A 68,384-nucleotide genomic window follows, 5' to 3' on the forward strand; every position below is an offset into this window, starting at 1 on the left:
ATGAGGGAAAAATGGGGAAAATAATGGGGGAAATATTGGGGGGAAAAGGGGGGGAAAAGGGAAAAATAAAGTGGGGAAAAATGGGGGAAAATAAAGGAGGAAAAGGGGGGAAAGGGAGGAAAAAAAGAGGAAATAAAAGGGGGAAATAAAGGGGAAAATAGAGGAAATAAAAGGGAAAAAAGGGGAGAAAATAAAAGGGAAAAAGGGGGGAAATAAAAGGAAAAAAAGGGGAAATTAAGGGAAAAAAGGGAAGAAAAAAAAGGGGAAAAGGGGGAAAATAAAAGGGGAAAAGGGGGAAATAAAAGGGAAAAAGGGGGGAAAATAAAAAGGAAAAAAAGGGAAAATAAAAGGGAAAAATGGGAAAATAAAAAGGAAAAAATGGGGAAATAAAAGGGAAAAACGTGGAGAAAATGGGAAATAAAGGGGGAAATAAAAGGGGGAAAAAAGAGGAAATAAAAGGGAAAAAAGGGGGGGGGAAATGGGGAAAAAAGGGGGAAAATAAAAGGGAAAAAGGAGGGAAAATGGGAAATAAAGGGGGAAATAAAAGGGAAAAAAAAGGGGGAAAATAAAAGGGAAAAAAGCGGGGAAATAAAGAGAAAAAAGGGAGAAATAAAAGGGAAAAAGGGGGGAAATGGGAATAAAGGGGGAAATAAAAGGGAAAAAGGGGAGAAAATAAAGGTGAAAAAGGGAGAAAATAAAAGGGAATAAAGGGGGAAAATAAAAGGGAAAAAAAGGGGGGAAAATGGGAAATAAAGGGGGAATAAACCGGGGACCAAGGGTGGAATTGGGGGGGGGTTGGTTGAAGATGTTCTGGAACATTCCGGGGCGAAGGAGGGGAATCTCTCACCCAGAGCTGCGTTTTCCCCTGGGAAGAGGAAAAAAGGAGGAAGAGAAGGAATTCAGCAGCCGGCCTGGGGGAGTGAAATCCCTGGAATCGGGACATTCTGGGCTGGAATCCCGGAAATCGTCACAAAGGGGGCGGGGGGGCAGCTGGGGCTCAAAGAAATCCAGTTACACCCCAAAAAAAAATCCATTTACACCCCAAAAATCCATTTACAGCCCCCAAAAAATCAATTTACACCCAAAAAATCAATTTACACCCCAAAAGAAATCAATTTACACCCCAAAAAATCAATTTACAGCCCAAAAAAAATCCATTTACAGCCCAAAAAAATCCATTACAGCCCAAAAAATCCATTACAGCCCAAAAAAATCCATTTACAGCCCAAAAAAATCCATTTACAGCCCAAAAAAATCCATTTACACCCCAAAAAAAATCCATTACACCCCAAAAAATCAATTTACACCCCAAAAACAACCATTTACACCCCCAAAAAATCCATTACACCCAAAAACAATCAATTCCACCCCAAAAAAATCCATTTACACCCCCAAAAAAAATCCACGTGCACCAAAAAAATCAATTTACACCCAAAAAAAAATCATTTACAGCCCAAAAAATCATTCCCTCCCAAATAAATCCATTTCCTCCCCAATAATTCCATTTCCACCCAAAATAATTCCATTTCACCCAAATAAATTAATTCCCCCCCAAATAATTCAATTCCCCCCCAAATAAATCCATTTCCACCCCAATAAATCCATTTCCCCCCAAATAATTCAATTTCCCCTCCAATAAATCAATTTCCCCCCCAAATTATTCCATTTTCCTCCCAAATAATTCATTTCCACCCAAATAATTCCATTTCCACCCCAATATTTCCATTTCCCCCCCAAATAATTCCATTTTTCCACCCCAAATAAATCAATTTCCCCCCAAATTATTCCATTTTCCTCCCAAATAATTCCATTTCCACCCCAAATAAATGCATTTTCTACCCCCAATAATTCAATTTCCCCCCAATTTTTCCCTTTTCCCCCAATTTTTCCCATTTTCCCCCGGAGCAGCTCGGGGCCCACCCGGCTCCATCGCGGCGCCGCTCCCGGCCCCGGCCTGGGGGAGAAAACGGCCGGAATTGGGTCAGGGGGGCTGGGGGAAAATCGGGAATTTGGGGAGGGGGCTCCAGCCCGGGGGGGCCGGGCAGGGATCCCCCAATTCCCACGGGATTCCAAAATCCCATCAAAATCCCACAATCCATCAAAATCCCACAATTCCCACAGGATTCCCAATTTCATCACAATTCCCCAATTTCATCAAATCCCACAATTTCCCCAATTTCCCCTCCATTCCCAAATTTTCTCACAATTCCCCAATTTCCCACAATTCCCCAATTTTTTCCTCCAATTCCCCATTTCCCTCCATTCCCCAATTTCCCCACAATTTCACAATTTTCTCTCAATTTCCCAATTTCCCACAATTTCGCAATTTCCCCACAATTTCCCAATTTTCCCCGCCCTTTCCCAGTTTCCAGGCTGGGAATTGTGAATTGGGGGAATTACCAGGATCACCCCCAAATCCCCGAATAAACACCAAATCAATCCCCAAATAATCCCCAAATAAATTCCCAAAATAAGTTCCCCAAATAAATTCCCAAATCCCCAAATAATTCCCAAATCAATCCCCAAATCAATCCCCAAATAATCCCCAAATCCCCAAATAAATTCCCCAAATAAATCCCAAATAAATTCCCCAAATAAATTCCCAAAATAAATTCCCAAATCCCCAAACCAATCCCCAAAATCAATCCCAAAATCAATCCCCAAAATCAATCCCCAAATAATCCCCAAATCCACCAAAATAAATCCCCAAAATAAATCCCCAAATCATCCCCAAATAATCCCCCTAATCAATCCCAAATAATCCCCAAATAACCCCGAAATAACCCCTAATAAATTCCCAAATCCCCAAACCCCCAAACCCCCAAATAAATCCCCAAATAATCCCCAAATAAATCCCCAAATAAATCCCCAAAATCAATCCCCAAATAATCCCCAAACCCCCAAATAATCCCCAAATAAATCCCCGAAATAAAACCCCCAAACAATCCCCAAATCCCAAATAAACCCCCAAATCCCCAAAAACAATCCCCAAATAAATCCCCAAATAAATCCCCAAAATCAATCCCCAAATAATCCCCAAACCCCCAAATAATCCCCAAATAAATCCCCGAAATAAAACCCCCAAACAATCCCCAAATCCCCAAAAACATCCCCAAATAATCCCCAAACCCCCAAATCCCCAAAACCCCAAACCCCCAAATCCACAAATCCCCAAATCAATCTCCAAAGAAATCCCCAAATGCCAAAATAAATCCCCAAATCAATCCCCAAATAATCCCCAAATAAATCCCCCAATCCCCAAATCAATCCCTAAACCCCCAAACCCCCAAATAAATCCCCAACCCCCCAAATCCCCCAAACCCCAGACCCCCAAATCCACAAATCCCCGAATCAATCCCCGAAACAATCCCCAAAACCCCAAATCAATCCCCAAATCCCAAAATCCCCTAAATCCCCAAATAAAAAAATCCCCAAATAATCCCCAAATAATCCCCAAAACTCCAAATCAATCCCCAAATCAATCCCCAAATCATCCCCAAATCCCCCAAACCCCAAATCCCCAAATAAATCCCCAAATAAATCCCCAAATAAATCCCCAAATCCCAAAACCCTTGAATCCCCAAATAAAAAAATCCCCAAAACAATCCCCAAATCCCCAAATAAATCCCCAAATAATCCCCAAACCCCCAAAAAATCCCCAAATAAATCCACAAATCCCCAAATCATCCCCAAATCCCCCAAACCCCAAATCCCCAAATAAATCCCCAAATCCCAAACCCCAAATCGGGGGTCGCACTCACCGGCCCCGGCTGCTCCCCCAGGCCGGGTTTGGGCTGAATTTGGGGATTTTGGGGTTCTTGGGGCGGGATTGGGGGATTTCGGGGTGGGATTTCGGGGTGGGATTGTGGGATGAGATTTTGGGGGGTAGGGTTTTGGGGTGGGATTTGGGGATTTTGGGGTGGAATTTTGGGGTTTTGGGGGCGGGATTTGGGGGATTTCGGGGTGGGATTTTGGAGTGGGATTTTGGGGTTTTTGGGGGTGGGATTTTGGGGTGGGATTTGGGGTTTTTGGGGTGGATTTTGGGGTGGGATTTGGGTTTTTGGGGTGGAATTTGGGGTTTTTGGGGGTGGGATTTTGGGGTGGGATTTGGGGATAAGGGGGTGGGATAAGGGGATGGGATTTTGGGGTTTTTGGGGTGGATTTTGGGTTTTTTGGGGGGGGATTTGGGGGCGATTTGGGGTTTTTGGGCCGGGGCTCGGGGGCCCGGAGCCTCGGAGGAGCCGCGACAGCTGAGCTGAACTGGGCCCAGTTCCCAAATTTAACTGGGAGGAGGATCCCGAAATGGGCACGGAGGGAACGGGATCCGAAAAGGGATCCTGGAAAGGACCCTAAAAGGGGAAGGGGACCCTAAAAGGGGAATGGGACCCTAAAAGGGATCCTAAATGGGATCTGTAAAGGGACCCTAAAAGGGATCCTAAAAGGGATCCTAAGGGGATCTGAAAAGGGACTCAAAAAGGGGCCCTAAAGGGAACCTGAAAGGGACTTAAAGGGATCCAAAACAGGATCCTAAAAGGGACCCTAAAAGGGACTTAAAAGGGCCCCTAAAAAAGGATCCTAAAGGGACCTGAAAAGGGATCTGAAAAGGGACCCTAAAAAGAGACCCTAAAAGGGGCCCTAAAGGGAACCTGAAAGGGACCTGAAAAGGACCCAAAAAGGGACCCTAAAAGGGGAATGGAACGCTAAAAGGGGGAATAGGACCCTAAAGGGATCTGAAAAGGGACCCAAAAGGGGCCCTAAAGGGAACCTGAAAGGGACCTGAAGGGATCCAAACGGGATCCTAAAAGGGACCCTAAAAGGGGCCTAAAGGGATCCAAAACAGGATCCTAAAGGGACCTAAAAGGGACCTGAAAAGGGACCTGAAAAGGGATCCTAAAGGGACCTAAAAGGGACCTAAAGGGACCCTAAAGGGACTGAAAGGGATCTGAAAAGGGACTCAAAAAGGGGCCCTAAAGGGAACCTGAAAGGGACCCTAAAGGGATCCAAAACGGGATCCAAAACGGGACCCTAAAAGGGACTTAAAAGGCCCCTAAAAAGGATCCTAAAGGGACCTAAAAGGGACCCTAAAAGGGGAATGGGACCCTAAAGGGGAATGGGACCCTAAAAGAGATCCAAAAAGGGATCTGAAAAGGGACACAAAAAGGGACCCTAAATGGGATCCTAAATGGGATCCTAAATGGGATCCTAAGGGGAGCTGAAAGGGACCCAAAAAGGACCTAAAGGGACCTAAGAGGGACCCTAAAAGGACCTGAAAGGGATCTGAAAAGGGACCCAAAAAGGGACCCTAAAGCGGAACCTGAAAGGGACCCTATAAAGGATCCTAAAGGGACCTGAAAGGGATCTGAAAAGGGACCCTAAAAGGGACCCAAAAAGGGATCCTAAATGGATCCTGAAAAGGATCCTAAGGGGACCTAAAAGGGACCTAAAAGGGGAATGGGACCCTAAAAGGGATCCTAAATGGGATCCTAAAGGGACCTAAAAGGGACCCTAAAGGGATCCTAAAAGATCCTAAAAGGGATCCGGGCCAGCAGCAGGGCAGGGGACACTGGGGGGGACACTGGGGGGACACTGGGGGGCACTGGGGGGCACTGGGGGGACACTGGGGGGCACTGGGGGGACACTGGGGGGCACTGGGGGACACTGGGGGGGGCACTGGGGGGACACTGGGGGGACACTGGGGGGACACTGGGGGGACACTGGGGGGGCACTGGGGGGACTGGGGGGCACTGGGGGGACACTGGGGGGACACTGGGGGGGCACTGGGGGGGCACTGGGGGGACACTGGGGGGGCACTGGGGGGACTGGGGGGCACTGGGGGGCACTGGGGGGACACTGGGGGGACACTGGGGGGACACTGGGGGGGCACTGGGGGGACTGGGGGGCACTGGGGGGGCACTGGGGGGACACTGGGGGGACACTGGGGGGACACTGCGGGGGACTGGGGGGCACTGGGGCGGCACTGGGGGGACACTGGGGGGACACTGGGGAGGCACTGGGGGGGGCACTGGGGGACACTGGGGGGCACTGGGGGGCACTGGGGGACACTGGGGGGCACTGGGGGGCACTGGGGGGGCACTGGGGGACACTGGGGGACACTGGGGGGACACTGGGGGGACACTGGGGGGACACTGGGGGACACTGGGGGGACACTGGGGGGGACACTGGGGGGCACTGGGGGACACTGGGGGACACTGGGGGGCACTGGGGAGGGCACTGGGGGGCACTGGGGGACACTGGGGGACACTGGGGGACACTGGGGGAACACTGGGGGGACACTGGGGGGCACTGGGGGACACTGGGGGACACTGGGGGGCACTGGGGGGCACTGGGGGGCACTGGGGGACACTGGGGGACACTGGGGGACACTGGGGCATGGCTGCCGCAAAGGCTGCCGGATATACGGGGCATTATTGCCGCAAAGCATTTTGGGATTTACAGGGGCAATGCTGCCGCACAGAATGCTGGGATATACCGGGGCATTTCGGCCGCAAAGCATGTTGGGATTTACCGGGGCATTTAGCCCCGCAAAGCATTCTGGGATATACCGGGGCATGGCTGCAGCAAAAGGCTGCCGGGATATACAGGGGCACTGCTGCCACAAAAGCATGCTGGGATATAGCGGGGCATTTCTGCCGCAAGGGGTGCTGGGATACACCGTGGCATTGCTGCCGCAAGGCGTGCCGGGATATAGCGGGACATGGCTGCCGAAAGGGCTGCCGGGATATACCGGGCCGTTACGGCCTGCGGGAGGACACGGCAGCCCGGTGTGAACGCGGAGGGGACCCGCGCTCTCCGGGGCTCTCCTCATCCCCCCCGTCCCCTCCGTGCCGTCCCTGTTTCCCGTGCGCGCCGCCATCTTCGAGGCGCAAAGGGTGCTGGGATACACCGGGGCTACATTGCCGCAAGGGCTGCCGGGATATACCGGGGCATTACTGCCGCAAGGGGTGCCGGGATATAGCGGGGCATTACTGCCGCAAAGGCTGCCGGGATATAAGGGGGCATTGCTGCCGCAAAGGCTGCCGGGATATACCGGGGCATTTCCTGCCGCAAAGGCTGCCGGGATTTACCGGGGCATTTCCTTTCGCAAGGGCTGCCGGGATATAGCGGGGCATTGCTGCCGCAAGGACTGCCGGGATATACCGAGGCATTTCCTGCCGCAATGGCTGCCGGGATATAGCAGGGCATTACTGCCGCAAAGGCTGCCGGGATATTTCGAGGCGCGCCACTCGCAAAGGCTGCCGGGATTTACCGGGGCGTTACGGCCTCAGGACGCCCCCAGAGTGCCCGAAGCCCCCCCGGGACCCCCCAGACCCGCTCCAAGCCCCCCCGGGACCCCCCAGACCCGCTCCAAGCCCCCCCGGGACCCCCCAGACCCGCCCCAAGCCCCCCCGGGACCCCCCAGACCCGCTCCGAGCCCCGCGGCTCCGGCATCGGACCCGAGACCCCCGCGGTCCCCCGGCCGGAAAAGCTCCGCCCATGGCGGGGGCACCGGGGAGCTCTGCAGAGGGTCCCGAGGGCGGCGGCTGTGGCGGGGAGTGGCCACGGGGCGGCGCTACAGCAGCACCGGAGCGGTTTTGGGGGAACACGGCGGAATGTGGGCGGGAAAAGGGCAGGAAGGGGCGGGGCATGGGAGCGGGGGGAGGACACGGCAGCCCGGTGTGAACGCGGAGGAGACCCGCGCTCTCCGGGGCTCTCCTCATCACCCCCGTCCCCTCCGTGCCGTTCGTGTTTCCCGTGCGCGCCGCCCCGCGCATCTCCTCAGACGGGCGCCGCCATCTTCGAGGCGCAAAGGGTGCCGGGATACACCGGGGCGAAATTGCCGCAAGGGCTGCCGGGATATAGTGGGGCATTGTTGCCGCAAGGGCTGCCGGGATATAGCGGGGCATTGTTGCCGCAAGGGCTGCCGGGATATAGCGGGGCATTTCCTGCCGCAAGGGCTGCCGGGATATAGCGGGGCATTACTGCCGCAAGGGCTGCCGGGATACACCGGGGCATTTCAGCCGCAAGGGCTGCCGGGATACACCGGGGCATTTCTGCCGCAAGGGCTGCCGGGATATAGCGGGGCATTGCTGCCGCAAGGGCTGCCGGGATACACCGGGGCATTTCAGCCGCAAGGGCTGCCGGGATATACCGGGGCATTGCTGCCGCAAGGGCTGCCGGGATATAGCGGGGCATTTCCAGCCGCAAAGGCTGCCGGGATATAGCGGGGCATTACTGCCGCAAAGGCTGCCGGGATTTACCGGGGCGTTACGGCTTCAGGACGCCCCCAGAGGTGCCGAAGCCCCCCCGGGACCCCCCAGAGCGCTCCAACCCCCCCCGGGGCCCCCCAGACCCGCTCCAAGCCCCGCGGCTCCGGCATCGGACCCGAGACCCCCGCGGTCCCCCGGCCGGAAAAGCTCCGCCCATGGCGGGGGCACCGGGGAGCTCTGCAGAGGGTCCCGAGGGCGGCGGCTGTGGCGGGGAGTGGCCACCGGGGGGCGCTACAGCAGCACCGGAGCGGTTTTGTGGGAAAACGGCGGAATGTGGGCGGGGAAAGGGCAGGAAGGGGCGGGGCATGGGAGCGGGGGAAGGACACGGAAGCCCGGTGTGAACGCGGAGGAGACCCGCGCTCTCCGGGGCTCTCCTCATCCCCCCCGTCCCTGTTTCCCGTGCGCGCCGCCATCTTCGAGGCGCAAAGGGTGCCGGGATACACCGGGGCTACATTGCCGCAAGGGGTGCCGGGATATTGCGAGGCATTCGTGCCGCAAAGGCTGCCGGGATATACCGGGGCATTGCTGCCGCAAGGGCTGCCGGGATATAGCGGGGCATTTTCTGCCGCAAGGGCTGCCGGGATATAGCGGGGCATTTCCTGCCGCAAAGGCTGCCGGGATATACCGGGGCATTGCTGCCGCAAAGGCTGCCGGGATATAGCGGGGCATTGCTGCCGCAAAGGCTGCCGGGATATAGCGGGGCACAGCTACCGCAAAGGGTGCCGGGATATTTCGAGGCGCGCCATTCGCAAAGGCTGCCGGGATATACCGGGGCGTTACGGCCTCAGGACGCCCCCAGAGCGCCCCAAGCTCCCCCGGGACCCCCCAGACCCGCTGCAAGCCCCCCCGGGACCCCCCAGACCCGCTCCAAGCCCCCCCGGGACCCCCCAGACCCGCTCCGAGCCCCCCCGGGACCCCCCAGACCCGCTCCAAGCCCCGCGGCTCCGGCATCGGACCCGAGACCCCCGCGGTCGCCCCGCCGGGAAAGCTCCGCCCATGGCGGGGGCACCGGGGGGCTCTGCAGAGGGTCCCGAGGGCGGCGGCTGTGGCGGGGAGTGGCCACCGGGGGGCGCTACAGCAGCACCGGAGCGGTTTTTGGGGAAAAACGGCGGAATGTGGGCGGGGAAAGGGCAGGAAGGGGCGGGGAACGGGAGCGGGGGGAGGGCACGGCAGCCCGGTGTGAACGCGGAGGAGACCCGCGCTCTCCGGGGCTCTCCTCATCCCCCCGTCCCCGTTTCCCGTGCGCGCCGCCATCTTCGAGGCGCAAAGGGTGCTGGGATGCACCGGGGCTACATTGCCGCAAGGGCTGCCGGGATATAGCGGGGCAATGTTGCCGCAAGGGCTGCCGGGATATAGCGGGGCACAGCTACCGCAAAGGCTGCCGGGATATACCGAGGCATTACTGCCGCAAGGGCTGCCGGGATTTACCGGGGCGTTACGGCCTCAGGACGCCCCCAGAGCGCCCCAAGCCCCCCCGGGACCCCCCAGACCCGCTCCAAGCCCCGCGGCTCCGGCATCGGACCCCAGACACTAGAGGTTCCTTTGCCGGGAAAGCTCCGCCCATGGCGGGGGCACCGGGGGGCTCTGCAGAGGGTCCCGAGGGCGGCGGCTGTGGCGGGGAGAGGCCACCGGGGGGCGCTACAGCAGCACCGGAGCGGTTTTGGGGGAAAACGGCGGAATGTGGGCGGGGAAAGGGCAGGAAGGGGCGGGGCACGGGAGCGGGGGGAGGACACGGAAGCCCGGTGTGAACGCGGAGGAGACCCGCGCTCTCCGGGGCTCTCCTCATCACCCCCGTCCCCTCCGTGCCGTTCGTGTTTCCCGTGCGCGCCCCCCGCGCATCTCCTCAGACGGGCGCCGCCATCTTCGAGGCGCAAAGGGTGCCGGGATACACCGGGGCATTCTGCCGCAAGGGCTGCCGGGATACACCGGGGCTACATTGCCGCAAAGGCTGCCGGGATGTAGCGGGGCATTTGTGCCGCAAGGGGTGCCGGGATATAGCGGGGCATTGATGCCGCAAGGGCTGCCGGGATATAGCGGGGCATTCGTGCCGCAAGGGCTGCCGGGATATAGCGGGGCATTTCCTGCCGCAAAGCAGGCTGGGATATAGCGGGGCATTTCCTTTCGCAAGGGCTGCCGGGATATACCGGGGCATTGTTGCCGCAAGGGCTGCCGGGATATAGCGGGGCATTGCTGCCGCAAGGCGTGCCGGGATATAGCGGGGCATTTCTGCCGCAAAGGCTGCCGGGATATACCGGGGCATTGCTGCCGCAAAGGCTGCCGGGATATACCGGGGCATTACTGCCGCAAGGGCTGCCGGGATTTACCGGGGCATTTCCTGCCGCAAGGGCTGCCGGGATACACCGAGGCATTGTTACCGCAAGGGCTGCCGGGATATAGCGGGGCACAGTTACCGCAAGGGCTGCCGGGATATTTCGAGGCGCGCTATCCGCAAAGGCTGCCGGGATTTACCGGGGCGTTACGGCCTCAGGACGCCCCCAGAGCGCCCCAAGCCCCCCCGGGACCCCCCAGACCCGCTCCAAGCCCCCCCGGGACCCCCCAGACCCGCTCCGAGCCCCCCCGGGACCCCCCAGACCCGCTCCAAGCCCCGCGGCTCCGGCATCGGACCCGAGACCCCCGCGGTCGCCCCGCCGGGAAAGCTCCGCCCATGGCGGGGGCACCGGGGGGCTCTGCAGAGGGTCCCGAGGGCGGCGGCTGTGGCGGGGAGTGGCCACGGGGCGGCGCTACAGCAGCACCGGAGCGGTTTTGTGGGAAAAACGGCGGAATGTGGGCGGGGAAAGGGCAGGAAGGGGCGGGGAATGGGAGCGGGGGGAGGACACGGCAGCCCCGTGTGAACGCGGAGGGGACCGAGGGGGCGCAAAACCCCCGGTTCGTCCCCGGGCCTCCCCGGGGACACTGCGGGGACATTGGGGGACACTGGGGGGACATTGGGGGACACTGGGGGGACATTGGGGGGACACTGCGGGGACATTGGGGGACACTGGGAGGACATTCAGGTACATTGAGGGCACTGGGGGGGCACTGGGGGATATTGGGGGACATTGGGGGACACTGAGACCGTCTGGGGGGACACTGGGACCCTTTGGGGGACGCTGAGACCCCCGGGAGAGCCTTTTCCCGCTAAATTCCCCCCTTTCCGTACAACCCCAGCGGGCGCCGCCATGTTGCCCCACGCCGGCCGCCATGCTGCCGTACGGCTACACGTCACTTCCGCTTCCGCCGGAAGCGGCCCCGCCTCTTTCTGCCCGCGCCGGCCTGAGGGGACGGACGGGTCCGGGCCGAGGCCTCCGCGCATCCGCCGCCATCCCGCCGCTCCCGCCGGGCGCCGCCGCCGCCATCCGCCGCCATGACGGAGCAGATGACCCTGCGGGGCACCCTGAAGGGCCACAACGGCTGGGTGACGCAGATCGCCACCACCCCGCAGTTCCCCGACATGATCCTGTCGGCCTCGCGCGGTGCGGGCCGGGCCGGGGCCGCCGTGAGGGGGGAGAGGGCGGCCGGGAGCGGGGGGAGCCCGCGGGAGGGGTCTGGGGGTCAGCCAGGCCGGGCTAGGGAGTGAGGATGAGGAAGGGCAGCGTGAGGATGAGGAAGGGGCCGGGGGGTCCCAGGGGTGATTCCATGGGTGTGCCCCCTCCCCAGACAAGACCATCATCATGTGGAAGCTGACGCGTGACGAGACCAACTACGGCATCCCGCAGCGGGCGCTGCGCGGGCACTCGCACTTCGTCAGCGACGTGGTCATCTCCTCGGACGGGCAGTTCGCCCTGTCGGGCTCCTGGGACGGCACCCTGCGCCTCTGGGACCTCACCACGTCAGTCTGGGGGGATTTGGGGGGGTCAGGGATCCCAGAATTGGGGTAAATCCGGGGGGTTTTGGGGTTAGGGTTAGGGCAGTTCAACTCTCAGGCTCCTGGGACGGCACCCTGCGCCTCTGGGACCTCACCACGTCAGTCTGGGGGTCCTGGAGGGGATTTGGGGGTCTTTAGGGGGGTCCTGGGAGCTTGGACAGCTCAGGGATCCCAGAATTGGGGTAAATTCTGGGGTTTTTGGGGTTAGGATTAGGGCAGTTCAACTCTCAGGCTCCTGGGACGGCACCCTGCGCCTCTGGGACCTCACCACGTGGGTCTGGGGGCGATTTGGGGGGGCTGGACAGCTCAGGGATCCCAGAATTGGGGTAAATCCTGGGGGTTTTGGGGCTGGGACACCTCACCTGATTCCAGAATTGGGGTAAATCCCGGGGTTTTGGGGTTAGGGTTAGGGCAATTCAACTCTCGGGTTCATGGGACAGCACCCTGCGCCTCTAAGGGTGCTCACCACATCAGTCTGGGGGTCCTGGAGGAGATTTGGGGGTCTTTAGGGGGGTCCTGGGGGCTTGGACAGCTCAGGGATCCCAGAATTGGGGTAAATCCTGGGGTATTTGGGGCTGGGGTTAGGGCAGTTCAACTCCTGGGCTCCTGGGACGGCACCCTGCGCCTCTGGGACCTCACCACGTGGGTCTGGGGGGGTTTGGGGGTCTTTAGGGGGGTCCTGGGTGCTTTGGGGGGTCTCAGTGATCCCAGCTTTGGGGCAAACCCCAGGATTTTGGGGCAAACCCCAGGATTTTGGGGTGGAGCCTCTCCCGATGATTACAGCTGACATTGGCACCGATCCCCGGGGATCTGAGGACAAGTCCTGCAATGATGATGGGAGAGAGCTCTGGGGGGGCCAGGCTGCGTTTTGGGGTGTCCAGGGCTGCTCTGAGGGCGTGCAGCTGGAAAAGGGCCGGAGCTTGGGGGGTCAGACTCCTCTGAACCCCCAAATCTCCCCTGGAACCCCTGTGAGCCAGTTCACACTCACTGAGTCCAGCATTCCGCCTCTTCTCCCCCAGTTCTTGGGGTTTTATGGGTATTTCCCACCAATTCCTGGCTGGTTTTTACATTTTACAGCTATTTCCACTTAGTTCCTAGGTAGCTTTCCCAGTTTCTGGATATTTCTCACCAATTCCTGACTGTTTTTCACATTTTACAGTTATTTTTTCCCAATTCCTGTCTGTTTTGTCCCATTTTATGGCTGTTACTCCCCGATTCTGGCCGTTTTTATGGCAGTTTCTCCCTAATTCTGGCCATTTCTATGGCCGTTTTTCACAATTTTTGTCCGTTTTCCCCAATTTCTGTCCGTTTTTCCCAATTTCCCTGTTTTTCACCCCAAACAGAGGCACCACCACGCGGCGCTTCGTGGGGCACACCAAGGACGTGCTCAGCGTGGTCTAAGCCCAGTCCTGGCCGTTTTTATGGCTGTTTCTGCCCAGTTTCTGTGGGTTTTTCCCCAATATCTGTGTGTTTCTCCCCTTTTATGACTGTTTTTCCCAATTTCCGTGTTTTTCACCCCAAACAGGGGCACCACCACGCGGCGCTTCGTGGGGCACACCAAGGACGTGCTCAGCGTCGCCTTCTCCTCCGACAACCGCCAGATCGTGTCGGGCTCGCGGGACAAAACCATCAAACTGTGGAACACGCTGGGGGTCTGCAAGTACACCGTGCAGGTGGGGCCAGGTGGGGCCAGGTGGGGGGTTTGGGGTCAGGTATGGGGGTTTGGGGCTGATCCAGGGGGTTTGGGGCTGATCTGGGGAGTTTGGGGTCAGTTATAGGGGATTTGGGGTCAGTCTGGGACAAAACCATCAAACTGTGGAACACGCTGGGGGTCTGCAAGTACACCGTGCAGGTGGGGCCAGGTGGGGCCAGGTGGGGGGTTTGGGGTCAGTTATGGGGGATTTGGGGCTGATCTGGGGGGTTTGGGGTCAGTCTGGTACAAAACCATCAAACTGTGGAACACGCTGGGGGTCTGCAAGTACACCGTGCAGGTGGGGCCAGGTGGGGCCAGGTGGGGGTTTGGGGTCAGGTATGGGGGTTTGGGGCTGATCCAGGGGGATTGGGGTCAGTTATGGGGGATTTGGGGTCAGTTATGGGGGGATTTGGGGTCAGTTATGGGGGTTTGGGGTCAGTTATGGGGATTTGGGGTCAGTTATAGGGGATTTGGGGTCATTCTTGTTGGTTTTGGGGTCAGTTCTGGGGCTTTGGGCTCAGTCCCATTAGCTGGGGGAGCCCTTTGGGGGTTCTGGCCCTGTCCCCACCCTGTCCTCACCCATCCCCACCTGTCCCACCTGTCCCACCCATCCCACCTGTCCCACCCATCCCACCTGTCCCACCTGTCCCACCTGTCCCCAGGACGAGAGCCACTCCGAGTGGGTGTCGTGCGTGCGCTTCTCCCCCAACAGCAGCAACCCCATCATCGTGTCCTGCGGCTGGGACAAGCTGGTCAAGGTGAGCGCGCCCAGGTGGGACCCACCTGACCCACCTGAACCTCACCTGAACCCCCTGACCCCCACCTGAACCCCCTGACCCCACCTGACCCCACCTGACCCACCTGAACCTCACCTGAACCCCACCTGACCCCCACCTGACCCCACCTGACCCCACCTGACCCACCTGACCCACCTGACCCACCTGAACCTCACCTGACCCCACCTGACCCCACCTGACCCACCTGACCCCCCTGAACCTCACCTGAACCCCACCTGACCCCCACCTGACCCCACCTGACCCCACCTGACCCACCTGACCCACCTGACCCACCTGACCCACCTGACCCCCACCTGACCCACCTGACCCTCACCTGACCCCCCTGACCCCACCTGACCCACCTGAACCTCACCTGACCCCCCTGACCCCCACCTGACCCACCTGAACCTCACCTGACCCCCCTGACCCCACCTGACCCACCTGACCCACCTGAACCCCCTGACCCACCTGACCCTCACCTGAACCCCCTGACCCCCCCTGACCGCACCTGACCCACCTGACCCCCACCTGAACCCCCTGACCCACCTGACCCCCACCTGACCCCCACCTGAACCCCCTGACCCCACCTGACCCACCTGAACCTCGCCTGACCCCCCTGACCCCCACCTGACCCACCTGAACCTCACCTGACCCACCTGAACCTCACCTGAACCTCACCTGAACCTCACCTGAACCCCCTGACCCCCACCTGACCCCACCTGACCCCCCTGACCCCCACCTGACCCCCACCTGAACCTCACCTGAACCTCACCTGAACCCCCTGACCCCACCTGACCCACCTGACCCTCACCTGACCCCACCTGACCCCCCCGTCCCGCCCAGGTGTGGAACCTGGCCAACTGCAAGCTGAAGACGAACCACATCGGGCACACGGGCTACCTGAACACGGTCACCGTGTCACCTGACGGCTCCCTGTGCGCCTCTGGGGGCAAGGTACGGCTGGGACACACCTGGGGACACACCTGGGGACAGTCAGGGACACACCTGGGGGACAGTCAGGGACACCACATCGGGCACACGGGCTACCTGAACACGGTCACCGTGTCACCTGACGGCTCCCTGTGCGCCTCTGGGGGCAAGGTACGGGCTGGGACACACCTGGGGACACCTGGGGGACACCTGGGGACAGTCAGGGACACCTGGGGACACACCTGGGGACACCTGGGGGACACCCAGGGTCACCACATGGGGCACACGGGCTACCTGAACACGGTCACCGTGTCACCTGACGGCTCCCTGTGCGCCTCCGGGGGCAAGGTACGGCTGGGACACACCTGGGGACACACCTGGGGACACCTGGGGACAGTCAGGGACACCTGGGGGACAGTCAGGGACACACCTGGGGGACACCCAGGGTCACCACATGGGGCACACGGGCTACCTGAACACGGTCACCGTGTCACCTGACGGCTCCCTGTGCGCCTCCGGGGGCAAGGTACGGCTGGGGACACACCTGGGGACACACCTGGGGACACCTGGGGACACACCTGGGGACAGTCAGGGACACCTGGGGACAGTCAGGGACACCCAGGGACAGCCGGGGGACAGACACCTCTGGGATAGACACCTTGGGGACACTGTGGGGACAATCAGGGGACACCCAGGTGTCCTGGTTCTGGACTCTGCCCCACTGGGGGTGTCCCTGTGTCCCACGGGGGGTGTCCCCATGTCCCCTGGGGATGTCCCCACTGTCCCCATGTCCCAGGGGGGTGTCCCCATGTCCCCACTGTCCGTGTGTCCCCAGGACGGGCAGGCCATGCTGTGGGACCTGAACGAGGGCAAGCACCTGTACACGCTGGGGGGGTGTCCGTGTGTCCCATGGGGGTGTCCCTGTGTCCGTTTGTCCCCTGGGGGTGTCCCCATGTCCCTGTGTCCCCCTGGGGGTGTCCCCACTGTCCCCGTGTCCCCAGGACGGGCAGGCCATGCTGTGGGACCTGAACGAGGGCAAGCACCTGTACATGCTGGGGGGGTGTCCTGGTTCTGGGGGTGTCTGTGTGTCCCACGGGGGTGTCTGTGTGTCCCACGGGGGTGTCTGTGTGTCCCATGGGGGTGTCCCCATGTCCCTGTGTCCCCCCACTGTCCCCAGGACGGGCAGGCCATGCTGTGGGACCTGAACGAGGGCAAGCACCTGTACACGCTGGACGGGGGGGACGTGATCAACGCGCTCTGCTTCAGCCCCAACCGCTACTGGCTGTGCGCAGCCACGGGGCCCAGCATCAAAATATGGGTATGGATCCATTGATTGATTGATTGATTGATCGATTGGGATTGATTGGGAATCATTGGGAGGGGATTGGGAACAGGAACGGGATCGGAGCGGGCCCAGCTCTGCTTCAGCCCCAACCGCTACTGGCTGTGCGCAGCCACGGGGCCCAGCATCAAAATATGGGTATGGATCGATTGATTGATTGATTAGGAATGATTGATTGATTGATCGATTGGGATTGATTGGGAATCATTGGGAGGGGATTGGGAACGGGAACAGGATCGGAATGGGAGCGGGCCCAGCTCTGCTTCAGCCCCAACCGCTACTGGCTGTGTGCAGCCACGGGGCCCAGCATCAAAATATGGGTATGGATCCATTGGGATCGATTAGGAATGATTGATTGATTGATTGGGATTGATTGGGAATGGGATTAGGAACAGAACGGGGTCAGGAGCGGGCCCAGCTCTGCTTCAGCCCCAACCGCTACTGGCTGTGTGCTGCCACGGGGCCCAGCATCAAAATATGGGTATGGATTGATTGATTGATTGATTGATTGATTGAGATTGATTGGGAATGGGATTAGGAACAGAGCGGGGTCAGGAGCGGGCCCAGCTCTGCTTCAGCCCCAACCGCTACTGGCTGTGTGCTGCCACCGGGCCCAGCATCAAAATATGGGTATGGATCCATTGGGATTGATTTGGATTGATTGGTTTGGATTGATTGGGATTGATTGATTGATTGATTGATTGATTGATTGATTGGGATTGGGATTGATTGGGATGGGACTGGGACCAGGGCCGGGTCCCCTGGTTCCCCGGGCTGTGATGAAACTCCTGAGATGCCTCCGAGCGCTCCGTGCGGAAACCCAGAGGCTGTTTCTGAGCCAGGGGGCTGGGGGGATCTGGGGGGATCCAGGTGGGGTCCAGGTGGGATCTCGGGGGGATCCAGGTGGGGATCTGGGTGGGGATCTAGGTGGGATCTGGGCGGGATCCAGGTGGGATCCAGGTGAGGAAACCCAGAGGCTGTTTCTGAGCCACAGGGCTGGGGGATCCAGGTGGGATCTGGGTGGGGTCCAGGTGGGATCCAGGTGGGATCCAGGTGGGGATCTGGGTGGGGATCTAGGTGGGATCTGGGCGGGATCCAGGTGGGATCCGGGGGGAATCCAGGTGGGATCCAGGGGGGGATCCAGGTGGGGAAACCCAGAGGCTGTTTGTGAGCCATGGGGCTGGGGGGATTCAGGTGGGATCTGGGTGGGGATCCAGGTGGGGATCCAGGTGGGATCTGGGCAGGATCCAGGGGGAATCCAGGTGGGATCCAAGTGAGATCTGGGGGGATCCAGGTGGGAGCCAGGTGTGAGGGGCCGTGTCTCACCTGTTGGCCCGCAGGACCTGGAGGGGAAGATCATCGTGGACGAGCTGAAGCAGGAGGTGATCAGCACCAGCAGCAAAGCGGAGCCGCCCCAGTGCACCTCCCTGGCCTGGTCGGCAGACGGGCAGGTGAGAGCGGGGCACCCTCACCTGGGCAGGGGGGACCCTCACCTGGGCAGGGCACCCTCACCTGGGCACCCTCACCTGGGCACCCTCACCTGGGCCACAGGGGGATTCACCTGGGCAGGGGGGATTCACCTGGGCACCCTCACCTGGGCCACAGGGGCACCCTCACCTGGGCAGGGGGGACCCCTCACCTGGGCCACAGGGGCACCCTCACCTGGGCCACAGGGGCACCCTCACCTAGGCTACAGGGGGGATTCACCTGGGCAGGGGGGATTCACCTGGGCACCCTCACCTGGGCCACGGGGGGGGATTCACCTGGGGACCCTCACCTGGGCAGGGGGGATTCACCTGGGGACCCTCACCTGGGGACCCTCACCTGGGCAGGGGGGATTCACCTGGGGACCCCTCACAGGCTCAGGGCGATTTGGGGATGGGGGTTTGGGGTCCCAACACCTGGGACAGAGGTGTGACCCCTGGGTGACCCCAGTGACCCCTGGGTGACCCCTGGGTGACCCCTGGGTGACCCCTGGTGACCCTCGGATGACCCCTTGGTGACCCCGCCCTTGTCCCCAGACCCTCTTCGCCGGCTACACCGACAACCTGGTGCGGGTGTGGCAGGTGACCATCGGCACCCGCTGACACCTGGTGCGGGTGTGGCAGGTGACCATCGGCACCCGCTGACACCTGGTGCGGGTGTGGCAGGTGACCATCGGCACCCGCTGACACCTGGTGCGGGTGTGGCAGGTGACCATCGGCACCCGCTGACCCCAATCCCGCCGTTTTTAACCCCAAAAATGATTCAATAAATGGCGATTTTTGGAGCTGGAGCCGCCGTCTGTCCCCGCTGGGATTTTGGGGCAAAATCCTCGGGGGGAGGAGAAGCTGCTGACGTCATTTGGGGGGGATTTGGGGGGGTTCTCATCCTTCCCCCTGCTGCAAAAACCTGAATTAATGAAAAACCCCAAATTGGTAAAAACGACCCCAAAATCGGTCAGTGTGAGACAAGAGGAACCTCAGCGGGCTCCAGAAGATTCTGGAATGTTCCTGAGGGAGGAATTTCCCACTGGCAGCTCCACTTTGGCCCCCAGTGCCATTTTTGGGCAGTTTAGGGGGGTTTTGGGGACTTTTCCTGGCTGTTGGATATTAATTTTTAAAAGAAAATAACTGCTAAGTATTAATTTTTAAAAGTAAATAACAGATACTAATTTTTAAAAATAAATGCCCATTATTTTAAAAATAAATAACTGCTAAATATTAATTTTTATAAGTAAATAATTGCTATATATTAATTTTTAAAAGTAAACTGCCAAATATTAATTTTTAAAATAACTGCCAAATATTAATTTTAAAAAATAACTGCTAGATATTAATTTTTGAAAGTAAAAAAACTGCTAGCTACTAATTTTTAAAAGTAAATAACTGCCTAGTATTTTAAAAATAAATAACTGCTAAATATTGATTTTTAAAAATAAATAACTGCTAAGTACTGATTTTTAAAAATAAATAACTGCTAAATATTGATTTTTAAAAATAAATAACTGCTAAATATTAGTTTTAAAAAGTAAATAACTGCTAAATATTTTTAAAAAATTAATAATTTATAGATATTGAATCCTTACCAGAAGAGAAGGGGGGTTGGGAGCTGGACACGCAGCTCCAGGTTGTCCTTAATTAATTAATTATTAATTAATTAACGCTCGATTTTGGGGGTGTTGGGAAGCCCCGACCCCAATTTTGGGGTAATTCACCCCAAATTTCCCTGATCCTGCCAGGACCCCAACCAGCCTCGGATACAACTCCTTTATTTTTATTATTGACAGTTCATAAAACTAAAATCTCCGTTTAATTCTCGTTTTAGCCAAAAATATCCCGAACGAGCTCTGTAACGCCAACAGGAAATTCCCAAATCCACCCAAATCCACCCAAATCCAGGGAAAAACGGGGAGGGGGAGGGGCAGCTCCCGGCTGGGACAGGATCCGGCTGGAAACCAAAAAAAAAAAAGGGAAAAAAAATAAATTATCCCCAAGCCGGGGAGCTGCGGGGCAGGAGCCCCTAAAGTGCCAGAGGGGAGAGGAAAACCCGGGATTTTCCCCCAAAAACGGCAGGGAGGGGGAGGGGAGGGGGAGGGGAGCCAACAGCGGGGGGAGGGCGGCGCGGGGGGACCCCAAAAAATCCGGGCAGCGAAAAATGCGGATTTTGGGCAAGGAGGGAGGGGCTGATCCGAGAGGATTTGGTCCCAAAAAACTCCCGGGGAGGGGCCAAACTCAACTGGGGAGGGAGGGACGGACAGAGGGACGGACAGAGGGACAGAGGGACGGACAGAGGGATGGACAGAAGGACAGAGGGGGCAGCTCCCAGCACCCGGAACCAGAGCCGAGGGGAATCCGCGCCGGTCCCAAACAAAGTCACCTCCAGAGGGGCCGATCCTGCCGGATTTCAACCCAAAACTGACTCCAAAGTGGCAGATCTCACCCCAATTTAACCCAAAACTGACTCCAAAGTGGCTGATCCTGCCCCATTTTAACCCAAAATTGGCTCCAAAGGGGAGGATCCTGCCGGATTTTAACCCAAAATTGGCTCCAAAGTGGCAGATCTGCCTCATTTTAACCCAAAACCAGTTCCAGAGTGGCAGATCCTGCCGGATTTCAACCCAAAACCGGTTCCAAAGTAGCAGATCTCACCCTATTTCAACCCAAAACCAGTTCCAAAGGGGCCAATCCTGCCCCATTTTAACCAAAACCCAACTCCAAGGCAGATCCTGCCCCATTTCAACCCAAAACCAGTTCCAAAGGGGCAAATCTCACCCCATTTCAACCGAAACCAAACTCCAAGGTGGATCCTGCCCCATTTCAACCCAAAATTGGCTCCAAAGGAGCAGATCTCACCCCAGGATGACCCTAAATTGGCTGTAAAGTGGCTGATCCTGTCCCATTTTAACCCAAAATTGGCTCTAAAGTGGCAGATCCTGCCCCATTTTCACCCAAACCCAGCTCCCAGCCAGACCCCGCCTGCCCCACGGCGCCTCCCCACCCCGAGCTGCCCCAACCCCGCGGCACCGGACACGAGGATGAGGATGAGGAGGAGGAGGAAGAGGAGCGACAAAGGAGGAAGATCCTCGGTGCCCGTGTGCTCGCCCCGTCCCGGTCAGGTGCAGATCTTGATGCGGGTGCCGCGGGCCAGCACGCGGAAGAAGGGGAAGACGCGCTCGCGGCAGCAGATGTGGAAGGTGTGGATGTGGCTCATGCTCTCGGCGTTGTAGAAGCACAGCTGCCCGCGCTCGTAGTCCAGGTAGACGCCGAAGCGCCGCGGCTGCTCGCCGGGCGCCAGCGCCGTCTGCTCCGTGGCCGTCAGCGCCTGGTACTTCTTGCCCGAGGTGCCCACGGCCCAGATCTCCCTGCGGGGCCCGGTACCGGTGCCGGTACCGCCCTTGTGGCGGGGCCGGGCGCTCTCGCGGGCGGCGCCCACGGCCCAGCCGCGCCGCCCGCCCACCTCCACCTCCCAGTAGTGGCGGCCGGCGCTGAAGCCGGGGGCGCCCAGCACGCAGAGGTCGCCGCCGCCGTCCCAGCGCGGCCGGGCTCCGGTTCCGTCCAGGGGCTCCGCGCGCCGCTCGGACAGACGGACGCTGCGCCGGTCCAGCGACAGCGACAGGCGGGGGTGGGCGGTGGAGGGGTCCAGGGTGACGTCGGCTGTGGGGGGAAAGAGGGTTAAAGGGGTTTGGGGGGTTTGGGGGGTTTTGGGGTTAGGGGGACTTGGGGGGTTTGGGGGGGTTTGGAGGACAGACGGACGCTGCGCCCATCCAGAGACAGTGACAGGCGGGGGTGGGCGGTGGAGGGGTCCAGGGTGACGTCGGCTGCGGGGGGAAAGAGGGGGTTAAAGGGGTCTGGGGGGTTATGGGGGGGTTTGGGGGAGTTTGGGGGTTAGGGGGGGTTTGGGGGACAGACGGACGCTGCGCCCATCCAGGGACAGGCTCAGGCGGGGGTGGGCGGTGGAGGGGTCCAGGGTGACGTCAGCTGGGGGGGAAAAGGTGGTTAAAGGGGTCAGGGGGGTTTGGGGGGGTTTAGGGGGTTTGGGGGGTTTTGGGGTTAGGGGGACTTGGGGGGTTTGGGGGGGTTTGGGGGACAGACGGACGCTGCGCCGGTCCAGGGACAGCGACAGGCGGGGGTGGGCGGTGGAGGGGTCCAGGGTGACGTCGGCTGTGGGGGGGGAAAGGTGGTTAGGGGGGATTTGGGGGGTTTGGGGGGTTTGAGGGAGTTTGGGGGTCTGGGGGTTTGGGGGTTTTGGGGAGTTTGGGGTTGGGGGGTAAGGGGGGGTTTGGGGGACAGACGGACGCTGCGCTGGTCCAGGGACAGGGACAGGGACAGGCGGGGGTGGGCGGTGGAGGGGTCCAGGGTGACGTCGGCTGTGGGGGGAAAGAGGGGGTTAAAGGGGTCTGGGGGGTTAGGGGGGGTTAGGGGGGGTTTGGTAGGATTTGGGGGAGTTTGGGGGTCTGGGGTTTAGGGGTTTGGGGGTTATGGGGGTTAGGGGGACAGACGGACGCTGCGCTGGTCCAGGGACAGCGACAGGCGGGGGTGGGCGGTGGAGGGGTCCAGGGTGACGTCGGCTGTGGGGGGGAGAGTTAGGGTTAAAGGGGTCTGGGGGGTTAGGGGGGGTTTGGGGTTAGGGGGACTTGGGGGGATTTGGGGTTATGGGGGTTTGGGGGACAGACGGACACTGCGCCGGTCCAGGGACAGCGACAGGCGGGGGTGGGCGGTGGAGGGGTCCAGGGTGACGTCGGCTGTGGGGGGGAAAGAGGGGGTTAAAGGGGTCAGGGGGGGTTAGGGGGATTTGGTAGGATTTGGGGAAGTTTGGGGGTCTGGGGTTTTGGGGTTAGGGGGGGTTTGGGGGACAGACGGACGCTGCACCCATCCAGGGACAGGCTCAGGTGGGGGTGGGCAGTGGAGGGGTCCAGGGTGATGTCGGCTGTGGGGGAAAGAGGGGGTTAAAGGGGTTTGGGGGGTTAGGGGGGGTTTAGGGGAGTTTGGGGTTGGGGGTTAGGGGGGGTTAGGGGGACAGACGGACGCTGCACCCATCCAGGGACAGGCTCAGGTGGGGGTGGGCGGTGGAGGGGTCCAGGGTGACGTCGGCTGTGGGGGAAAAGAGGGGGTTAAAGGGGTCTGGGGGGTCTGGGGGGATTTGGGAGGATTTGGGGGTTAGGGGGGGTTAGGGGGGTTTGGGGGTTAGGAGGAGTTAGGGGGATTTGAGGTTAGGGGCGTTTGGGGGGATTTGGGGTTTGGGGGTAGGGGGGGTTGGAGCGAGGATTTACAGCCCTTGGACGGAAATCTGCAATCCTTGAACCCCAATTTCCTGACTTTTAACCCCAATTCTCAGCTCTTTGATCCCTATTCCTGTTCCTTTAACCCCAAATTTCCAATCCCTTCAATCCCCAATTTTCCCTCTTTTCACCCCAAATTTCCAATCCCTCCAATCCCCAATTTTCCCTCCTTTCACCCCAAATTTCCCATCCCCAATTTTCCCTCTTTTCACCCCAAATTTCCAATCCCTTCAATCCCAAATTTCCAGCCTTTTCACCCCAATTTTCCCCCTTTTCACCCCAAATTTCCCATCCCTCCTTTAACCCCAATTTTCCCCCCTTTCACCCCAAATTTCCAATCCCTTCAATCCCAAATTTTCCCTCCTTTCACCCCAAATTTCCCTCCTTTAATCCCAAATTTCCAATCCCCAATTTTCCCCCTTTTCACCCCAAATTTCCAATCCCCAATTTTCCCCCTTTTCACCCCAAATTTCCAATCACTTCAATCCCCAATTTTCCCCCTTTTCACCCCAATTTTCCCCCTTTAACCCCAAATTTCCCATCCCTCCTTTAACCCCAATTTTCCCTCCTTTAACCCCAATTTACCCTCCTTTCACCCCAAATTTCCCATCCCTCCTTTACCCCATTTTTCCCCCGTTCTCACCCCAAATTTCCCATCCCTCCTTTACCCCAATTTTCCCCCCTTTCACCCCAAATTTCCAATCCCTCCTTTAACCCCAATTTTCCCCCTTTTCACCCCAAATTTCCCCCACCTTGGGGCACTTTGCTGAAGACCTTTTCCATCTTCCTCATCACCACGTCCTGCAGGAAACAATTCCTGAACTTCCTCCCCACGTCCACGGGCACCATCTCGGGCTCCTGGAACTTGATGTTCTCACACCTGGAAATGGGGAAAAAACAGGGGAAATTGGGAAAAACGGGGAAAAACGGGGGAAAAGGGGGGAAATTGGGATCCAGCTGCTCCAAGGTGTGACCCCGGCCTCCCTGCTCCCCCAAATGTCCCAAATCAGCCCAAAATGTCCCAAACCAGCTCCAAATGTCCCAAACCAGCTCCAAATGTCCCTAAACAGCCCCAAAATGTCCCAAACCAGCTCCAAATGTCCCTAACCAGCCCCAAAATGTCCCAAACCAGCCCCAAATGTCCCTAACCAGCCCCAAAAATCCCAAACCAGCCCCAAAAATCCCAAACCAGCCCCAAAATGTCCCTAAACAGCCCCAAAAATCCCAAACCAGCCCCAAACCAGCCCCAAAAATCCCAAACCAGCCCCAAAAATCCCAAACCAGCCCTAAAATGTCCCTAAACAGCCCCAAAAATCCCAAACCAGCCCCAAAATGTCCCTAAACAGCCTCAAAAAATCCCAAACCAGCCCCAAACCAGCCCCAAAAATCCCAAACCAGCCCCAAAATGTCCCTAAACAGCCCCAAAAAATCCCAAACCAGCCCCAAACCAGCCCCAAAAATCCCAAACCAGCCCCAAACCCCACCTGGGAACAGAGGGACTCACCTGATGAAGGTGCCTTTGATGTCCTGGAGGTGCCCAACAGAGAGGGGAGAGAAAAAAGGGAAAAATTTAATGAGGATTTGGATCGGTCCTGGGGGATTTGAACCCAAAATTGGCTCCAGAGGGGCTGATCTTGCTGGATTTTAACCCAAAATCAGCTCCAAGGGGGCCAATCCTGCCCCAATTTAACCCAAAATCGGCTCCAGAGGGGCTGATCTTGCTGGATTTTAACCCAAAATCTGCTCCAAGGGGGCCAATCCTGCCCCAATTTAACCCAAAATCGGCTCCAAAGGATTTTGCCCCATTTCACCCCAAAATCAGCACCAAAGGGGCCAATCCTGCCCCATTTTAACCCAAAATTGGCTCCAGAGGGGCTGATCTTGCTGGATGTTAACCCAAAATCGGCTCCAGAGGGGCAGATCCTGCCCCAATTTAACCCAAAATCGGCTCCAAGGTGCCAATCCTGCCCCATTTTAACCCAAAATCGGCTCCAAGGTGCCAATCCTGCCCCATTTTAACCCAAAATCAGCACCAAAGGGGCCAATCCTGCCCCATTTTAACCCAAAATCAGCTCCAAGGTGCCAATCCTGCCCCATTTTAACCCAAAATCGGCTCCAGAGGGGCCAATCCTGCCCCAATTTAACCCAAAATCGGCTCCAAGGTGCAAATCCTGCCCCATTTTAACCCAAAATCAGCACCAAAGGGGCTGATCTTGCTGGATTTTAACCCAAAATCGGCTCCAAGGTGAAAATCCTGCCCCAATTTAACCCAAAATCGGCTCCAGAGGGGCCAATCCTGCCCCAATTTAACCCAAAATCAGCTCCAAAGGATTTTACCTCATCATTTTGCCTCAGCATTGGCAATCAGCCTCCTCAGGGCCACCCCCCTCTCCTCCAGGGGTCTCATCCCAGTTCCCCCAGTCCCAGTCCATCCCAGTCCATCCCAGTATGCCCAGTTTGCCCAGTTTGACCCACCTTGAGCAGCTGCAGCCCCTCCTGCCTCCCTGCAGCCTCAGCATCAGCGATCAGCCTCCTGAGGGCTGCCCCCCGCTCCTCCAGGGCCCCCAGGTTACAGCACTGCCATCCCCCAGTCCCAGTCCATCCCAGTCCATCCCAGTCCCTCCCAGTCCATCCCAGTATGCCCAGTTTGCCCAGTCTGACCCACCTTGAGCAGCTGCAGCCCCTCCTGCCTCCCTGCAGCCTCAGCATCAGCGATCAGTCTCCTCAGGGCAGCCCCCCTCTCCTCCAGGGCCCCCAGGTTGCGCCGCTGCCATCCCCCAGTCCCAGTCCATCCCAGTATGCCCAGTTTACCCCAGTCTGACCCACCTTGAGCAGCTGCAGCCCCTCCTGCCTCCCTGCAGCCTCAGCATCAGCGATCAGCCTCCTCAGGGCCGCCCCCCTCTCCTCCAGCACCCCGAGGTTGCGCCGCTGCCGCGCCTGCAGCGCCTCGTGCCGCTCCTGCAGCTGCCGCAGCAGCAGCACCTGCTCGCCCGCCAGGAAGCGATGCAGCACCTCGAAATCCGCCTCCAGCTCCTGCATCTCCGCCTGCATCTGCTCCTGGGGGGAGAGGGGGGTGGGGAAAGGGGCTGAGGGTCTGCACGGCCGCTTACGGCCCGTTAACACCGCATTTCTGTGTTGGAGCGATGATTTACGGCCCTTCAACGCCGAATTTCCACTGTTCAATAACAAATTCCTGCACTTTAACACCAAATTTCCAGCCCTTTAACCCCAAATTTCCACTGTTCAATAACAAATTCCAGCCCTTCAACACCGAATTTCCACTGTTCAATAACAAATTCCAGCCCTTTAACCCCAAATTTCCAGCCCTTTAACCCCAAATTTCCACTGTTCAATAACAAATTCCTGCACTTTAACCCCAAATTTCCACTGCTCAATAACAAATTCCTGCACTTTAACACCAAATTTCCAGCCCTTTAACCCCAAATTTCCATTGTTCAATAACAAATTCCAGCCCTTTAACCCCAAATTTCCACTCCTTTAACCCCAAATTTCCATTGCTCAATAACAATTTCCTGCCCTTCAACCCCAAATTTCCGTGTTGGAGTGACGATTTCCAGGCTTGGAGCGATGATTTAGGGCTCTTCAACACCGAATTTCCACTGCTCAATAACAAATTCCTGCCCTTCAACCCCAAATTTCCACCCCTCCAGTAAAAATTTCCAGCCTTTTAACACCAAATTCCACTCTTTTAACCCCAAATTTCCACTGTTCAATAACGATTTCCAGCCCTTTAACCCCAAATTTCCACTGTTCAATAACAATTTCCTGCACTTTAACACCAAATTTCCAGCCCTTCAACCCCAAATTTCTGCATTGGAGCCACAATTTCCAGCCCTTTAACCCCAAATTTCCACTCCTTCAATAACAATTTCCAGCCCTTCAACCCTGAATTTCCGTGTTGGAGCAGAGATTTCCAGGCTTGGAGCGATGATTTCCTGCCCTTTAACCCCAAATTTCCGTATTGAAGCATCAATTTCCTGCCCTTTAAGCCCAAATTTCCACTGTTCCATAACAATTTCCAGCCCTTTAACCCCAAATTTCCACTCCTTCAATAACAATTTCCAGCCTTTTAACACCAAATTCCACTCCTTTAACCTCGAATTTCTGTGTTGGAGCGATGATTTACGGCCCTTTAACCCCAAATTTCCACTGTTCAATAACAATTTCCTGCACTTTAATCCCGAATTTCCGTGTTGGAGCAGAGATTTCCAGGCTTGGAGTGACGATTTCCAGCCCTTTAACACCAAATTTCCACTGCTCAATAACAATTTACGGCCCTTCAACACCAAATTTCTGTGTTGGAGCGATGATTTCCTGCCCTTCAACACCGAATTTCCACTGCTCAATAATAATTTCCATCCCTTTAATCCCAAATTTCCATGTTGGAGTGACAATTTCCAGCCCTTCAACCCCAAGTTTCTGTGTTGGAGCAAAGATTTCCTGCTCTTTAACCTCAAATTTCCACTGTTCAATTACAAATTCCTGCCCTTTAACCCCAAATTTCTGTGTTGGAGTGACGATTTCCAGGCTTGGAGCCACGATTTCCAGCCCTTTAACCTCAAATTTCCACTGTTCAATAACAATTTCTGGCCCTTTCACACCAAATTTCTGTGTTGGAGCAAGGATTTCCAGCCCTTTAACCCCAAATTTCCATTCCTTCAATAACAATTTCCAGCCCTTTAACCCCAAATTTCCACTCCTTCAATAATGATTTTTGGCCCTTTAACCCCAAATTTCCACTGTTCAATAACAATTTCCAGCCCTTTAACCCCAAATTTCAACTGTTCAATAACAATTTCCAGCCCTTTAACACCAAATTCCACTCTTTTAACACCAAATTTCTGTGTTGGAGCAGCAATTTCCAGGGTTGGATTGACAAATTCCACTCCTTTAACCCCAAATTTCCACTGTTCAATAACAAATTCCAGCCCTTTAACCCCAAATTTCCTCTGCTTTAGCCCCAAAATCAGCATTGAAGTCACAATTTCCAGCCTTTTAACCCCAAATTTAAACTTCTTTACCACCAAATTTCTGTGTTGGAATAAAAAAGGGGATTTTGGTGTCCTGGCACTGATTGGGAATGCATAAAATGGGGCAGAAAAGGGGATTTTGTGTTTTTCCTGTCCTGGCAGGGATGAAATGGGTCAGAAAAGGGGATTTTGGTGCCCTGGCTCTGTCTGGGCAGGGAGAAATGGGTGAGAAAAGGGGATTTTTTGGGTTTTCCTGTCCTGGCAGGATGGAATGGGTCAGAAAAGGGGATTTTGGGTTTTCCTGTCCTGGCAGGGAGAAATGGGTGAGAAAAGGGGATTTTTTGGGTTTCCCTGTGCTGGCAGGGATGGAATGGGGCAGAAAAGGGGATTTTGGTGTCCTGGCAGGATGAAATGGGTCAGAAAAGGGGATTTTGGTGTCCTGGCAGGATGAAATTGGTCAGAAAAGGGGATTTTTTGGGTTTTCCTGACCTGGCAGGATGGAATGGGTCAGAAAAGGGGATTTTGTGTTTTTCCTGTCCTGGCAGGGATGAAATGGGTCAGAAAAGGGGATTTTGTGTTTTTCCCGCCTGGGCAGGATGGAATGGGTCAAAAAGGGGATTTTTTGGGTTTTCCTGTCCTGGCAGGGATGCAGGGCTCACCCTCAGCAGGGAGATTTTCTCCTCCTCGCTGGATTTCTGTTTCAGCACCGCCTCCAGCTGCCTCCTCAGGGGCTCCAGGTGGCTCTGCAGCTTGTTCTGAGCAGGGCAGGGGGTGAGGGCAGGCCACAGCGGGAATCCTGCCCCCAGACCTCCCAAAAAACCCCAAATCCCCCCAAATTCCACTCCCACCCTGCAGTCCTGCACCGCCTCATCGAGCGGCACCATGCCTAAACTCCCAAAAAACCCCCCAAAACCCCCAAAATCCCCCAAATTTCCCCCCAAACCCGCTCTCACCTTGCAGTCCTGCACCCTGCCTAAACCCCCAAACCCCCCAAAACCCCCAAATTCCTCCAAATCTCCCCCAAATCTCCCCTCCTACCTTGCAGTCCTGCACCACCTCCTCCACACCTAAACCCCCAAACCCCCCAAAACCCCCAAATTTCCCCCAAACTGCTCTCACCTTGCAGTCCTGCACCACACCTAAACCCCCAAACTCCAAATAAACCCCAAATAAACCCCAAACCCCCCAAATTTTCCCCAAAACTCCCCAAATCTCCCCTACCTTGCAGTCCTGCACCACCTCCTCCAGCGGCACCACGCCTAAACCCCCAAACCCCCCAAAAAACCCCAAAATCTCCCCAAATCCCCCCAAACTGCTCTCACCTTGCAGTCCTGCACCACCTCGTCCAGCAGCACCACGTCTAAACCCCCCAAATCCCCAAAAACCCCAAAATCCCCCCAAACCCCGCACACCTTGCGGTCCTGCACCACCTCCTCCAGCAGCACCATGTCTAAACCCCCCAAACTCCCCAAAACCCCCCAATTTTCGCCCAAATCTCCCCTACCTTGCAGTCCTGCACCACCTCGTCCAGCGGCACCACACCCAAACTCCCAAAAAACCCCAAAACCCCCCAATTTTCCCCCAAACCCCTCTCACCTTGCAGTCCTGCACCACACCTAAACCCCCACACTCCAAATAAACCCAAAATCCCCCAAAACCCCCCAAATTTCCCCCAAATTTCCCCCCCGCACACCTTGCAGTCCTGCACCACCTCGTCCAGCGGCACCACGCCTAAACCCCCAAACCCCCAAAAACCCCAAAATCTCCCCAAATCCCCCCAAACTGCTCTCACCTTGCAGTCCTGCACCACCTCCTCCAGCAGCACCATGTCTAAACCCCCAAAATAAACCCCAAAACCCCCCAATTTTCCCCCAAACTCTGCTCTCACCTTGCAGTCCTGCACCCTGCCTAAACCCCCAAACTCCCCAAAATCCCCCAAAAAACCCCAAAACCCCCAAATTCCCCCAAATCTCCCCCAAACCCCGCACACCTTGCAGTCCTGCACCACCTCGTCCAGCGGCACCGTGCCTAAACCCCCCAAAAAACCTCAAATTTCTCCCAAATTTGCCCCGCACACCTTGCAGTCCTGCACCACAGCTAAACCCCCCAAACCCCCCAAAATCCCCCAAATCTCCCCAAATTTCCCCCGCTCTCACCTTGCAGTCCTGCACCACACCTAAACTCCCAAATAAACCCCAAAATCTCCCCAATTCCCCCCAAACCCGCTCCTACCTTGCAGTCCTGCACCACCTCGTCCAGCGGCACCACGCCCAAACCCCCAAACCCCCCAAACCCCCCAAAAACCCCAAACCCCCCCAAATTCCCCCCAAACCCCCCTCCTACCTTGCAGTCCTGCCCCACACCTAAACCCCCAAACTCCAAATAAAACCCCAAAAACCCCCAAAAAAACCCCAAATCCCCCCAAACCCCCCCCCGTACCTTGCAGTCCTGCACCACACCTAAACCCCCCAAAACCCCCCCAAATCCCCCAAAACCCCCCAATTTCCCCCCAAATCCGCTCTCACCTTGCAGTCCTGCACCACCTCGTCCAGCGGCACCGTGCCTAAAGTCCCCAAATTCCCCCAAATTCCCCCAAATCCCCCCGCACACCTTGCAGTCCTGCCCCACACCTAAACCCCCCAAACCCCCCAAACTCCCCAAAACCCCCCAAAAACCCCAAAACCCCCCAAAAACCCCCCAAACCCCCCTCCTACCTTGCAGTCCTGCACCACCTCGTCCAGCGGCACCACGCCCAAAGCCCCCCAAACCCCCAAAAACCCCCAAAAAAACCCCAAACTCCCCCAAATCCGCTCTCACCTTGCAGTCCTGCACCACACCTAAACCCCCAAACTCCAAATAAACCCCAAATAAACCCCAAAACCCCCAAATTTCCCCCAAACCCCCCCGCACACCTTACAGTCTTGCACCACCTCGTCCAGCGGCACCATGTCTAAACCCCCAAAATCCCCAAAACCCCCCAAATCTCCCCCAAACCCCACTCCCACCTTGCAGTCCTGCACCATGCCTAAACCCCCCAAACCCCCCAAAAACGCCAAAACCCCCCAAATTTCCCCAAATCTCCCCGCACACCTTGCAGTCCTGCACCACCTCGTCCAGCAGCACTGTACCCAAACCCCCCAAACCCCCCAAAGCCCCCAAAAACCCCAAAATCCCCCAATTTTCCCCCAAATCCCCCCCCAAATACCTTGCAGTCCTGCACCACCTCGTCCAGCGGCACCACGCCTAAACCCCCAAACCCCCCAAATTTCCCCCAAACTCCCCCCAAACCCCGCACACCTTGCAGTCCTGCACCATGCCTAAACCCCCAAACTCCAAATAAACCCCAAATTTCCCCCAAAACCCCCAAATTCCCCCAAACCCCCCTCCTACCTTGCAGTCCTGCACCCTGCCTAAACCCCCACACTCCAAATAAACCCCAAATAAACCCCAAAAACCCCCAAATTTCCCCCAAACTGCTCTCACCTTGCAGTCCTGCACCACCTCGTCCAGCGGCACCATGCCCAAACCCCCCAAACTCCAAATAAACCCCCCAAAACCCCCAAATTCCCCCAAATCCCCCCAAACCCCGCACACCTTGCAGTCCTGCCCCACACCTAAACCCCCAAACTCCAAATAAACCCCAAACTCCCCAAGTTCCCCCAAATTTCCCCCAAACCCCACACACCTTGCAGTCCTGCACCCTGCCTAAACCCCCAAACCCCCAAAACCCCCCAAATTCCCCCCAAATTTCCCCCCCTCGTACCTTGCAGTCCTGCACCACCTTGTCGAGCGGCACCACACCCAAACCCCCCAAACCCCCCAAAAACCCCAAAACCCCCCAAATTTCCCCAAACCCCCCTGCACACCTTGCAGTCCTGCATCACCTCGTCCAGCAGCACCATGTCTAAACCCCCCAAATCCCCAAAAACCCCAAAATCCCCCCAAACTGCTCTCACCTTGCAGTCCTGCACCACCTCGTCCAGCAGTACCATGTCTAAACCCCCCAAACCCCCCAAACTCCCCCAAATTCCCCCCAAATTTCCCCCAAACCCGCTCTCACCTTGCAGTCCTGCACCACACCTAAACCCCCAAACTCCAAATAAACCCAAATTTCCCCCAAATCTCCCCCCCTACCTTGCAGTCCTGCACCACCTCGTCCAGCGGCACCACACCTAAACCCCCAAACCCCCCAAAAACCCCCAAAAAACCCCAAATCCCCCCAAATCCCCCCTCCTACCTTGCAGTCCTGCACCACACCTAAACCCCCAAACTCCAAATAAACCCCAAATAAACCCCAAAAACCCCCAAATTCCCCCCAAACCCCACTCCTACCTTGCAGTCCTGCACCACCTCGTCCAGCGGCACCACGCCCAAACCCCCCAAACTCCAAATAAACCCCAAAATTCCCCCAAAATCCCCCCAAACCCCGCACACCTTGCAGTCCTGCACCACACCTAAACTCCCCAAACTCCAAATAAACCCCAAATTTCCCCCAAAACCCCCAAATTCCCCCAAACCCCCCTCCTACCTTGCAGTCCTGCACCCTGCCTAAACCCCCACACTCCAAATAAACCCCAAATAAACCCCAAAAACCCCCAAATTTCCCCCAAACCCCGCTCTCACCTTGCAGTCCTGCACCACCTCGTCCAGCGGCACCATGCCCAAACCCCCCAAACTCCAAATAAACCCCCCAAAACCCCCAAATTCCCCCAAATCCCCCCAAACCCCGCACACCTTGCAGTCCTGCCCCACACCTAAACCCCCAAACTCCAAATAAACCCCAAACTCCCCAAGTTCCCCCAAATTTCCCCCAAACCCCACACACCTTGCAGTCCTGCACCCTGCCTAAACCCCCAAACCCCCAAAACCCCCCAAATTCCCCCAAATTTCCCCCCCTCCTACCTTGCAGTCCTGCACCACCTCCTCCAGCAGCACCATGTCTAAACCCCCAAAATAAACCCCAAAACCCCCCAAATTCCCCCAAATCTCCCCCACCTTGCAGTCCTGCACCACCTCGTCCAGCGGCACCACACCTAAACTCCCAAAAAACCCCAAAATCCCCCCAAATTCCCCCAAATCTCCCCCACCCTGCAGTCCTGCACCACCTCGTCGAGCGGCACCACGCCCAAACCCCCCAAAAACCCCAAATTCCCCTAAAACCCCCCAAATTTCCCCCAAATCTCCCCCCCTCCTACCTTGCAGTCCTGCACCACCTCCTCCAGCAACACCATGTCTAAACCCCCAAAATAAACCCCAAAACCCCCCAAATTCCCCCAAATCTCCCCCACCTTGCAGTCCTGCACCACCTCGTCCAGCGGCACCACGCCCAAACTCCCAAAAAACCCCAAAACCCCCCAATTTCCCCCCAAACCCCCCATACCTTGCAGTCCTGCACCACCTCGTCCAGCGGCACCACGCTGTGCTGCCGGTGCCCGCGGGCCTCGCGGCACACCACGCAGATGGCCGCCTCGTCCACCTCGCAGAAGAGCTTCAGCGGCTCCTGGTGCTGCCGGCAGAGCTCGGGGGGCCCGCCGGGCGCGGCGGCGGCGGCGGGGGCGGCGGCGGGGGCGGCGGCGGGGCCGCGGGGCGGGCGCGGGTGCAGCTGGCGGATGATGTGCACCATGTTGGCCAGCTGCAGGTTGGGGCGGAAGCTGCGCTGCCAGAAGGATTTGCGGCACTGCGGGCAGGTGAAGGCGCCGCCGGGGCGCCGCGGGGGCCGCTCTTCTTCATCATCATCCTCCTCCTCCTCCTCATCATCCTCTGCTTCCTCCTCCTCCTCCACCTCCTCCTCCTCCATCTCGTCGTAGTCGAAGTACAGCCCGCCCTGCGCGCCGCCGGCCCACGCGGTGTCGCCTTCCTCCTCCTCCTCTTCCTCCTCTTCCTCCTCCTCATCCTCAGCGGGGTCCCCCCACAGCTCGCCTTCCTCCTCCTCCTCCTCCTCCTCTTCCTCCCACATGTCCTCATCCTCCTCCTCCTCCTCGTCCGCGCCTTCCTCCTCCTGCTCCACGTCCAGCTCGTCTTCCTCCAGCTCTTCCTCCTCCTCCTCCTCCTCCTCCTCGTCGTCCTCCCCGCCCAGCGCGGAGCCGCCGGGGCCGGGCTCGCCGCCGCCGCCGCGGGCCCACAGGCGGGAGATGCAGCCGCGGCAGAAGTTGTGCCCGCAGCCGATGGACACCGGGTCGGCGAAGTAGTCCAGGCAGATGGCGCAGATCGCCTCCTCCTGCAGCGTCTCCACCGGGTCCGGCCGGCAGCCGGGGCCGCCCAGCGCCGCGGGGGCCGCCATGCCCGCCCCGCCTTCCTCCGCCGCCGCCGCCGCCGGGCCGGGCCCCGCTAGGCCTCGCCGGGCCTCGCCGCCGCCTCGCCCCGCGCTCTCACGGCCGCCCGGTGCCCGCTCGGTGCCCGCTCGGTGTCCCCCGGTTCCCTCCGGTTCCTCCCGGTTCCCTCCGGCCGCGCTCGCCCGGCGGCGGCTCCGCCACAGACGGGAAAGGCCGCGGCACTTCCGCCTTCCGGCTCAGGCGCCGCCCCTTCTGCCCAACGTGACCGGAAAGAGCGGCCGCCGCGCTTCCTCTGGGGTCTATCTAGCCACGGAACTCTTTGGTTTTGGAGGACTGGGGACGCGGCCGGAGCGTTACCGGCTTCCGGGGCGCTCCAAGCCCCCCGATCCCGGTCCCGGCTCCTGCCCCGGTCCTGGTCCCCTTCCGGGTCTCCCCGGCAGCGCTCGCCCGGCGGCGGCTCCGCCACGGACAGGAAAGGCCGCGACACTTCCGCGTTCCGGTTTAGGCCCCGTCCCTTCTGCCCACCGTGACCGGAAGTTTCTCCGGTTGCCGAGCAACACCGGAAGTACCGGCCGCGCCGTTTCCGCTAGGGTTTATCCAGCCACGCAACTCGTTGATCTTGGAGGACTGGAGGCGGTGCCAGCGCTGCGGGGCGGGGTTGAGGGCGGGGCCGCAGGCGGGGCGTTGGCGGCTCTCCCCGCCCCCAGCGCGGCGCGGGGCGCTCCGAGCTGCCCGGTCCCGGTTCCGGTCCCGGTTCCAGTCCCGGTTCCGGTTCAAGTCCCGGTTCAAGTCCCTGTCCCCGTTCCAGTCCCGGTCCCGATTCCTGTCCCGGTCCATTCCCGGTCTTGCTTCCTGTCCCGGCTCCTGTCCTGGTCCCTGTCCCCGTTCCAGTCCCGGTCCTGGTTCCGTTCCCGGTCCATTCCCGGTCTTCGTCCCAGTCTCGGTCCCTGTCCCGGTCCGGGCTCTCTCTCAGGTATTTTTGCCCGAAATCCCCCGTTTTCCCCGCGGTTTTCTCTATCCCCGTTCCAGTCCCGGTCCCGGTTCCTGTCCCGGTCCATTCCCGGTCCCGGTTCCTGTCCTGGTCCCTGTCCCCATTCCAGTCCCGGTCCGGGCTCTCTCTCAGGTATTTTTACCCCAAATCCCCCCGTTTTTACCCCAAATCCCCCCGGTTTTCCCCGAAATCCCCCGTTTTCGCCCCAAATCCCCCCGGTTTTACCCCAAATCCCCCCGTTTTCGCCCCAAATCCCCCCGTTTTTCCCCGAAATCCCCCGTTTTCGCCCCAAGCCCCCGCTCCCCGCGCGGTTTTCCCGCCGCGGGCGGCGCTCGGCGCTCAGCGTTTCTGTAGTGTAGTGGTTATCACGTTCGCCTCACACGCGAAAGGTCCCCGGTTCGAAACCGGGCAGAAACACTCCGATTTTCCTGCCCGAACCTTTTTTACCTTTTTTCCTCTTTTTCCCCTTTTTGCCTCATTTTTCCTGGTGTAATTTTGGATCTCAGCCCCGCTTCCCTCCCTGCCTTCTCCAGCCAAACTTTCCTGCAGCACATTTTATTATTTCACTTCTTATAATTTAATATTTTAGGATTTCATTTTTTATTTAATTTTTAATAATTTCATACTTCAGGCTCCTCCTCCTCCTCCTGCCCAGTATCCAGCACCCCGAGGGAGGAAGCACACCCTCCTCCTCCTCCTCCTCCTCAGTATCCAGCACCCCGAAGAAGGAAGGGAGGAAGCACACCCTCCTCCTCCTCCCGGGCCATGGCCTCCCCTCCCCGCCGGGAATTGGGCTCCTCTGGGCGATAAATCGGGAAAATCCGCGCGGGGTGAGCTCCCGTCCCCCCCAGCCGCTCCCACAAACCCAATTTTCACCTCATTCATCCCCAAAAAGCCGGGGACGGACGGGGTGGGAGCAGCCCCAGGGCGGGCGGTGCCTCAGCCCGGACACGGGGGCAGGACAGGAGTTCTGGCACTTTCTGCCGCTTCCACCGAGGTGGATTTCCTCAAAAACGCGCGATTTTCTTCCGAGGAAACCCAAAAGGGGAAGCGGCAGCAGCGAAACCGCCCCGACGTTAATTCCGGAACCGAGAAGAGGAACCGGGAGCGACGCTGGGACCGAAAGAACCGGCACCGGATGAGAGGGGACCCCGTGGGGGAGCCCCCTCCCCAACCCCGCGGGTCCCGCCGGGATCCTCCCGGGGCACCGATCCCGCATCCCTGGGGACAGATCCTGCATCCCTCGGGCACCGATCCCGCATCCCCCGGGGGCACCGATCCCGCATCCCTGGGGGCACCGATCCCGCACCCCCGGGGCACCGATCCCGCACCCCTGGGGGCTCCAATCCCGCATCCCTCGGGGCACAGCTCCCACATCCCTCGAGGCACCGATCCCGCATCACTCAGGGCACCGATCCCGCACCCCTCGGGCACCGATCCCGCACCCTTCGAGGCACAGATCCCGCATCCCTCGAGGCACCGATCCCGCATCACTCAGGGCACCGATCCCGCACCCCTGGGGGCTCCAATCCCGCATCACTCAGGGCACCGATCCCGCATCCCTGGGGGCACCAATCCCGCATCACTCAGGGCACCGATCCCGCATCACTCAGGGCACCGATCCCGCACCCCTGGGGGCACCAATCCCGCATCACTCAGGGCACCGATCCCGCATCACTCAGGGCACCGATCCCGCATCCCTCGGGGCACCGATCCCGCACCCCTCGAGGCACCGATCCCGCACCCCTCGAGGCACCGATCCCGCATCCTTCGGGGCACCGATCCCGCATCCCTCAGGGCACCGATCCCGCACCCCTCGGGCACAGATCCCGCATCCCTCGAGGCACCGATCCCGCATCACTCAGGACACCGATCCCGCACCCCCGGGGCACCGATCCCGCACCCCCGGGGCACCGATCCCGCACCCCTGGGGGCTCCAATCCCGCATCCCTCGGGGCACCGATCCCGCATCACTCAGGACACCGATCCCGCATCCTTCGGGGGCACCAATCCCGCACCCCTCGGGCACAGATCCCGCATCCCTCGAGGCACCGATCCCGCACCCCTGGGGGCACAGATCCTGCATCCCCCGGGGCACAGATCCCGCACCCCTCGGGCACCGATCCCGCATCATTCAGGACACCGATCCCGCATCCTTCGGGGCACAGATCCCGCATCCCTCGGGCACAGATCCCGCACCCCTCGAGGCACCGATCCCGCACCCCCGGCCCCGCAGGTCCCTCCCGGTCTCCGGTCCCCGCCCAGCGGATCCGGGGCCGTGCAAAGCGCTCCCCGCCCGGGCCGGTTCTCCCGGTTCTGCCGCCTCCTCTCCCCGTTCCACGGGAGGGAGCCGAGCCCGAGGCTCCGCCGCCGCTCCGCCGCCCTCCTCCCTTCATCCCAAACTCTCCCGGCTGCGTTTTTGGGGCGCTCGCTCCCAGCCCGGCCCTTCCCGCCGCCGGCGGCTCCTCCCGGCTCTTCCCGGCGCGCCGGGATTGGGATTTGCATCTCCAAAAACCCGCCCGGGCCGGGCGGCGGAGACCCGGCCGCCAAAAGTCCCGTAAAAGTAAAAAAGAATTTACCCGAGGGGCTCAGCGGAGGAGCAGAGGGTGAAAATCTCTGCCACTGAAATAAAAATAAAAATCGATTTACCTGGCGGAGCTCAGTGGAACCCTGGCGCTAAAAGTCCTGTAAGGATAAATAAGAATTTACCCACGGGGCTCAGTGGAACGTTGGCACTAAAAGTCCAATAAAAATAAATAAGAATTCGCCCGCGGGGCTCAGCGGAGGAGCAGAGGGTGAAAAACCCTGGCACTAAAAGTCCCCTAAAAATAAAAAAGAATTCACCCGCGGATCTCAGCGGAGGAGCAGAGGGTGAACATTTTCACGGGAGAATTTTCCTGGTGGGCTCAGAGGCCGCCCAGGGACGGGGCTGTCCCCGGTTTGTGCCCCTCGGGCTCTGGTTGAGCTTTTCCTCCCCTTTTCCCTCGGATTTGCCCCGTCCGGGGTCCCGCCGAGCCCACCGGGTCGGATCCTGCGTCTCCGGGGCTTTTTGGGGATGGTTTGGGCGCAGCAGGAGCGGGGCGGAGCAGCTCGAGGGATAAAAACCGGGAATTCTGATGAGGAAAAGCCGGGAGAGCCGCGGGGGAGACCTGAGGCGCAGGCTCGGCCCGGGCGTGGCACGGATCCACCCGGGACAGGGAGGGAGCGGCCGGGAAGGACCAAACGCGGCGGGGTCCGGATCCCTCGGGAGGGAATTCCGGCCGGGATTCGGCTCTCTGAGCCGGGAGAGGAAGACTCCGAGGAAGGAGAGCTGCCCTGGAGGACCTGGTAGGTGCCACCTGCTGAGCTTGGGGACATTTGGGGACACTCCGACCCCGGGAGCGCTCCTTTGGTGGGGAAAGGCAGAATTTGACCCATTTTGGGCAGAATTCGTCTCGATTGGGGCAGAATTTGTCCCGATTGGGGCAGATTTTGTCCCGATTGGGGCAGAATTTGACCCATTTTGGGCAGAATTCGTCCCGATTGGGGCAGATTTTGACACGATTGGGGCAGAATTTGACCCATTTTGGGCAGAATTCGTCCCGATTGGGGCAGAATTTGTCCCGATTGGGGCAGAATTTGACTCAGTTTGGGCAGAATTCGTCCCGATTGGGGCAGAATTTGACACGATTGGGGCAGAATTTGACCCAGTTTGGGCAGAATTCGTCCCGATTGGGGCAGAATTTGACACGATTGGGGCAGAATTCGTCCCGATTCCGGCAGAATTTGACCCAGTTTGGGCAGAATTTGTCCCGGTTGGGGCAGAGTTTGTCCCGGTTAGGGCAGAATTTGATACGATTGGGGCAGAATTCGTCCCGATTGGGGCAGAATTTGACACGACTGGGGCAGAATTTGACCCAGTTTGGGCAGAATTTGACCCATTTTGAGCAGGGAGCTGCGGGGATTTGAGTCGGGGTCCGACTCCAGGGCTGTTCTCCCGCGGGAATTCCCACTTTTCCTCATTTTTGGGATTTAAAATCCCCGTTTCGGGGCCGCGGGGATCCTGAGCTCCTCTCGCTCCCGCAGCTGGAAGATCTGAAAAATGAGCTGGAGAAGAGGCAGGCGAAAAAAACCCCGGAGGTTTCGCGGCAGGAAAACCCAGCTCAGGGACAGGAGGAGAAGAGCCAGCAGCTGGTGAGGGAATTCTCCTGATCTGGGGGAAAATCGGAGGGAGAAAAGACGGGGGAAAAGGGAATTAAATCCCGCTGGGAGGGTTCCCTGCATTCCCGAATTTTTCCCGAATTATTCCCTCTGCTGGGATCTCACGCTGAGCTCTCCTCTCTCTCTTCCCCCAGGATGTGAAAAGCTCCGTCAGCAGGTTCGTGGCCTCCCTGGAATTTTTTTCCAGGAGTTTTTCCCCGAGGAACGGAGGAGGGAACTCGGAACTCGGCTCCTTTGGGTCCTCGGCCGCTTTTGGGATGCGCTGGTCCGCGGCGATTTGGCCTCAAAAAGATCAAAAACCATTTAAAAGTCTTGGCTCTTCGCTCCAGCCCAGAATTCCCGCAAAATTCCTTCTTTCCTCATTAAAAAATTAGGAAAAAAATAGAAAAAAATTAGGTTCAGGAAAAAAGAAAAGGAAATGAGTCCAACAGGGAAATTCGGCCTTTGATCTCCGGGATTCCCAAGGGAAGGGGGGAAATTAAACCCCGACATTCCAGCAGCGCTGGCGGCTCCCGAAACCTCCCCGGCCGCTCTGAGGAGTGTCGGGGGGGGTTCCGTCGGTTTTATTTCATTTTTATTTTAATTCCAGGTGTGGGAAAGTGACTTTCCAGCTGCCCCTGGACGCGGCTCCGGGGCCGGAAGAGCGAGTTTGTCACTTCTGGAGGAGCAGCGCCCTGAAGGAAACCCTGAGGAAGCTCCAAGGTACCCGGGAGGAGAACGAAAAGAGATTTAAGGGGTATTTTGGGAGAGCTGGGAGGGCGGAGCTGCCCTGCTCCCGTCCCCGAGATAAACTGGGAACCACCCCCCAAACACCCTGACCCGGCTCTGTCCCCAGCGTCACCCTGGAACCCCCCCGAGCTGTGCTGTCGGTGTTTGGTCTAAAACCGGGGAAACAAAGCACAGAGGGGCTGCAAAAAACGAAATTAACATTGCAAATGACGAAACCCCACCCCAAACACGCTGCCCCGGCTCTGTCCTCGCAGCCAGCGTCACCTTGACCCGACACCCCGAGCTGTGCTGTCGGCGTTTGGTGTAAAATCGGGGAAAGAAAGCACAGAGGGGCTGCAAACCCACAAATTACCATTCTAAATTCCGAAACCACCCCCCAAACACCCTGACCCGGCTCTGTCCCGCAGCCAGCGTCACCCTGGACCCCGACACGGCGCACCCCGAGCTGGTGCTGTCGGAGGACGGCAAGAGCGTCTGGCGCGGAGCCGCCGCCCGCCCGCTGCCGGAGCGCCCCGAGCGCTTCGAGCTCTGGCCCTTCGTGCTGGGCCACCAGCGCTTCGCCACCGGGCGCCACTGCTGGCACGTGGACGTGGGCGACGGCGGCGACTGGGCCGTGGGGGTGGCCCGCGAGTCGGTGCCGAGGAAGGGGCGGCTGAGCCTGGGCCCCCAGGGCGGGATCTGGGCGCTGGAGAAGTGGGGCGGGCAGCTGCGGGCGCTGACGGCCCGCAAGGTGACCCTGGTGGCGCCGCGGGGGCTGCCCCGGAGGGTCAGCGTGCACCTGGACTGCGGCGGCGGCTCCGTGGCCTTCCTGGACGGGCAGCGCGGCGGGCTCCTCTTCGCCTTCCCCCGCGCCTCCTTCGGCGGGGAGAGGCTCCGGCCCTGGCTCTGGGTGGTGGGGGCGCGGTCCCAGCTCCGGCTGTGCCCCTGAGGGGAAGGTGTCCCCTGAATTGTCACAGAAGTGTGAGAGAAAAGTGTCCCCCCCATTGTCACAGAGCCCGGAGGGAAAAGTGTCCCCTGATTGTCACAGAAGTGTGAGAGAAAAGCGTCCCCTGAATTGTCACAGAGCCCTGAGGGAAAAGTGTCCCCCCCATTGTCACAGAAGTGTGAGGGAAAGTGTCCCCCCGATTGTCACAGAAGTGTGAGGGAAAGTGTCCCCCCCATTGTCACAGAGCCCTGAGGGAAAAGTGTCCCCCCGATTGTCACAGAAGTGTGAGAGAAAAGCGTCCCCTGAATTGTCACAGAGCCCTGAGGGAAAGTGTCCCCTGAATTGTCACAGAAGTGTGAGGGAAAAGTGTCCCCTGAATTGTCATAGAGCCCTGAGGGAAAGGTGTCCCTTCAATTGTCACTGGGCCCTGAGGGAAAAGTGTCCCCCCCATTGTCACAGATCCCTGGGGAAAAAGTGTCCCCCCGATTGTCACAGAGCCCTGGGGGTTTGGGTTAGGTTAGGTTTAGTTTGGGGTTAGGGTTACGGTGAGGGTTAGGGTCAGATTCGGGTTTGGGTTAGGGTTAATTTAGGGTTTGGGTTAAGGTTCGGTTAGAGTTTGGGTTGGGTTTGTTTTAGTTTTGGGTTAGGGTTAGGAGTAGGGTTCGGTTAGGTTTAGGGTTAGGGTCAGATTTGGGTTAGGTTTAGGGTTAGGCTGGGGTTAGGAGTTGGCCTAGGTTAGGTTTAGGGTTAGGGTCAGATTAGAGTTTGAGTTAGGGTTAGGTTAGGGTTTGGGTTAGGGTTCGGTTAGTGTTTGGGTTGGGTTTGTTTTAGTTTTGGGTTAGGGTTAGGAGCAGGGCTAGGTTAGGTTTAGTGTTTGGTTAGGGTTAGGAGTAGGGCTAAGTTAGGTTTAGGGTTTGGTTAGTGTTAAGAGTAGGGTTAGGTTAGGTTTAGGGTTTGTTAAAGGTTAGGAGCAGGGCTAGGTTAGGTTTAGGGTTTGGTTAGGGTTAGGAGCAGGGCTAGGTTAGGTTTAGGGTTAAGGTTGTGTTAGGGTTTTGGTTAGGTTTGTTTTAGTTTTGGGTTAGGTTAGGTTTAGGAGCAGGGCTAGGTTAGGTTTAGGGTTCAGGTTATGTTAGGGTTACGGTTTGGTTCGTCTTAGGGTTATGTTAGGGTTAGAGTTTGGGTTAGTCTTAGGGCTGGGGTTAAGTTTAGGACAAAATATTGTCAAAAAGTGGGAAGAAGCTGCGGAGGTGGGAGTGCGAGGCTGGGAAATGTGGAACCGAGGGAAAATTGGGGAATTTAGGGTGGAAAGGTGAATTTTCCCAAGGCTTGCCTGCCTGGCTGGGGACAATCCCACCTCCAAACCAACGCTCCCAAATTCCATTTTGTTCTCTTTGTTCCCAACGGGAGGAGTTGCCCTTTTCTCTCTGAAAATGTCCCCGTGCTGATCAGGCCTGTGGGGGTCTGGGATTTATACCATTAACAATAAAAATAAGAAATAGTAATAATTAAAGTGGTGTGATTTCCCCCTCCGTGTCCTTCCTGACTGCCGGCAGGGACGAGGGACAGGGACAATCCCCGGGTCACCTGCCCAGGCTGCAAACACCGGGAATGGGGTTTAACTAAACAAATTAAATTAAATAAACAAATCAAACAGTTGGGGTTCAATTAAACAAATGGGGTTTAATTAAACAAATGGGGTTCAATTAAACAAATGGCATTTAATTAAACAAATGGGGTTTAATTAAACAAAATTCTAGCTTGACACCCAGCAGCAGCAAACACCAGACAGAGAAGAAGTTAAAACATGTAAATATTGTGCTTTTAATTCATCCGAAGCCTGAGGGGAGGAGAGAAAAGGGATCAGGGTGGGACAGAGGCAGCTCCGTTTTCAGCCACCAGATTTGGGGGTGACAGCCCCCCCGAGGGGGGCTCTGGGGCAGCTCAGGGGCACAGGGAGACGCGGGAGCCCTCGCCCCACACCAGGAACCAGGGGCGGACGCTCTGCCCCTGGAAGGCGGCCGCCGGGAAGGCGAAGATCAGGCTCCTCTCGTCAGCATCGAAAAAAGCCACCTGTCCCCTCTCGTAGTCCAGGGCCACCCTCACCCTGCGGGGCGCCCGCGGCGGGGACAGCCGGACGCGCTCCCGGGAGGTGAGAGCCCAGAACTGGCCCTGGCAGCGCCCCATGGACCAGAGCTGCCCCTCGGCGCCCCCGGGGGGCTCTGCCCCGCTCTCGGGGGGCTCTGCCCCACTCCCGGGGGTCCCTGCCCCACTCCCGGGGGTCCCTACCCCACTCTCAGGGATCCCTGCCCCACTCCCGGGGGGCTCTGCCCCACTCCCAGACATCCCTGCCCCACTCTCAGGGATCTCTGCCCCACTCCCGGGGGGTTCTGCCCCACTCCCGGGGGGCTCTGCCCCGCTCCCGGGGATCCCTGCCCCACTCCCGAGGGTCCCTGCCCCACTCTCAGGGATCCCTGCCCCACTCCCGGGGGGCTCTGCCCCTCTCCCGGGGGGCTCTGCCCCTCTCCCGGGGGGCTCTGCCCCACTCTCAGAGATCCCTACCCCATTCCTGGGGGTCCCTACCCCACTCTCAGGGATCCCTGCCCCACTCCCAGACATCCCTGCCCCACTCCCGGGAATCCCTGCCCCACTCTCAGGGATCCCTGCCCCACTCTCAGGGGTCTCTGCCCCGCTCCCGGGGGTCTCCCTGGCCACCCCCAGCGCCCAGGACCCCTCTGGGGACACCCACACGTCCCAGCAGCGCCTCCCGGCCGTGACGGCCTCGCGGCCCAGCACGGAGGGGTCGGTGCCGGGTCCGGGGTCGGTGCCGGGTCTGGGGTCAGTGCCAGGTTCGGGTCCGTCCCCGGGAGGGTCCTGGGCGCTCCCCCAGCTGACGCTGCTCCCGTCGGGCGCCACGAGCAGCTGGGGGTGGGCGGTGCTGGGGTCCAGCGTCACCGTCACTGCGGCAGAGGGGATTCCGTGCCTCCTTCCCTCCTTCCTTCCTTCCTTCCTTCCCCGCGGGGAGGGTTCCCCAGCTCCCCCAGGGGCTCTTCCCTCTTTTTCCCCTCATTTCCCCTCATTCCCCCTCATTTTCCCCTCATTTCCCCTCATTTCCCCCTCATATCCTCATTTTCCCCATCATTTTCCCCTCATTTCCCATCAGTTCTCCTCATTTTCCCCCTCATTTTCCCCTCATTCCCCCTCATTTTCACCTAATTTCCCCTCATTTTCCCTCAATTCCCCTCATTTCCCTTCATTCCCTCTCATTCCCCCCTCATTCCCTCTCATTTCCCCTCATTTCCCATCATTTTCTCATTTCCCCTTCATTCCCTCTCATTCCCCCCTCATTTCGTCCTCATTTTCCCCTCATTTCCTACAATTTCCCCCTCATTTTCCCCTTATTTCCCCTCATTTCCCCTCATTTCCCCCTCATTTTCTCATTTCCCCTTCATTCCCTCTCATTCCCCCCTCATTTCCTCCTAATTTTCCCCTCATTCCCCCTCATTTCCCTTTCATCCCCCCTCATTTTCCCCTCATTTCCTCCTCATTCCCCCCTCATTTCCCATAATTTCCTCATTTCCCCTCAATTTCCCTCATTTTCCCCTAATTTTCCCCTCATATCCCATCATTTCCTCATTTCCCCCTCATTCCCCCCTCATTTCCTCCTCATTTCCCTTCATTCCCCCTCATTCCTCCTCATTTTCCCCTCATTTCCTATAATTTCCTCCTAATTTCCCCCTCATTCCCCCTCATTTCCCCCTCATTTCCCCCCATTTTCCCCTCATTCCCCCTCATTTTCCCCCCACCCATCCCAGCACTCACTTTTCTCGGGCAGCTCGAAGGCCAGGATGTCTGAAAAAAGGGGAGAAAAAAGGGGAGAAAAAAGGGGAGAAACGGGACAGGAACAAAACACGGGAATGAGTGGGAACGGGAATTTGGGGAGGCTGCTGTGCCACGCCGCGATAAAACGGGATTGCAATAAAAAACGAATCACAGCTGAAATAAATAATTGCAGCTGAAATAATTGCAGCTGAAATAATTGCAGCTAAAATAATTGCAGTTAAAATAATTGCAGCGAGTTGCAGTGCGTGCTCCACGTACACAAATTTAATTTACGGACGCGCTTACTCATAACAGCTATAGAATAAACACGCAATAAACGCATTTTTTATGCACGATAAAATCAATTAAATTCACGGCTTCACCCCCAGCCTGCTCCAGTACCTCGGAAGCTCCTCAGCGTCTCCTCCAGGGGAGCCTTTTCCTCCCTGAAGCGCCGAATTTTCTCCTCCAGCTCCGGGAGAGGCGACGGGGGCAGCGGGAGGTTTTCATTTCCCAGGCTGGAGGAGGAGGAGGAGGAAGGGAGGAAGAGGATGAGGATCCCCCCGGGAGGGAATTCCCTGTGCACACCCCTGGAGGAGCCTCTGGGGATGGGGTCGGACCTTTCCTCAGGGATTCGGCCAAAAAACCCAAATATTTTGGTCACTAAATGAGGCCAAACGTGGGATTTGACCACAAACCCAAATATTTTGGTCACTAAATGAGGCCAAACCGGGGATTTGACCCCAAACTCAAATATTTTGGTCACTAACTGAGGCTAAACCACAAACCCAAATATTTTGGTCTCCAAATGAGGCCAAACCAGGGATTTCACCACAAACCCAAACATTTTGGTCACTAAATGAGGCCAAACCGGGGATTTGACCCCAAACTCAAATATTTTGGTCACTAACTGAGGCTAAACCACAAACCCAAATATTTTGGTCTCCAAATGAGGCCAAACCAGGGATTTCACCACAAACCCAAACATTTTGGTCACTAAATGAGGCTAAACCAGGGATTTGACCACAAACCCCAATTTTTTGGTCACTAACTGAGGCTAAACCAGGGATTTGGCCAAAAACTCAAATATTTTGGTCTCCAAATGAGGCCAAACCAGGGATTTGACAAAAAACCCAAATATTTTGGTCACTAAATGAGGCCAAACCAGGGATTTGACCACAAACCCCAATTTTTTGGTCACTAAATGAGGCCAAACCAGGGATTTGACCCCAAACCCAAATATTTTGTTCACTAAATGAGGCCAAACCAAGGATTTGACCCCAAACCCAAATATTTTGGTCTCCAAATGAGGCCAAACCAGAGATTTCACCCCAAACCCAAATATTTTGCTCTCCAAATGAGGCCAAACCAGGGATTTGACAAAAAACCCAAATATTTTGTTCACTAAATGAGGCTAAACCAGGGATTTGACCCCAAACCCAAATATTTTGGTCACTAACTGAGGCCAAACCAGGGATTTGACCCCAAACCCCAATTTTTTGGTCACTAACGACCCCCAAGCCCAGCCGGGGGCGGGAGGAGGAGCTCAGGGAGCCCCGCCCGTACCTGCTCAAGGTGCTGTTGATGTCCTGGAGGGGACAGAAGGGACACGGCCCAGGTGAATCGCCCACAATCACCGAAACAAGAGATTTTCTGCGCCCATCGAGCCCAGCCAGCGGGAAAACCGGGCTGGGGGTCTGGGGCGGGACCCCAGGGTGGTTTGGGGTGAAGGGACCCCCAGTTCCACCCAGTTCCACCCAGTTCCACCACCCCGCTGCCCCTGGGGGTCCCTGAGGGGGTCTGTGGGGGTCTGGGGGTCCCTGGGGGGGTCCCTGGGGGGTTTGGGGGGGTCCTGGGGGTCCCTGGGGGGGTTTGGGGGGGTCCCTGAGGGTCCCTGGGGGGGTTTCTGGAGGTCCTGGGGGTTCCCTGGGGGGGGTCCTGGGGGGCTCTGAGGGGGTCCCTGAGGGGGGTCCCTGGGGGTCCCTTGGTGGGGGGAGTCCCTGGGGGGTTTGGGGGGGGTCTCTGGGGGGGTCCTGGGGGGTTTGGGGGGGTTCCCTGAGGGGTTTGGACATGTCCCTGGGGGTCCCTGGGAGTCCCTTGGGGGGTCCTGGGGGTCCCTGGGGGGTTTGGGGGTCCCCGGGGGTCCCTGGGGGGTTTGGGGGGGTCCTGGGGGTCTCTGGGGGGGTTTGGACATGTCCCTGGGGGTCCCTGGGAGTCCCTTGGGGGGTCCTGGGGGTCCCTGGGGGGTTTGGAGGGGTTTGGGGGTCCCCGGAGGTCCCTGGGGGTTTTGGGGGGGTCCCTGAGGGTCCCTGGGGGGTTTGGGGGTCCTTGGGGGGCTCCTGGGGGTCCCTGGGGGGTCCCTGGGGGTTGTCACCTGCAGGAAGGTCCTGGCCGGCTGCCGGCACTTCTCCTCCAGGTGCTGGAGGCGGCTCTCCAGCCGGGAGATCTCCTGCGTCAGGCGGGTCACCTGCTCCTCCTGCGCCCTCCCGATGTCGCCCTCCAGGTCCCCCAGGCGGGACAGGAGGCGGCGGGAAAGCTCCTCCAGGGAGAGGCGCAGCCCCCGGAACCGGGACCGGATCCGCTGCCGCTCGGCCTCGGTCTCCGCCTGCGGGGTGGGACACGCGGGCGGCGGAGCTGGGTGGGGAGGGGGAGTCCGAGACCCACCCTGGAGAGCGACCCCCGCCCCAGGGACGGCCGTGAATCCGTCAGGAGACACCCGCGCCCCTCCGCTCCAAAGCGTTTACCAAATACTCCCAGTTTCGCCTCATTTCAGCCTCCCGGAGCTGCAGGAGTTTGTCCCTGTCGCGCTTCAGGGTTTGCAGCCGCGCCTGGATTTGTTCCTGAGGGAAGGAAGAATAAAAACCCGATTTCTCTGGAGGGAAGGAAAAGTAAAACCCCGATTTCTCTGGAGGGAAGGAAAAATAAAACCCCGATTTCTCTGGAGGGAAGGAAAAATAAAACCCCGATTTCTCTGGAGGGAAGGAAGAATAAAAACCCGATTTCTCTGGAGGGAAGGAAGAATAAAAACCCGATTTCTCTGGGGGGAAGGAAGAATAAAAACCCGATTTCTCTGGAGGGAAGGAAAAATAAAAACCCGATTTCTCTGGAGGTGGGGACGGCCCCAAAACCGGGCAGGGGGCTGGAGCGGGGCAGCTCCGCTTCTCCTCCCGCTCCAGGAAAACATTCCCGCTGTTTTTGCCCACGTTCCTGCGGATTTGGGGATGGGCAGGTGGAGCCGGGCAGGGGCTGGAATTCCGCCGCAGGGAGGAGGAGGAGGAGGAGGAGGAGGATGAAGACCCCCATCCCTCCAGGCTCGGCGGAGAACAGAGAGAGCAGAAGCAGCGGAGCGCGTCTCGTCCCCTGGAAGGGTCTGGGGGCTTGGGGGGCAAACCCGGGGGGCATTTCTGGATGGAAGCCGCCCCCTGGAATGGTCTGGGGGCAAATCCAGGGGGCATTTCTGGATGGAAGCCGCCCCCTGGAAGGGTCTGGGGGCAAACCCGGGGGGCATTTCTGGATGGAAGCCGCCCCCTGGAAGGGTCTGGGGGCATTTCTGGATGGAAGCCGCCCCCTAGAATGGTCTGGGGGCAAATCCAGGGGGCATTTCTGGATGGAAGCCGCCCCCTGGAAGGGTCTGGGGGCAAACCCGGGGGGCATTTCTGGATGAAAGCCGCCCCCTTGAAGGGTCTGGGGGCAAATCCAGGGGGCATTTCTGGATGGAAGCCGCCCCCTGGAAGGGTCTGGGGGCAAATCCAGGGGGCATTTCTGGATGGAAGCCGCCCCCTGGAAGGGTCTGGGGGCAAATCCAGGGGGCATTTCTGGATGGAAGCCGCCCCCTGGAAGGGTCTGGGGGCAAATCCAGGGGGCATTTCTGGATGGAAGCCGCCCCCTGGAAGGGTCTGGGGGCGTGGGGGGCATTTCTGGATGGAAGCCGCCCCCCGTACCTCGTAGTCCCGCACAGCCTCCGGCAGCGGCAGCACGGTGTGGGCGCGGTGCGCCCGCGACTCGCGGCAGATCGCGCACAGCAGAGCCCCGTCCTCCTTGCAGAACACCTCCAGCGGCTCCCGGTGCTTCTGGCACCCTTCCTCGCCCTCCTCCTCCTCCTCGGCGCCCAGCGCTTCCCCGCGGCTCAGGCGCCGGGCGATCTCCAGCACCCGCTCCAGCTCCCGGCTCGGGCGGAGGCTCCGCTGCGGGGCCGTGTCCCGGCAGCGCGGGCAGGCGAACCGGGCCGTGGGCCACTCCCAGCAGCGCTCGATGCACGGCCGGCAGAAGTGGTGGCCGCAGTGGATGGACACCGGCTCCCGGAAATATTCCCGGCAGATGGGGCAGGAGGCCTCGCCCGGGAGCTCCTCCATGGCTCCCCGGGGCCGCCGCCGCCGCTTTCGGTTCCCCCCGCACCGGCGGAGGCGCCGCCTTCCTGCCCCCGGTGGGGCGGAGGATGGAGAGGGGGCGGTGGCCAAAATCCCCCCGATTGGGCCCAAACTCCGGGTTCCGGTGGGGCGGAGGATGGAGGGCGGGCGGTGGCCAAAATCGCCGCGATTGGGCCCAAACTCCTGGTTCCGGTGGGGCGGAGGATGGAGGGTGAGCGGTGGCCAAAATCCCCCCGATTGGGCCCAAACTCCGGGTCCTGGTGGGGCTGCGGATGGAGGATGGGCGGTGGCCAAAATCCCCCCGATTGGGCCCAAACTCCTGCCCCCGGTGGGGCTGGGGATGGAGGGCGGGCGGTGGCCAAAATCGTCCCGATTGGGCCCAAACTCCTGGTCCTGGTGGGGCTGGGGATGGAGAGGGGGCGGTGGCCAAAATCCCCCCGATTGAGCCCAAACTCCGGGTCCCGCCTGGAATTCCCGGGATCCACAGCCCGGTGAGGAGCGAGGGTTGGGCAGGGGGGTCCCGAGGTGAGACCCCCACGGAAGGGGGGTGGGAATGGGACCCCGCTCCCACCTCGTGCATCCCAAATCCCGGCTGGTCGCCAGGGGGTTTCCCCGGGCTGGGAGGGACGCGACCCCCGGGGTCCGCATGAATCAGGCTGGAACCTCCCGCCCTTGTCCTTGGATTTTTTTTTTTTTTAATTTAAATTTATATTTTGGGGAATTTTTATTGAGGTTTTTTTTCCCTGAAAGGAGGCATTCCCAGCCCTGGATCTGCCTGCACCTCGAAGGGATTGAGTCAAATCCTGCAGGAAACCTTGGATTACTGATTTTCTTTTCCTCTGGCGCTGAGCAAATCTCTCCCAGGCTGTTAAACCCGAGCCTCCGGCTCCCTCTTGAGAATTCACGGTGATTACAGCCGGAAAATCACCGATTACACGGGTAATCGAGGAGGGAAATCGCTTGGGAAGGGGAGCCTGATCCATCCCAGCTCTTCGCAGGATTCAGCCCCCGATAAATCAACCTGAACCCCAGATTAACAAAAAAAAAAAAAAAAAAAAAAAAGAAAGAAAGAACGAAAGAAAGAAAAAAAAAGGTGTTTTGAGCACGAAGCCGCCCCCCAGGTTTCACTCTGAATGTTCCGAGCGCCGGAAAACCCGGAACCCCCAAAAAACTCCCGCACAGAATTAACGGCGGCTGAGTTTTTGACCGATTTCCTAAAAAAAAAAAAAATTAAAAATCGCTTCGGTACCAGCCCCGAGTTCCGGTGGCTTCTGCACTTGAGGGGCTCCGGAGTCACGCTGGTGGTCGGGGGGGGCTCTTGAAAAAAAGGAAAGTTAAAAATAGGAAGGTCTGTGGTCAGCCCCGAGCCGTGAGAGAAGCGATTTCCTGCGCAAAGGGAGAAGTGAAAGGAACAATAAAAGTATTTTTGAATAAAGGCGCTCGCACCCGCGGGGGTGCTGGGGCCGGGAATTTAGAAATGCGGAACGACCGGGAATGAGCAGCAAAGGATGCGCCAAGAATTGCTCCAGGCTCTGTCCCCGCGGCCGTGCCCTTCAATCAATTAAACACGCGTGTAAATTCAATTTATCAATGAGTAAATTTAAAATAAATGAATTGAAAGCAGCCAAACCAGGCTGGTTCCTGGTTCAGACCTGGGGCAGCCTCTCACTTTCCTGGGTGTTTTTTGGGGGAGAAAGGAGTGAAAAAGGAGCTGCAGGTGGATTCCGGCCAAGTCGGTAAATGATGAATGAAGTTTAATTTCCATTTAATCTCCTTCCAACCCGCTGCCAGCCTGGTGGGAGGGAGGATTCTCGGTCCCTCTCCGGCTCGGCTGCGGCTGCACCCGGTGTCAAACTTGGTGTCAGACCCGGGATTAGACTCGGTGCCAAGCCCGGTGTCAAACCCGGTGTTAGACCCAGTGCCAAACGAGCCGGTGCCAAGCCCGGTATTAGATCCAGTGTCAAACCCGGTGCCAAACCCGGTATTAGCCCAGGTGCCAAACCCGGTGTTAGACCCGGTACCAAACTCGGTGTCAAACTCGGTGTCAAACCCGGGATTACACCCGGTGCCAAGCCCGGTATTAGACCTGGTGACAAGCCCGGTATTAGCCCCGGTGTCAAACCCGGTGTTAGCCCCGGTGCCAAACCCGGTGTTAGACCCGGTGCCAAACCCGGTATTAGCCCCGGTGCCAAGCCCGGTGTTAGCCCCGGTGCCAAACTCGGTGTTAGACCCGGTGCCAAACGAGCCGGTGCCAAGCCCGGTATTAGCCCCGGTGCCAAACCCGGTGCCAAACCCGGGATTAGACCCGGTGCCAAGCCCGGTATTAGACCTGGTGACAAGCCCGGTATTAGCCCCGGTGTCAAACCCGGTGCCAAACCCGGTATTAGACCCAGTGTCAAACCCGGTGCCAAGCCCGGTGTTAGCCCAGGTGCCAAGCCCGGTATTAGCCCCGGTGCCAAGCCCGGTATTAGCCCCGGTGCCAAGCCCGGTATTAGCCCAGGTGCCAAACCCGGTGTTAGCCCCGGTGCCAAACGAGCCGGTGCCAAGCCCGGTATTAGCCCCGGTGCCAAACCCGGTACCAGCCCCGGTGCCGAACAACCCCGCGCCACGCCCGGCGCCGAGCCCGGCTGATCTCAGCGGCGCAGCCGCTCCGCTCTCGCTGTCCGCGCGGGCCCGGGGCACCGGCAGGAAGCGGAGCCGCCGCGGGAAGCGGAACCGGGCCGGTGCCGGGGCCATGGCCGAGCGCGGCGCCGCGGGGCAGCTCCGCGCCGAGGCCTCCTGCCCGCTGTGCCTCGGCCTCTTCCAGGAGCCCGTGTCCATCCACTGCGGCCACAACTTCTGCCGCCCGTGCATCGAGCGCTGCTGGCGGAGCTCCCGGGACAGCTTCCCGTGCCCGCGCTGCCGGGAGGCGGCCCCGGAGCGCAGCCTGAGACCCAACCCGGAGCTGGCCCGCATCATCCGCATCGCGCAGCGCCTCAGCCTCCGGGGGCGAGCCGGGGCCGGCGACAGGCTCTGCCCGAGGCACGGCGAGGCTCTGAAGCTGTTCTGCGAGGAGGAGCAGACCCCGCTGTGCCGCGTGTGCCGCGAGTCCCCGGAGCACCGGGCGCACGCCGCCGTCCCCATCGAGGAGGCGGCGCAGGAGCACAAGGTGGGTGGGAGTTGGCCGGGAGACCCTCCCTGGGGATGAGGGAGGAGGAGGAGGGAGGGTGAGCGTCGTTTTCCTTGGAAAATCTGGATTTCTGCGCTTTCCGCCCCGTCGGGTGACAGCCGCCCGCATCCATCCCCGCCCGCCCCGCGCTCCGACAGCGCCGGACGGAAGGAAAGGCACCGAGCCGGTGCTTCTCCCCCGCTCAGGAGAAATTCCAGGCTCACGCGCAGATCCTCAGGGAGAGGAGGGAGAAGATGCTGGGGCTGAAAGCGGCGGAGGAAGGGAAGAGCTTGGACCTGCTGGTGAGTGACCCTTCCCGGGGAGGGGAGGATGTGGGGACACACCTGGGCTACCTGTGCCCGCCGCTGCCCTCGCGGGGAGGAATTCCGCCCCGAGTTTAGGTATCCCACGATAACCTGGATTTTTCCAGGTTATTGTGGATCTTTGTCTCCTTCCACGTGCTCACAGACCCTCAGATTCCCCCCATCAACAGACAGAAAACGGGAATCGCCCGATTGCTTCTTCCTTTTTTCCCTTTCCCTGATCTCCACCACTGACTAATCTGTTTATGGGTTTAGTTCGCACCTTCCCTGGTCCAAAGGTCTGGAGCCCTTCGGGTGCAAAGTTTACAGACCATGGGAAAATGCTTTGCCAGCGATCCCCACCTGGAAATGGCCAAAAAGAAAAAAAAAATACAAAAAAATTCAAAAAAAATTTTAAAAAATTTAAAAAAAATTTAAAAAAATTTAAAAAAAAATTTTTAAAAAGAGAGAAAATTCTCTCGCTCCTCCCCAGGCTTTGCAAGAAGCCTGGCGGTGACAAACCCCCCCTGCAGCCCACCCTGCTGGCATTTCCCTCCCTCCCCTCGTGTCCCCCCGGCAGGAGCGGGTGGATGCGGAGCGGCAGCGGCTCCGGGCCGGGGTCCGGGAGCTTCAGCAGCTCCTGGAGGGGCAGGAGCGGCTCCTGCTGGCCCGGCTGGCCCAGCTGGACCGGGACATCGTGCAGAGGCAGGAGGAGAGCATCAGCAGGCTCTCGGGGCAGATCTCCTCCGTGGCGCAGCAGATCCAGGAGCTGGAGGACAAGTGCCAGCAGCCGCCCTGGGAGCTGCTGCAGGTGAGGCCCCAGAGCCACCCCACAAACCAGAGCCAGACAGAATCCCAGGTTTGGGCAGGAAGGGCCTCACAGAGCACCCGGACCACCGTCCACTGGGCTGCGTTTCTCCAGCCTGGAGATAGAAAAACTCCTTTTAAAACCCATTTTTTCCCCCCTGAATTATTCCCTTCCATGCCCACGAAGTCATCCCAGCTGCGCACTGGAATGTTCTGGATCAGCCCAGGGCCCAGCTCGCTGATCTCTGGGGTTCACCTGTCCAGGTGAACCCCCCAGCAATGGCCTGGGTCCCCTGTCCACAGTGGGAAAGCTCCCAGGGTGCTCCCCTGGTCTGGAGGTTCCCACCAAGGTCACCACCCGAGCCCAGCCCTGTGTGATGATTAAATAATCAAATATCAAATTGTTGAAATGTTTTAAATGTTGAAACATTCAAATATCCAAACACCCAAACATCTAAACATCCAAACAGTCACATATTCAAATGAGCAGAGATGTTAATTAGCAGCCGCCACGCCCACCCTGGGCGGGGCGATGATGCTGATAACCCAAGCACTGCCGTGACCTCACCCGAATTCCCGGGGATCCAGAATTGCCCCAGGGTCCCCCCGGAGCCCTCCCCGGTGCTTCACCCCGGGCTGGCTCCACCCTGACCTGTCTGTCTGTCTGTCTGTCTCTCCCCTGCAGGACAGCAGAGACATCCTGAGCAGGTTTGTGGCTCCTCACCTGCGCTCCTGACACCTTCTCCTTGTTTGTCCTCGTGGCTGGAGGACCCCAAACCCCCCACGCCCCCTGACCCGTGTGGCACCGACACGGGACACCCCAAAAGTCCAGTTAAAGTCCAGTTAGGGTGCTGGAGACCAGGGTCAGGTACTGGGAGGGGGTGAAGGCACCTCCAGCTCTGCTGCAGCTGCTCCCTGATCCCCGAAAACCGGAGGGATGGGATTTTCCTTCTCAAAAACAGGGAGCCAAGGGCTAAGAGGGTTAAATCCTGCAGGAATTCGAATTTTACACACTTTTACAGGTCCCCTCAAGGCTGGGGGGTGGGAAGGAGGAAAGTGGGCAAGGAAAGTTGCTTTTATCCCCTGATTTCCACTGGCAGGAAAACTTCACCATCCAGGGACTCCTCAGCTGTGGCTGGGTCAGAAAATGTTCCCTAGGAGGAGCAGATCCCAAAACCCTCCTGGAGATGCCAAAAGAGGGAAGGGATCATAAAATCGTGGAAATTCGGGATGGTTTGGGTTGGAAGGGGCCTTTCAAGCCTTCCCAGCTGCTTCTCCAGTCCCACCATTCCGTGTTTTTTGTGGAGAAAATCTTTTCCTGATTTCCAGGCTGGAGAAGCAGAGTGCCCCAGAGCTGGAGGAGACTTCAGCAGAGCTGGCAGAGGAGCCCACAGGGCTGCCCCAGGAAAATGTCACCCTCAAAGAGATGCTGAAGAAATTCCAAGGTACGGAGGGACCGGGGAAGGGGGCTGGGCCGTGTCAGTGTCAGCCTTGGAAATCACCCCACAAAGGCGAAAAATCCCAAATATTTCCAGGTGGCAGCTTCAGAAAGGGGAGCCGTGGGAGATCCCCCAGGCACCAGCAAAACCCCCCACTCCAGAGCCTCATTTCTCCATCATTTGTCCATCATTTGTCCATCATTTGTCCATCATTTTCTCCATAATTTTCTCCATCATTTCTCCATCATTTTCTCCCTTTGCTGGCCTTTCTGCCCTAAGCCTAAGCCTAAGGCTAGGCCTAAGCCTAAGCCTAACCCAATCCTATGTATGGTCATCAAACCACCCCTGGAGCCTCCCAGACGGGGGAAGGTGGGTCAAACCCCACCCCGAAGGTCCCACAAACCCCACCCCAAAGGTGCCACAATCCCAATGTCAAAGATGGGACAAACTGAACCCCAAAGGTGGGACAATACCAGTCTCAAAGGTGGGACAATCCCAACCCCAAAGGTGGCACAAACCCCACCCTGAAGGTGCGACAATCACAATGTCAAAGGTGGGACAAAGCCCACCCCAAAGGTGGGACAGTCCCAACTCCAAAGGTGGCACAAACCCCACCCCAAAGGTGGCACAAACCCCACCCCAAAGGTGGGACAATCCCAACCCCAAAGGCGGGACAAACCCCACCCCAAAGGTGGGACAATCCCAATGTCAAAGGTGAGACAAACCCCAATGTCAAAGGTGGGACAAAGCCCACCCCAAAGGTGGGACAGTCCCAACCCCAAAGGTGGCACAAACCCAACCCCAAAGGTGGCACAAACCCCACCCCAATGTGGCACAAACCCCATCCCAAAGGTGGGACAATCCCAACCCCAAAGGTGGCACAAACCCCATCCTGAAGGTGGCACAAACCCCACCCCAACGTGGCACAAACCCCACCCCAAATCTCTGAGGGGCCGAGACCCCCGTGTGACATCCGTGCCCTCCCTCCCTCCGTCCCTGCACAGTCAGCCTGACGCTGGACCCCGACACGGCCCATCCCCACCTGGCCCTGTCCGAGGACGGCAAGAGCGTCCGCTGGGACGACGCCGGCCGAGCCGTCCCCGACCGCCCCGAGCGCTTCGACTCCTCGCGCTGCGTGCTGGGCCGCGAGGGCTTCACCTGCGGCCGCCACTACTGGGAGGTGCAGGTGGGCCGGGGCAGCGCCTGGGCCGTCGGCGTGGCCCGGGCGTCGGTGGCCAGGAAGGGCCGGGTCAGCGTGCGGCCCGAGCGGGGCATCTGGGCCGTGGGGCAGTGCGGGCGGCAGTGCCAGGCGCTGGCGTCGCCCGGCGTCCCCCTCGCCCTGCCCGAGCCCCCCGAGGTGCTGGGGGTCTACCTGGACTACGAGGGCGGGCGCGTGGCGTTCTTCGACGCGCGCAGGGAGGCGCCGGTGTTCGCCTACCCCGCGGCGAGCTTCGGAGGGGAGCGGCTGCTGCCCCTGCTCTGCCTGGGCAGGGGGTGCCGCCTGCGGCTGCGCCCCTGAGCCCGCCGGGGAGCGGGGAACCCGCGGGGAGGCGGTCGGGTGGGAAATCCCCTTTTCTCCAGGGTGTGTCCGGCATTTTCTCCATTGTTTCCATAAATTCTCCATCATTTCCATGGTTTCTCCGTCACTTTCTCCATCATTTCTGTCATTTCTCCATCATTTCCATCATTTCTCCATCATTTCCATAATATCTCCATAAATTCTCCATCAATTCCATGGTTTCTCCATCACTTTCTCCATCATTTCCATCATTTCTCCATAAATTCTCCAAGATTTCCATGGTTTCTCTGTAATTTTCTCCATCATTTCCATAATTTCTCCATCACTTTCTCCATCATTTCCATCATTTCTCCATAAATTCTCCAAGATTTCCATGGTTTCTCTGTAATTTTCTCCATCATTTCCGTCATTTCTCCAAAATTTCTCCATAATTTCTCCGTCATTTCTCCATAGTTTATCCATAATTTTCTCCATCATTTCTGTCATTTCTCCATCATTTCCATCATTTCTCCATCATTTCCATGGTTTCTCTGTCATTTTCTCCATCATTTCCATCATTTCTCCATCATTTCCATAATGTCTCCATAAATTCTCCAAGATTTCCATGGTTTCTCTGTCATTTTCTCCATCATTTCCGTCATTTCTCCATTGTTGCTCCGTCATTTTCTCTGTCATTTCTTCATAAATTCCTGCATAATTTCTTCATAATTTCCTCCATCATTTCTCAATCATTTTGTCCATCAGTTCTCCATCATTTTCTCCACAGTTTCTCCATCATTTTCTGCATAATGTCTCAATAATTTTCCTAATAATTTTCTTCGTCTTTTCTCAATAATCTTCTCCATAATTTTCTCCATAATTTCTTGATCATTTTCTCGATCATTTTCTCGACTATTTTCTCCATAATTTTCTCCATCATTTCTCCATAATTTTCTCCATCATTTCCACCATCTCCCTTTTCCTGCAAGTAGAATTCAGAGTAATGCGGGTTCGAGGGTTCGGAGAAGCTTTTATCGTTTGGAGGGTGAGAAAAGAAGGGGAGAAAACACCCAGAAACCCTGATCTTAGTGAATTCAACCCAAAAATCTCTTATTTAGCTCGTGTTCCAAGCGATAAGGGCGTTATCAGAGCTCCCTGGTGGTCTAGTGGTTAGGATTCGGCGCTCTCACCGCCGCGGCCCGGGTTCGATTCCCGGTCAGGGAAGAACATTTTATTTTCGCTAATAAAATTAGTTTCTTTGGAAAAATCTCTTCCTGTTTAAATAATCTCCTAAAGCCCAAAACACCCTTTTTACACTCTTTTTTTTGTGCCCCGTCCCCTTCCCCCTTCCGTCCTCCCCAGCGCCTTCTGTTACCGAGCAATAAATAATAAATAAATAAGCAATAATGCTAATTTGTATTTTTTTCCGATTACGTTTGTATGAAAGGCGTTTACCTGCTGTGCTCAAATAATTGCGGTTGAATACTGAAATTAAATAACGGCGATTGTTGAGGGGTTAATTGTTTATTTTTCATCAGGATTATTTACAAGGAGCAATTTCAAAATTTTTAAAAAGAACAAGAATACGGAAAGGGGGGGGAAATTTGAAAAAGGAACGATCGTTTGATAACTGGAATAATAGTTTGGAAAAACTATTATAAATATTAGTTTGAAAAAACATTCCAGGGGATGAATACTTTAAAAAAGAGGAAAAATAATTGGAAAAGAAAGAGTAATTTTAGAGAGGGAAAAACAATTTTTGAAGGAGATGAACACTTTCAAAATGGGAATAATGATTGTAAAAGGAAGGAGCAGTTTAAAAACGGAAATAACAATTTATGAAGGAACAATAAGTTGATAAAAGGAAAGGCAGGGCAGGAAAAAGGGGCTTTAATTTTAATTTTTTAAAAAGTTCAGCCCTGTCAGGAGTGGGATTTGAACCCACGCCTCCATGAGGAGACCAGAATTCCCGAGGGAAGGAAATCCTTGAGTCTGGCGCCTTAGACCACTCGGCCATCCTGACGGCGGGAATTTGGGGCAGAACAGGGCAAATCGGGGAGTTAAAAATCAGCTTTTGTAATTTTCTTTTTTTTTCTTTTTTTTTTTTTTTTTTTTTTTTGTGGGGGGAACAGGTTTGGTTTTAATTATTTTTTTGTCTGTTTTTTTGTGGAGGCTCTTCAAATGCTAATTAAGGGTAATTAATAAAAACACAGAATAATAATGGTTGCTGAAAGGAAAAAAAAAATTAATAATTTAAAAAGGAATAGTAGTTGAGGGGGAAAAGGATTTTAAAATGGGGTAATGATTTCTGTAAGGAACAATCACGCTCGCAGAATAAAACCAGGAAAACCCGGCACAATGTTAATAATTTTAAAAGGAGCGATGATGACAACTATTTATATTATATTATATTATATTATATTATATTATATTATATTATATTATATTATATTATATTATATTATATTATATTATATTATATTATATTATATTATATTATATTATATTATATTATATTATATTATATTATATTATATTATATTATATTATATTATATTATATTATATTATATTATATTATATTATATTATATTATATTATATTGTATTACATTACATTACATTACATTACATTACATTACATTATATTATATTGTATTATATTGTATTATATTATATTATATTATATTATATTATATTATATTATATTATATTACATTACATTACATTACATTACATTACATTACATTACATTACATTACATTACATTACATTACATTATATTATATTGTATTATATTGTATTGTATTATATTATATTATATTATATTATATTATATTATATTATATTATATTATATTATATTACATTACATTACATTACATTACATTACATTACATTACATTACATTACATTATATTATATTATATTATATTACATTACATTACATTACATTACATTACATTACATTACATTACATTACATTACATTACATTACATTACATTACATTACATTACATTACATTACATTATATTATATTATATTATATTATATTATATTATATTATATTATATTATATTATATTATATTATATTACATTATATTATATATTACATTATATTACATTATATTACATTATATTACATTACATTACATTACATTACATTATATATTACATCATCTAATATTATAATATTATATTGTATTTATTATATCATATCATATTATAATATTATATTATATTTTAAAAGGAACAATAGTTTACAAAGCAAAAAGGATTTAGAAAAGGAACAAGATATTCAAAAAGGAGCAATGACTTGAAGAAAGAACGCAATAATAAAACCTGGGATAGTAACTTTAAAAGCTGCAATTAAAAAAATTAGGGAATGATAAAGGAAGAATAATGATTAAAAAACCCCCAAAATTTTAAAATATTGATAATTTAAGAAAAGGAGCTGCCGCCCAACGTGGGGCTCGAACCCACGACCCTGAGATTAAGAGTCTCATGCTCTACCGACTGAGCTAGCCGGGCTCTGCCAACCTGGTGTTTTATTTAGCTTTAAATGATAAATTAATCCCTTTTCCCCGGAATCCCTCGGCAGCCGGATCCTTTTGGGGTGAAAAAGGCCGAAACAAAACCTCTCCCGCCCGGCCGGTTTTGGATTTTCGGCCAATTCCCCCTCGGCGATCCAAACCCGCCCTTAAAACTTCCCGGCCGGGACAAATCCCCGCGGGCTCTGCGGGCGGCGGAGCTGCCGGGAAATTCGCGGGACTCTGCGGGAAAAGGTTTTTTTTGGTGTGTTTATATATTTTTATTTCGTGATTTTTGTATTTTGGGGGATTTTTTTGGTTTTTTGGGGGGATTTTTTGGGTTTTTTGGCGGTTATTCGGGTTTTTTGTTTTCTTTCTTGGGGGGCTGGTTTCTTTGGGGGATTTTGTTTGGGATTTTTTGTTTTGCTTTGTTTTCTTTTTTGGGGTAGATTATTTTTTGGCTTTTTAGGGGGTTTTTAGGTTTCTTTTTTTTGCTTTTGAGGCCGGTAAGTTCGGATCGCCGCTCACGGCGCGTTTCTGTAGTGTAGTGGTTATCACGTTCGCCTCACACGCGAAAGGTCCCCGGTTCGAAACCGGGCAGAAACAGCCTAAATTATAATTTTATAATTATTTTTGTGTCTCAACAATTCTCCAAATTCCTTCGCGCCGAAGCTGGCAAAAGGAAAAAATAAAAAGTCGTGTATTTAAAAGGAAAAAGTGTTTCATTTTTATTCCATTACCACGTTAAAATCCGTGTTTATAACCCAGAACTGGTTCGTTGTAGTTTATATGTTTATGTATTACACTATAATGTCATAATACTATCTATATATTTTATTTTTATTTTAATATTATTTAATTTTTTATTTCTATCTAAAATTTATATTTATATAAATAAAATTTCAATAAATAAACAAAATATAATAATATTTAAATATGATAATATAAAATATTATAATATATAAATGATATCTAAATAATAAATAAAAATTTAAAAATTTTAAATTTTTAATATTTAAAATTTTATTTATAAAAAATATAAAGTTTATACATAAATAAAAGTTTTAAAACTTTCTATTTAAAGTTCATTTATTCAATTATACATGAATATTTTCCATGCGGACAAACCGACATCTCCGAAATTTCCCTCCCAGGAGAGTGTGGGAGTGTGATTGCCCCAGGAAGAGCTGAAATGCCCTAAAATTCCATGAATTTGGAGTCGCCGTTTCCTTTCAAAAGGGACAAATTCTCCTGAATTCGGCCGGAATTGGGGAATTCACTGAATTTTCAGGAAAATATTCGTTTTTGGTTCCCTGACCGGGAATCGAACCCGGGCCGCGGCGGTGAAAGCGCCGAATCCTGACCACTAGACCACCAGGGAGCCGCTTTTGTCCCAAATTTTACCTTTTACTGCGATTTTTTACCCAAATTTTACCTTTTACCACGATTTTTTACCCAAATTTTACCTTTTACCGGGATTTTTTACAAAACGCCCCAAATCTTCTCTTCCAATCGGCCTCGGGGCCCTTCGCGCCCGGCGTGGGAAGAATCAAAACCAGGAAAAATCGTGGGGAACTCAAAATTAATTTTAAACTGATTAAAATTAATTTTGAATTAATATAATTTAATTTTAAAATCCTCCCCAAATAATAAATCAAGATAGTAAGCCAATCAATAAAAAATAGGAAAGCAATAAAACGATAAAATATATGAAATAAAAATAGCAAAATTAATTTAAACAATAGGATTTATCCTAAAATTGTCGTCCCTGGTGGTTTAGTGGGGAGGCTCCATCACTTTCCGTGGCCCAGATTCCCGATCAGGAAAAAAAATCCTAAAACCGACAGAAGTCCTTAAAAAAAAAAAATCACAATTTTCACCCTCGTGGTGCCCCAATGGCCGGGATTTCACACCAAATCCCCCTGGTTCGGAATCCCACAAAACCCGCCGGGTTTGGGGCTGTTCTGGGGGGTTTGGGGATCTTTTATTTTAATTTATTTACGCCCTTCACAGCTGGAATTCAAAGGGATGAAGGAATTTAAATTGTAAGAGAGGGAACGGAAAGCGAAAAGGGAACCCGAGACCACGAGGGAAGATTTTCTCGCAGGGTTTGGAGAGATTCAGGAATAATTCCCAGAGGAAATTTGGGTGCGCGAAATTGTGGAAAAATCGCAATTATCAGCCTTCAACCAAGTTTCTGTAGTGTAGTGGTTATCACGTTCGCCTCACACGCGAAAGGTCCCCGGTTCGAAACCGGGCAGAAACACGGGATTTCTTTTGTTTTTCTCTTTTATTTTTAATTTTTATTTTTTGTAATTTTTTGTAATTTTATTTTACTTTATTTTATTTTATTTTATTTCAGTTTTATTTTATTTTATTTTTTTTCCGTTTTATTTCATTTAATTTCATTTAATTTCATTTAATTTCATTTCATTTTTTATTTATATTTTATTTTATTTCATTTTTTAAGAATTTTCTTTTCTTTTCTTTTCTTTTCTTTTCTTTTCTTTTCTTTTCTTTTCTTTTCTTTTCTTTTCTTTTTATTTTTTATTTTTTTATTTTATTATTTCATTTCATTTCATTTCATTTCATTTTTTATTTATTTTATTTTATTTTATATTTTATTTTATTTTATTTTATTTTATTATTTCATTTTATTTAATTTCATTTCATTTCATTTCATTTCATTTTTTATTTATTTTATTTTATTATTTTATTATTTTATTTTATTTTATTTTATTTTATTTTATTTTATTTTATTTTATATTTTATTTTATTTTATTTTATTTTATTTTATTTTATTTTATTTTATTTTATTTTATTTTATTTTATTATTTCATTTCATTTCATTTCATTTTTTATATATTTTATTTTATTTTATATTTTATTTTATTTTATTTTATTTTATTTTATTTTATTTTATTTTATTTTATTTTATTTTATTTTATTTTATTATTTTATTTTTTCCTCCTTGCTTTTCCGGGTTTTCTAGGATCGGGGTCGTTTTGTGGGGCGCACAAATTGTGAAATTGTGAATGAATTCCTCCCGGGTTTGGCCAACTGGGGAAAACAAACTCCGGCCTCGGCACTTGTGAATTTTGGGGCGTCTGAGCTGGTTTAAATCCCGAATTCCTTCTCTGGTGACCCAAACCCGCGCGGTTTTGGGAATTTTGGGGGCGGGCAGCCTCGGGAGGGAGGCCCGGGTGGGTTTGGGGGGAAAAACCTCAAAGCAAAGAAGGGAAAAAAGGGCAGAGGGACGTCCACAACCTGGCCAGGAAAAGGGAAAATTAACTTTCTTTTTTTATTAATTAGCAGTAACGATAAATTTTCTTTTTTTATTAATTAGCAGGAAATTTCTGCCTGGGGACACTATCGCTCAGGTTTCTGTAGTGTAGTGGTTATCACGTTCGCCTAACACGCGAAAGGTCCCTGGTTCGAAACCGGGCAGAAACATCTCGATTTTGGGGGAATTTACTCCCTTTTCCACCCCCTCGCCAGCTGGGGTTTGATTTTGGGGTGAATTTGGGGGATTTCGGAGCTGCTCTGTGCGCTGGCAGCTTTGCTCCCTGCTTCCTTTGCATGAATCATTTCTGCATCTGTTTCCCAGAGGGGAAATTACTGAAAAATCAAATTATCGAAGGCACAGGTAGGGATAATTCCCATTTCCAGCCACTAAAAAACCAAATTATCAAAGGCACAGGTAGGGATAATTCCCATTTCCAGCTACTAAAAAAACCAAATTATCACAGGCACAGGTAGGAATTATTCCCATTTCCAGCTACTAAAATAATCAAATTATCAAAGGCACAGGTAGGGATTATTCCCATTTCCAGCTACTAAAAAAACCAAATTATCAAAGGCACAGGTAGGGATAATTCCCATTTCCAGCTACTAAAAAAACCAAATTATCAAAGGCACAGGTAGGGATTATTCCCATTTCCAGCCCCCCACTCCGTTTTTGTCCATCCCCGGCCAAGCTGGAGAGGAGGAGAGGAAATTTTAACCTTTAAAATGTTCAAATCCAGAAATTCTTCGGTGTTGCACCCACAGGGGTGATCTCAATGCGCCGGAAAACCGAGCTCCCTTCTCCCCCGAAATTTTTGGGACAAAGTTCATGAAGAAATGGGCAAGAGCCATGAAAAGAAACCCCCCAAAAAAACCCACCAAAAAAAAAAACCCCAAAAAAAAAAACCCACCCAAAAAAACCCCAAACGAAACAAAACACACCAACCCCAATGAAAAAAAAAACCCACAAAAAACCCACCAAAACCACAAAAAGCCACAAAAAACCCCCCCAACCCCACCCAAATAAAATAAAATAAAATAAAATAAAATAAAATAAAATAAAAATTAAAAAAAAGAAGAATAAAATAGAATAAAATAATAAGATAAAATAAGACAAGATAAAATAAAATAAAATAAAAATAAAAAATAAAATAAAATAAAATAAAATAAAATAAAATAAAAATTAAAAAAAATAAAATAAAAAAGAATAAAATAGAATAAAATAATAAGATAAAATAAGACAAGATAAAATAAAATAAAATAAAATAAAATAAAATAAAATAAAATAAAATAAAATAAAATAAAATAAAAATAAAAAAAAATAAAATAACCCATAAAACCCCCAAAAAACCAACAACAACAACAAAAAAAAACACCCAAAAAAAAAGGAATAGTGTGGAGGGGGAGAGGAGGAGGAGGCGCTGCCGTCACGCGTTCCTGCTCCTGCCCGGGGCTCTTTGTTCCCGGGAATTTGTGACCTGGAATTGCGGCCAAGCCCCCGCGCTCCCTCCCGGCCCTGCCCTTGGCTCCCAATTTCCCATTATTCCAGAAATTCGGGCCCTTCTCCTGCTGGAATTCGCCCCCTCGCATCCTCCGCTTTTATTCCCATTGCCCTGGGCAGGGCCGGGCTGGTGCTGCCTCACCCACGGCGCTGCGTGCTGGGATTTGAAGGGAAAAATGGGGGAAAAACCCAGTGAAATGGTCCAAAATCCTGGTGAAACCCAAGGGTCGTGGCGATCCCTTCACCCACAGGGCTGTGTGAAGGGAAAAATGGGGGGAAAAATCAATAAAATGGTCCAAAATCCCTGTGAAACCCAAGGGTCGGGGTGATCCCTTCACCCACAGGGCTGCGTGCTGGGATTTGAAGGGAAAAATGGGGGAAAAACCCAGAGAAATGGTCCAAAATCCTGGTGAAACCCGAGGGTCGGGGCGATCCCTTCACCCACAGCGCTGTGTGAAGGGAAAAATGGGGGGAAAAATCAATAAAATGGACCAAAATCCTGGTGAAACCCAAGGGTCGTGGCGATCCCTTCACCCACAGGGCTGTTTGACGGGAAAAATGGGGGGAAAAATCAATAAAATGGACCAAAATCCTCGTGAAACCCAAGGGTCGTGGCGATCCCTTCGCCCACAGCGCTGCATGCTGGGATTTGAAGGGAAAAATGGGGAAAAAATCGATAAAATGGAACAAAATCCTGGTGAAACCCAAGGGTTGGGCCGATCCCTTCACCCACAGCGCTGCGTGCTGGGATTTGAAGGGAAAAATGGGGAAAAATCGATAAAATGGACCAAAATCCTGGTGAAACCCGAGGGTCAGGGTGATCCCTTCGCCCACAGGGCTGCGTGCTGGGATTTGAAGGGAAAAATGAGGAAAAAACCCAGTGAAATGGTCCAAAATCCTGGTGAAACCCGAGGGTCAGGGTGATCCCTTCGCCCACAGTACTGAGCACTGGGATTTGAAGGAAAAAATGGGGAAAAAAATCGATAAAATGTCCAAAATCCCGGTGAAACCGAAGGGTTGGGCCCATCCCTTTGCCCACAGCGCTGTGTGCTGGGATTTGAAGGGAAAAATGGGGAAAAAATCGATAAAATGGACCAAAATCCTGGTGAAACCCAAGGGTTGGGCCCATCCCTTCATCCCTTCATCCACAGCTCCTCCCGGGCTTGTGGGGCTGCTGGAATGCCCCAAATCCACTTTTTCCAGGATTCTGGGGCGCTTTCCCCAAATCCGCTTTTCCCAGGATTCTGGGGCGCTTTCCCCAAATCCGCTTTTCCCAGGATTCTGGGGTGCTTTCCCCAAATCTGCTTTTTCCAGGATTCTGGGGTGCTCTCCCCAAATCCGCTTTTCCCAGGATTCTGGGGCGCTTTCCCCCTGTGTGGAAAGCAGGGGGATGAGTCCAAAACTGGGAAAATGGGGAAAACCGCCCAGTTCCAGTTTAGTTTGGGACAGGGTGTCCCGGATGGGGGTAAAAAGGGATTTTTGGGGTAATTTCTGCGTGTCTGAGATGGGATGGGTTAAATCGGGGGGATTTTACCGCTTGGAAAAGAAGGGGGGAAACGCACAGAGACCCCTTTTCCAGCGAATTTAACCCAAAATCTTTTTTTTAGGCCGTATTTTGCAGCCTGAGGACCGTTCATCGTCTCCCTGGTGGTCTAGTGGTTAGGATTCGGCGCTCTCACCGCCGCGGCCCGGGTTCGATTCCCGGTCAGGGAAGGACATGTTTTGTCCGAAAAAAACCCTTTTTTGTTTCTTTTCAAAATCTTTCCAGAATTTAACATCTAACCCCCCAAAACATCCCTCTTCTCCTCGTTTTGCACCCGTCCCTTTCCCGCCAGACGTCCCCTTCCGCCTGCCGCAGGTTCATCTTTTATCGAGCAATATATGAAAAAAAAGAAAAAAAAATTGAAAAAGGGAAAAAGATTGCAAAAGGGAACAATAATTGAATAGGGGAATTATAACTGAAGAAGGAATAATAATAATAATAATTTCAGAAAGACGGGGAAAAAAGTTTTTAAAGGGATCAACGCTTTGGATCTTTAGGATTTAAAAAATAATTTTAAAAACCCCAAAACTTTAAGGTTTTACTATCAGCGGAAGCGGCAGCGCGAGGGGCCGCGTGTTCTGCCGAAAGTCCCGAAAAATTCTGAATTTTTGGTTTTGGATTTGGGTCTGGAAAAGCCTCGGCGAGCTCAGGTTCCAGCAGCCCGGCTAGCTCAGTCGGTAGAGCATGAGACTCTTAATCTCAGGGTCGTGGGTTCGAGCCCCACGTTGGGCGACTTGCCTTTTCTTTTTCTCTTTCACGTATCCAAAAATTTATTATGTATTTTAAAACTATTATTCCTTTCCTTAACTCTTTTTAGGGTTTAAATTTTTATTCTTATTTATTTATTTATTTTAAATTATTTTTTTTTACTATTATTCTTCTTGTTATTAAATATATTTCTTAGAAAAGGAGGGCTTGGACTGGTAGCAGGAATTTTGGGAAGGGAGGGCCTAAAATGTGGGGTTTGGGACCCAGAAATTTCGGGATTTGTGCCCCAAAAATGAGGGTTTGGACTGGCACCGGGAATGTCATGCTCGGGAAGGGAGTGGGCTGCACCCTAAAAAGGGAGTCTGGGACTCAGAAATGCGGATTTGAGCCCCAAAAGGGGAATTTGGGACCCAGAAATGCGGATTTGAGCCCCAAAAAGGGGGATTTGGTACCCAGAAATGCGGATTTGAGCCCCCAAAAGGGAATCTGGGACCCAGAATTGCGGATCTGAGCCCCCGAAAGGGAATTTGGGACCCAGAATTGCGGATTTGAGCCCCAACAAGGAGGGTTTGGACCCAGAAATGCGGATTTGAGCCCCAAAAAGGGAATTTGGGACCCAGAACTGCGGATTTGAGCCCCAACAAGGAGGGTTTGGACCCAGAAATTTCGGGATTTGAGTCCCAAAAGGGGGAATTTG

At 55.0% G+C, this 68,384-nt stretch overlaps 5 protein-coding genes across 6 annotated transcripts in view; 2 read left to right on the top strand and 3 right to left on the bottom strand.

Annotated features, from left to right (window-relative positions):
- LOC311165779 (uncharacterized protein) overlaps positions 1 to 6,874 on the bottom strand; it is a gene marked incomplete at both ends in the record, with an annotated part of 17,061 nt that extends 10,187 nt beyond the window's left edge. Inside the window, 3 exons of the mRNA XM_084227281.1 lie at positions 848 to 865; positions 1,921 to 1,954; positions 6,746 to 6,874. Coding sequence (XP_084083407.1) covers positions 848 to 865; positions 1,921 to 1,954; positions 6,746 to 6,874 — 181 coding nt within the window. The remainder of the gene's footprint in view (positions 1 to 847; positions 866 to 1,920; positions 1,955 to 6,745) is intronic.
- Positions 6,875 to 11,509: 4,635 nt separating this feature from the next.
- RACK1 (receptor for activated C kinase 1) lies at positions 11,510 to 19,148 on the top strand. Of its 2 annotated transcripts, XM_084227290.1 has the most exons (10): positions 11,510 to 11,740; positions 11,925 to 12,096; positions 13,476 to 13,512; positions 13,695 to 13,805; positions 14,488 to 14,583; positions 15,445 to 15,555; positions 16,367 to 16,410; positions 16,753 to 16,849; positions 18,214 to 18,324; positions 18,895 to 19,148. In XM_084227290.1, the coding sequence occupies exons 1-10, from the start codon at positions 11,632 to 11,634 to the stop codon at positions 18,958 to 18,960; spliced, it is 954 nt and encodes a 317-aa protein (XP_084083416.1). In that variant the 5' UTR covers positions 11,510 to 11,631; the 3' UTR covers positions 18,961 to 19,148. The 2 variants fall into 2 exon arrangements, with proteins under 2 accessions (XP_084083416.1, XP_084083415.1); XM_084227289.1 differs by lacking the exons at positions 13,476 to 13,512; positions 16,367 to 16,410 and having other exon boundaries at positions 13,658 to 13,805; positions 16,709 to 16,849.
- Positions 19,149 to 21,384: 2,236 nt separating this feature from the next.
- TRIM41 (tripartite motif containing 41) lies at positions 21,385 to 35,316 on the bottom strand. Its single transcript, XM_084227282.1, has 6 exons — positions 34,005 to 35,316; positions 29,284 to 29,379; positions 26,460 to 26,690; positions 25,138 to 25,160; positions 24,386 to 24,513; positions 21,385 to 22,008 (listed from the first exon to the last, which is right to left on the bottom strand). The coding sequence occupies exons 1-6, from the start codon at positions 34,902 to 34,904 to the stop codon at positions 21,467 to 21,469; spliced, it is 1,920 nt and encodes a 639-aa protein (XP_084083408.1). The 5' UTR covers positions 34,905 to 35,316; the 3' UTR covers positions 21,385 to 21,466.
- An 8,366-nt stretch (positions 35,317 to 43,682) lies between these two features.
- On the bottom strand, positions 43,683 to 49,912 carry LOC311165782 (E3 ubiquitin-protein ligase TRIM7-like; the record flags this gene model as incomplete). The annotated part of the gene is made up of 8 exons (XM_084227283.1): positions 43,683 to 43,960; positions 44,411 to 44,698; positions 45,561 to 45,590; positions 45,963 to 46,078; positions 47,127 to 47,149; positions 47,935 to 48,165; positions 48,305 to 48,400; positions 49,502 to 49,912. The coding sequence occupies 8 exons, from the start codon at positions 49,910 to 49,912 to the stop codon at positions 43,683 to 43,685; spliced, it is 1,473 nt and encodes a 490-aa protein (XP_084083409.1).
- A 2,749-nt stretch (positions 49,913 to 52,661) lies between these two features.
- LOC311165788 (E3 ubiquitin-protein ligase TRIM39-like) lies at positions 52,662 to 57,142 on the top strand (the record flags this gene model as incomplete). Its single annotated transcript, XM_084227291.1, has 5 exons — positions 52,662 to 53,075; positions 53,282 to 53,377; positions 53,958 to 54,188; positions 55,539 to 55,629; positions 56,628 to 57,142. The coding sequence occupies 5 exons, from the start codon at positions 52,662 to 52,664 to the stop codon at positions 57,140 to 57,142; spliced, it is 1,347 nt and encodes a 448-aa protein (XP_084083417.1).
- Positions 57,143 to 68,384: the final 11,242 nt, after the last annotated feature.

Source organism: Fringilla coelebs (assembly GCF_963513975.1).
Source record: "Fringilla coelebs genome assembly, contig: SCAFFOLD_124, whole genome shotgun sequence".
Lineage (NCBI taxonomy): Eukaryota > Metazoa > Chordata > Aves > Passeriformes > Fringillidae > Fringilla > Fringilla coelebs.

What these genes read in the sequence shown, in the direction of transcription:
- RACK1 (XM_084227290.1), top strand. Translation starts at nt 11,632, where the DNA reads ATGACGGAGCAGATGACCCTGCGGGGCACCCTGAAGGGCCACAACGGC. An exon ending in GCTTCGTGGGGCACACCAAG is followed by an intron (nt 13,513 to 13,694) that starts GACGTGCTCAGC and finishes GGGCACACCAAG; the next exon opens with GACGTGCTCAGCGTCGCCTT. An exon ending in GGCCCAGCATCAAAATATGG is followed by an intron (nt 16,850 to 18,213) that starts GTATGGATCCAT and finishes GTTGGCCCGCAG; the next exon opens with GACCTGGAGGGGAAGATCAT.
- TRIM41 (XM_084227282.1), bottom strand. Translation starts at nt 34,904, where the DNA reads ATGGCGGCCCCCGCGGCGCTGGGCGGCCCCGGCTGCCGGCCGGACCCG. An exon ending in AGGTGGTGCAGGACTGCAAG is followed by an intron (nt 29,380 to 34,004) that starts GTATGGGGGGTT and finishes TGCCCTGCTCAG; the next exon opens with AACAAGCTGCAGAGCCACCT. An exon ending in CTTCAGCAAAGTGCCCCAAG is followed by an intron (nt 22,009 to 24,385) that starts GTGGGGGAAATT and finishes TTCCCCCCACAG; the next exon opens with CCGACGTCACCCTGGACCCC.